Below are 72089 nucleotides of genomic sequence, written 5' to 3'. Positions count from 1 at the left end.
AGATGTCCGAGACACTGTATTACTCAGTATCGCAACCTGTTGGATCACCTTCGACCGACAGACGTAAGCAAAATAACTTCATTAATTCGTCATATTATGTTGACTTTTTCTACATTCATTTAAATCCTATCGTCTTTAACATTTCAGTTCATTTGGCGTCCATACCTTAATATGGATCATGAGCATCAGATCAACCCTGAAGACGCAGCCGTATGGACAACATGCACACCGATAATACGATTTACAACAGTGGAGATGCACAACACCGATCGTGTGAAGCTGCAGTTCGGTATGGTCCAGAATATCCCAGACCCCCCAGCTAGCCTAGGAGAATGGCATATGCGTAAAGTGAACGACCAATGGAACTACAACCCTTGGCAAACCTTCGCAAGATCAGAGTATCGCAAGTGGAAGCACCGTCATGACCATGTCTTAACTGACGCAGTCATGCCAAATGAGGTAAAACCAAGTCGTACTTATATGGCTTGGTATAGATCGGTTGGATTTCAATTCATCGCCGATGATATGTACCTCTACGACCCACGCCAGAAAAGTTACACACAAGAAGGATCCATATCTAACCCCCAACAACATTCTCAGCCCGGTTACTCACAACCACCTATCCGTCAAACTTTCCGTTCCACAAACACACAAACATACAACCAAAACATGCCATTCACCCAACCCCAATACCAAGAACATCCCCCATACCACCACCAACAAATGGACCATCAACCTTCGACCGAACATCGCTTCGCACCCACACCATCACCCTACCAAAGTCGCCTTAGCCAAAACACTAACCGCCCCTCCTCCTACCGTAGCCAAGAACCCCAAACATCACAATACCAAAACACCCCACAACCATACCCTTTCCAAACACCCCAACAACCTTTCCAACCGTTCCTAGACCCATCATTCACACCCATGTCTCCCTTCAACCGTCCCGGTCGCCCATCCATGAGTCAACCACACCCCAACTTCTCTGGCATGGGTCATGAGCTCAGCTACGCCGGTACACCATCATTGAATACTGAAGACTATGTTGAGTTGGCTGAATACCTCAACGGATCTTCTCCTGTAGGAGGTAATGACGCTCCTGGACCATCAGATGAACAAACACCGGTGCAGAATCGTCAACGTGGGTTAGGGCCAAGGGTTAGGGTAGCTAGGGGATGTGGGACCGAAGGTCGGTTAGGTGATCCCGGTCATCACCATTAGGATTCTTTGTGTAAAATCCAAATTTTATTAATATCAATTCATATTATGTCAAATTTATCTTTGTGTAAACTCCAAACATTAGGTTTCTTTGTCTAAACTTCATTTTGGCAAAATTCACATATACATGTTTTGACTGAAACTCCATTGAGATGTCTACTTAAAATAAACACATATCATAATACAAAACATCATAGGTCAGAAACCCTAATTCAAGGGCTTGTTATTGTTATGTTGAAGGGCTTGAATTTGGTCCCTTTTGGCAAAATTCACATACACATGTTTTGACAGAAACCCTAATTTTGGGTCAAGTTCGCAAGGACCTAACTCACTCATTTTTAATTATTTTGAGGTGGGACCAACTGCATTGGAAAATTTAAGATGTCTACTTCACTTGTTATGTTGGACAAAAATTCATAACTCTAACACAAACACATGCAATAATACAAAACATTATAGGTCAGATAACAGTTAAAATGTCAAAGAGTCCAAGTTCAGGTGCCCATACCTTTCTCATAAAAATTGCAAATGATGCAAAACTTTAGTCCAAATTCATTATCTTGAAAAGATTTACAACTTTTATGTTTAAGGTTTTGTCATTTGAGGCTTTTATCATTCAAACAGAAGGGCTTGAAGTTGGTCACTTTTGGCAAAATTCACATACACTTGTTTTGACATAAACCCTAATTTTGGGTCAAGTTCGCAAAGACCTAACTCACTCATTTTTAATTATTTTGAACTGGGACCAAGTGCATTGGAAAATTTAAGATGTCTAATTCAAATGTTATGTTGAACAAAAATTCATATTCCTAAAGGAAACACATGCAATAATACAAAACATTATAGGTCAGATAACAGTTCAAAAACTCAGAAGTCCAACTTCAACTGCCCATAACTTTCTCATAAAAAATCCAAATGATGCAAAATTTATATCCAAATTCATTGTCTTAAAAAGATCTACAACTTTCATGTTGGAGGTTTTTTCATTTGAGGCTTTTTTAAGGGAGTCTCCAATTGAATTGGCGCCTCCTCTTAAAAATAACACATAGGCGCCAATTGGATTGGCTAGGGCAGGTGCCCTAGCCAATCCAATTGGCTGCCCTAGCCAATCCAATTGGCGCCTCCTTGCAATTTTTAAGAGGGGTCACCAATCCAATTGGCGCCTCCTCCTAAAAGTGGGGTATTTTGGGAATTTCTTCGAAAAAGTGGGTTATCTCGGTAAAAAAAACGTAGGATATACTTCAATTTATTAATAAAAGAAAATATTTATTAAATTAATTGCAACATTAAATTAAATTTAAAAATAATGTGGTGATATTTTTTTATAAAAGTAAAACTATACATAAAATGTAAGAACAAGGAATTGAGCCCAGGTTGTATTACAACCTAAATAGTATGGTCACTACTAAGCTACACTACAATTATATATTAAAATGAAATTAGTGATATATATTCGTTACTCTTATATTTATATTGACCTATCTATCAAATTCGGAGCCCTAAAAAGTCGGAGGCCCTATGCGGTAGCACTCCTCGCACCCCCACAGGACCGCCCCTGATTTTACAATACTATTCTCTATTTAAAAGTTTTAAGAATTAAAAAACTAAAATAAATTTTAGAATTTTTGATTTTTGGATTTTAGTTTTGGAATTTAGAAGAAGAAAAAAAATAATACACTCGTCATTAATGATAATTTTGTAATATTATATAAATTTAAAAGAGTTTTCAAAAATAAAATTAACAAATATATTCTCTTTTATTTATTTTTCTTCAAAATTAATTTTAAAATTAATTTATAAAATAATTTTTAAAAACTAAAAACATCATTACCCTTATAAACCAAATAGAATAAAGAAAAGATAGTATTATTTAAAAGGTTAAAAACATATCACCCTTGAACTACAATGTCTAATCCCTCAATATAAACATGAGTGGTATGGAAACTTGTTGCAGTTAATATAACTAATTAAACTAAATTAAGAGTATTTTTAGAATATTATCATTAAATATATATAGTATTAAAAGTAAACTTTTTTGCTTATATTTTATTACAACTTATATCATCAAACTTTGTTTATATTTTGTTACGGATGAATTACCTTTCTTAAATGATACTAACTTTGTAAAAACAACATAAAATATTAATAAATCTAATATTTATATCAATTTTCTTAGTTTCCATAATCTAATCAATTAGAGGGTTAATTATTGTTAGAAGAGTCTAATGCTTGACAATGGTACACGACCGTTGGAATTTTTTAGTTGGTGTGCTAATTCTTGATAGTTACGCCTTTAACCAGAAGGACAAAATGAGCTGGTTATACACGTACAATAATACGATATGGTCAGTTGGTTGACAAAGACAGGCATGGCGCGATACCATCCTGCTCTGCTCAAAGTAGCACACACTACAAAGATAAATTTATGACCTACCCCACCACTGATTGTGGATCCCATCTTACTCTTACAAAGTGAGCCCACGGACCCACCGTATTCTCCAAGCTCTCTAGTACTACATCTTTGCTTTTAAACCTTTTTTCCATCTCTCATTTTCTTTGCTTTTCTTTTCACTCCACTTTATCTTTCGGTTCAATATGAATCTTTAGGTATTTTCATTTTTCATATTAGTAGTATTAACATATTAATGTAAAATTATTAGTATTTAGGAGGAGTTGCTTACCTAAAGTCTAAGCCTATGATTGAGATGAATACATTAAGGATGAAACGTAAAGAAAAAAAGAGTTGAAATAATAAAATTTATTTATGCAGAGTCATGGAAACATAGGAACAAGAATACTGTGGCACCTGTGAAATGTGGACGTCACTGATTAAGACATGGTACCGTCAAAGACACAAAGCTTCCTCTTTTTCCCATCGTAATGGCGTGTATCTGGTTCCGTGTCACGTGGCTTTGTGCGCCGTATTATTTATTTGCTTTCCTTTTATTATCAAATCCACATTTCCAATTTTCAATAGATTACGTTAGGTTGATTTCGTTTTCTGGAACTTGCTCTTTTACCACTATCATGACATTTCTACCCCTACTCTTCTTTCCTTTATCAATTTTTTTTGTTGCTTCATTTTATTTTTTCGTCATGGATTAGGTGACTTATTTATTAAGCAAGCAGAAATATCAATATTAGAAATTGCCTATTGTATCGTTAAAAAACTTGAATTATGGTCAAATTGAATGACAAATAAATGAATAAACAATAAAATAAAAAATATATTGATAAATTAACAAAAAAATATGTACTGGTATCTCTATAATTGTAAATTGCCATTTAAATTACTTACTAAAGTTAAAGGTTATGAGGTGACATATCTAAATGAAATCAAAGTCCTCTATATTGATTTATATCAATAGAAACTCATTAATTATTATACAATGTCAATCTAAAAAGTTTTATCGCGATTCATCATCATTATCCATTTGTATTATTTTATAAATTTTAAAATAAAAGTCAATTTTTTAATATCCAACATCTATAATTAATTGATTGTGTAAAAAATATTTACATTGCCAATGTATTTCAATTAAATTATTGATTTTTTTAATAAAATTAATGAGAAAATGGGATATACATTGATAGTATAATAATTTTATACTGCCAATTAATAACCATCATGTATCCCGTCATATCAAACTGTAATTTTTAAATTAATAATATGACATGATAGATTGATAAATTACTACGGGATAACAGTGTAAATTTATTTTACACCGTATATACATGGGCGAATTCGGACATTATATATGGTGTGGTTAAACATGAAAGAAAATATGGACTGAATTATATTGAAAATAAAAGATTATTTTATTAATGAAGCACTTTTAGAATGAAAATCATCTACTATCCATTTCTTAAAAATGAAATAAAATAACATTATTGTTAACTAGTTCAAGAGCATCTTTATCTATAAAAGTTATAAGACAGTCATTTAGTAAAGAATTATAATATGTATAAACTTGTAATAATTTTATTGATAAGTAACATACACGTATATACATATGAGAAGGGAGAACATGATCCTACAATTAAACTAGTCTTGATGACTATACACTGAATATGGAAACATAATATTCTAGCCTATAATGAGAACATAAATGCCATTGACTATACATGAAACAATAGGGACACGGTGCTGATATTAAGGAATCATGTTTCTAATTCCCCCCTTCAAATTAGTGGTGAGTGGATAACACCAAGTTTGTCTATGAGTTGGCTGAAACGTGTATGGCTTAATGGCTTGGTGAGGCAGTCTGCAATTTGATCAGTTGTAGGAACATAGGCTACAACAACTTCATTTTGTAGTACTTGATCTCTGATATAGTGAATATTAATTTCAATGTGTTTGGAGCAAGCATATAGGACATGATTTGAAGCTAGTGCCTTGGCACTCAAGTTATCACACTACAATATGGGTTTCCTTGGAAGTGGGAGTTTAAGTTCAGCAAGTAATGACCAAATCAATGCTATTTCAGCAGCTAGGTCAGCTAGGGCTTTGTATTATGACTCAGTGCTTGATCTTGATACCGCCATTTGCTTCCTTGATGACCAAGAAACAAGTGTTTCACCAAGGAACACACATTGACCAGCCATGGATTTCCTGTCATTAACACTAGTGGTTCAGTCTGCATTATAGAAGCCATGAATGTCCAGATTAGTGGATGACTTAATGTGTAAGCAATGATTTATGGTGCCTTGGAGATACCTAAAGATTCTTTTTATGCCTTACCAGTGTTCAAGTGTTGGTGAGCTCATGTATTGGCCGAGTTTGTTAACAGAGAATGTTAGATCAGGTCTTGTGTGAATCAAGTATTGTAAGGCACCTATGGCTGGTCTAAACACAGTTGGGTCAGCTAGTTTCTCTCTCTCAACTGTGAAATGCCTACATGTTATCATAGGTGTGGGACATGGTGAGGCTTTGTCCATCTTGAATTTACTCAGTAAGTCACTGATGTACTTAGATTGTTTAAGATACATTCCACTGGTATCTCTTTTCACTTCTATGCCCAGAAAGTAGTGTAGCCGGCCCAAGTCTTTGAGAGAGAATACATCATTAAGCTGAGTGATGAAAGCTTGAAGGAACTTGGTGTTGATTCTTGTAATTATTATGTCATCCACATAGATAAGCATAAAAGTAATGTGATCTTTACCTTTTATGAGGAAAATAGAGGAATCACTCTTTGTGTTTTGAAAACCCCACTTTAGTAATGCAGCCTTGAGACTATCAAACCAAGCTCTTGGTGCTTGCTTCAGTACATAGATTGCTTTACATAGTCTGCATATGTGATTAGGCCTGGTTGGATCAACAAATCCTTCAGGTTGATGCATGAACACTGTTTTCTTGAGATATCCATTTAGGAAAGCATTGTTAATGTCTAGTTTCATGACTTTCCAGTTGAGATGGACTGCAATTGAAAGAATAATTTTGATAATGCTAGCTTTTACTATAGGGATGAAGGTTTCTTCATAATCAATGCCAGTTTTTTGTTGAAATCCTTTGGCAACTAGCCTAGCTTTACTCTTTTCTACGGTACTATCTGACTTGTATTTGGTCTTGAAGACCCATTTTGTGTCAACTATGTTTTCTTCATCTTGATAAGGGAATAATGTCCAAGTTTTGTTAGACATGAGTGCTTGAAACTCCTTTTGCATTGCTTCCTTCCATAAGGGCCTTGTGAGAGCATCCTTGGCATTTATAGGTTCCATTGTATCTTTGTAGGTCTCAGTTAGACCTATGTAAGGAAACTTTGGCTTATGAATGCCTGACTTGCTTCTGGTTTGTATTATGCCTGCATTGCTTGCTTCGCCTATACTTTGCTGGGCTATGTCAGGTTGTCTCTATAACACCCTTATAAACCCCACATATAATTAACAGAAGTAATTAAATAATCACCAACACAAGGATGTCACACTTCGTAAAAGATAAGTTATCTTGCCTCGTAACATGGGTTACAACTAACAAATTAACCTGTCATCGCATGCTCACCTTCATTTATGTGTCATCACAATAGAATTCAACATTAACATTCAAATAAGGTAGAAGAGCATACGATATTTAGTCTTAAACTTCAATTTTAAAAACATCACAAAGAGTCGTAAATAGTTCAACTCAACAACTTAAAATATTCAACATAATATGATTCATCATAAAACATTATAATTTTATCCAAACATTCGACCCCACCCCGATGTTACATGATCAGAGCAAAATTTCACTACATAACGACAACTATTGGAAGTTACTATAAAGTTGCCTTCCACTTACTTCAATAGGGTCTACTCCTGGGTAACTGCATGATGCCTACGTAGAGGCAACATTCAAACAGAAGAGGTGAGAAATCACAATCAATTATAAAAGGCATAACATGAATGATAGATTGCACTCAACATAATCATTCACAACAACATATTATAATTCTCACACACAAATCATCATCAACATCATACACAACAACTTCTCAATTATCATCAACATCATACAAACCAACTTCTCAATCATCATCAACATCATGCACAACCAATAAAAATGCAACACTTATGCAATGGACGCAACGCCGACTCGACATGCATGTGGTACCAAATATGAACACTCAGGTTCGTTTCACTCCATGATCCCCACCATAGGATCGATTCCCTCTTGGAACCGGAGCACACCAAAATCGCTATCATCACCATAGGTAACGTTTCACTAATCCCCCATAATAGGAATTAGATACTTGCAACCGATCCATCAGCATAGGATCGAGGCTCACCAATTAAATAGAACTAAAGTTTCGACAACATGGATGCATGACTCCCAACATGCAACAATAACAATATTATCAACATATACACATCGGTCCACTCTTGACCATGTATGCCAACATCAACACCACATTATCAACATAATTTCATCATGTTCATATTGTCATCATAAAACACCAACACAACAACATCAGCACAATCATCTTAATAACATCATTATAGCAACACAGACATAACAACGTTATTGTCACACAACAATTATTCATGTTTAATCAATCATTTATCATCGGCATATATTCATCATTAATCAGTCACTATATCATACCAATTAAAATAATGATAAATCATCAATTAACATTAAAACAACATCATACAACAGCTAATAGTACCCAACAACCAACAAAACACGGAAAATCGACAATTGCAACTTTCACATAAACAAATGCTATATAACAACTAAGGCATCTACATTAATAATGCATTACCAATTAATTCAATGTTAAATACATCATATTCAGCCTCTTAAGGCATCACCATGAGATGGTACTATGTGTTAGCTTTCTAATGCTTAGAACCGCGTGTCAAACGGAGTTACGGAGCTCAAGTTACGTCATTTTCAATTTTCTAATTTTTTCATGTAACAGTGATAATCGATTATGCTCAACGGGTAACCAATTACGGGCTTCAAAAACAGCCCAAAAACCTATTTTTCAAGTGGTAATCGATTACACTCAGACCGATAACCGATTACAGGTTCGAAGAACAGCCTAAAAGCTTGTTTTTCTCCGTTAGAGGCCTTCCGGACCTCCGATTTTGATTCCGTAAAAAGTCCCGATCTCAGAATTCGTAACCTAACACTTATCAAATGATTAAAACATAAAATTTACGATTTATCACATATTTGCATCAATTAAATCATATAATTCATAACTTTATCAATTCCATAAACCTTCGAAACTCTCAACAGTGGTGAAATTATCCCAACATTCAAAACAGAAAATACAATCACACATAGTGCACGAAAATCATCAATAATCATAACATATAACATCAAGATATCATAAAAATTCAGAATTTAGTAAAATCCCAAACGCCCTATTGGAGTTTAAGGACTCTTCTATCCTACCCTTCATGCATATACCCTTATTATTAAAATAATTTCTCACCCTTACCTGAATTCCTAGCAAGTGATGCAATTCTCTCTTGAATTCCTCTTCTTCTACCTCTAGTCAACCTTGCATTTTCCTATTTTGCTCTCCAATTCTATGTACTGTTAAATGGTTTATCTAAAAACGTAATTTCCCCAACTTTTAGAATATATAGTAACCTCCTTACATTTGCCTAATTATTATTATTGCCCAGATTAATTATAGCTCATCTCCTCTTACCACAAACTTTCCTCAATTCACACAATTGAGCCAATTCTTATTCTTATTAATTTCTCTATTTATTTCTAATAATAATTAAAATGCTAACTATTCTAATATATACTCACCTAATTAAACAAATAACCTTATTATTTAATCACTAAAAGAACTCTAAATAATTCCACTAATTTATACACCACTTAACTATTTCAATTGACCCAATCCATCAGTACATCAAAACACACCTTACACATAATTCATAAATAATTCAATAAAATTGAATAATTGAAAATGGGGTGTTACAACTCTCCCCTACTTACAGAATTTTCGCCCTCGAAAATTACTTGAGGAAAACAAAGTCGAATACGACTCTGTCATCTGCTCCTCACGCTCCCAAGTCATGCTCCCACTATATGGTCCATCATAAGCTACCTTCACTAAGGTAATCTCTTTACCATGCAAATACTTTACTTCCCGATCCTTTATCCGCATGGGTGATGCCTCAACAGTCAGGTTATCTCTCATTTGCACATCATCCACCTGAATCACATGAGACGGATCCAGAATGTATCTCCTCAACTGAGACACATGAAACACATCATAAATATTATCAAGCGGTGACGATAAAGAAATCTGATAGGCCACCTATCCTATCCTCTGTAAATTCTAGTATGGACCAACAAAACACAACGTGAGCTTTCGAGACTTCAAAGCTCGACCAAGACCAGTTACCGATGTAACTCTCAAAAACACGTTATCTCCCTCCTGGAACTCAAGTGTTTTCCTCCTTTTGTCTAGGAAACTTTTCTGATGACTCTACAATGCTTTCATCTTTTATTAGATCATCTTGATTTTTTCAGTTGTCTGGTGAACAATCTCAGGTTCGAGCACAACACTCTCGCCTGACTCATACCAACACAATATGTTCTACACCTCATACCGTACAACGCTCATATGGTTCCATTCCGATACTAGAATGGAAATTTTTATTGTAGGTAAACATAATTAACAACAAATAGATATCCCAAGCACCTCCTTGGTCTAGCACACAAGCCCTTAACAAATCCTCCAAAGACTGGTATAAAATGAGCTGATTTGGTCAATCTATCAACAATCACACAAATAGAATCGCATCCCTTTGAAGTCCTCGACAAACCTATTACAAAATCCATGGAACTAATATCCCATTTCCATTTAGGAATATTTAACGGATGCATCATACCGAAGGCTTCTGATGTTCAATCTTTGATCTTTGGCAAGTCAAACAAACATATATGAATTCAAGAGTCTTTTTCTTCATCCCTGGCCATCAAAACATCTACTTCAAGTCTTGATACATTTTGGTCGCACCTAGATGGATACTCAACTTACCACGGTGTCCTTCCTCAAGAATACTCTTCTTAAGTTCAAACACATCTGGAACACAAATTACGTCTCTGAATCTCATCACACCATTCTCGTCAATCTTGAAGTCACCGCCTTCACCTCGATTGATCAACACTAACCAGTCAATCTGTTGGTGTAAGCCCTAAAGGCCAATACTTTTGGTACTTGTATTGAATTATTTATTAATAATAAAAGGCTTTTTCTTTATTATGTTTGTTTAATAAAGTCCTTAGAATAGCTAGTCCATTTAATGTATCAAATATGACTTAATCATGAGATCACATTAGACATAAGGACACTATTCTTAAAGTATCCGTAATCAAGCTTTATTGTGAAGTGGGATAACATTAAAGCATGAAGACTATTATGTTTAGAGACTGATGATCACATCTCATGGATCATGGATAAAGAGTTATCAAGTCTTAAACATAGGTATGAATATTAAGAGTAATATTTATACTGGATTGACCCGTTATGAGAATACTATATAGAATGTTATGCAAAGTGTCATAAGTTATTCTCATGGTGATAATGGTGTATACCACCCTTCGACCTGAAACCACTATGGACCCTAGGTGTAGAGTCGAGTGCCTTATTGCTGATCAAATGTTGTCCGTAATTGGATGACCATAAAGACAGTTGATGGGTACTCCACGAAGCATGCTAAGGGACATGAGTGACCTAGATGGAATTTGCCCATCCTGCGTAACAGGATAAATGTCTATGGGCCCAATATTGAACTGGACAAGGATGACACGGTCTATGCCTTGTGTTCAATATAGACATAAGGGCAAAAGGGTAATTATACACATAATTATTATCACAGAAGGATTTGTCAAATCACATGACATTTTCGTGTCTTGGGTAGCAGTGATGTGTTGCTAGATACCGCTCACTATTTATTATGTTAAATACGTGATTTAATATAATTGCCAATGCCGCGAAAACCTATAGGGTCACACACAAAGGACGGATTGATGAGAGATAGAGTAATTAAGGAATACCGTAATGTACGGTGCCCTTAAGTGAATTATAGAACATCGTAAGGTACGGTGTACTTAAGTAGAATACGAAATATGGTAAGGTACCACGAGCTTAAGTGATTTTGGCATATTATAAGATATGGGCCATATACACTTGAGTGGGCTTTTTAGCTTGCAGCCCACACAAGTGGTTCTATAAATAGAACCCTTGTGTAGAAGCATTGTCACACTTGCAATTTCGTTTCTCTCTCTCTCTCACACTCAAAGCCTTCATTCGTAGCAGCTAGCACTGAGATTGAAGGAATCCGTTCGTGTGGACTGAGTAGAGGCGTTGTCATCGTTCAACGTTCGTGATCGCCACAAGAGGTAACGATTCTATCACTGATCATGCCCATTCGTAAGGATCATTAAAGGAGAAAATTTTAAATTCCGCTGCGCATTGGATGGCAATTCTCCTTCACAATCAACCCCAAGTTGATCTTCTATCCTTCTCTAATCTCGTCAAGAATACTACTGATCAACTTCAACATACCCAACTTCACACTATTAGGAGTTTCTTCACATACTAAACTCATATCTCTGAATTTCTCAATTAATCCCAACTCTCTAACCATAAGCATTGACATGTGCAAAGACTTCCTACTCGATGCATCACCTACGACATTAGCCTTACCAGGATGGTAACTTAATCCAAAATCATAATCCTTCAGAAGTTCAAGCCATCTTATATGCCTCATGTTCAATTCTCTATGATAAAATAGGTACTTCAGACTCTTGTGATCACTGAACACCTCAAATCTAGAACCAAAAAGATAATGTCTCCAAATTTTCAACACAAAAGCCACAACTGCCAACTCTACACCATGCGTAGGATAATTCCTCGCATGAACTTTCAACTGCCTTACAAAATAAGCCACAACCTAACCATTCTGCATTAACACCCCCAGACCCATCTTCGAAGCATCACAATATACAACAAAGGACTCACTTGGATCTGACAAAATCAAAACGGGAGAAAACGTCAACTTTTTCTTGAGTTCAACAAAACTTTCTTAACATGCAACATCCAACACATAAGCTTGACCCTTTCAATTCAACTGAGTAAAAGGCAGTGCTAACTTTGAGAAATCTTCTATAAACCTGCAATAAAAACCAACTAGGCCAAGGAAACTTCGGATCTCAATAACAAACTTTGGAGTCTCCCACTGCAATACAACATCAACCTTAGAAGGATCTACAAAAATTCCACCACTTGAAATCACATGGCTAAGGAACTCACTTCCTCCAACCAAAACTCACACTTGGATAGCTTGGCATAAAGCTTCTTCTTTCTCAACGACTACAATACAATCTTCAGATGTTCAACATGTTCCTCATCAGACTTCGAATATATCAAAATGTCATCGATAAAGACCGCCACAAACTCATCTAAATATGGATGAAATATCAGATTCACATACTCCATGAACACGCCTCGCACATTAGGTACTCCAAACGACATTACAATATACTCATAGTGACCATATCTTATCCTAGATGCTATCTTCGAAATATCAACTGGTTTAACACGAATCTGATGATAACCAGACCTCAAGTTTATCTTGGTGAAAACACAAGCACCAACCAACTGATTCATCAGATAATCAATTCTCATAAATGGATACTTATTCTTGATAGTCACTTTATTCAACTGCCTGTAGTCAACACATAATCTCATATTTCCATCCTTCTTCTTAACTAGTAACACAGGTGAACCCCACAGAAAAACACTTGGTCAAACAAACTTCTTCTCAAGCAATTCTTCCAATTGTTTCTTCAAGTCACCCAACTCTGAAGCTGACATTCTATAAGGAGCCATTGACACCGGACTCGTATATGGTACTAAGTCGATGACAAACTCTACTTTATGCTCCAGAGGAAAATCACCGATGTCTTCAGGAAACACTTCAAGAAATTCACACACTCCAGGAAGATCACAAACTATTACCTTTCCTCTAGCTTCCAACGAAGCTAACATCATAAAGACTTGTGCCATATCCTTCACATACTCTCTCACTTGCTTAGCTGATACAAACATCAACTTTTTACCTTCATCTAACTTAGATTCACGCTCTAGAGGCAAGTCGTAGATATCTTCAGGAAAACATTAGGAATCACACACCACTGACATAACACTAGTCGTCACATTGCTCTCTACTCTCCGAGAAGCAACATCAACAATACCTGATCATTTTCCCTAAAGACTTCCCAACTTGACCGGCAGACAAGAATCTCGAATTCACAACATCTTCAATGTTAGGAATAACACAACTTCAACATCGCATGGGCTCTTGCAATCAGCAGCATATTGCAGCAACTTATCAAAACAATTGGTAAACACTTGGTTTAACTCCAACCAATTCATTCCAAGAATAATGTCAACTTGTTCCAATAAAATACAAACCATACACATCCTCATGGGACATGTTAGGATACTCAACACGCCACTAGATCATCTTTGGCCAAAACATCACCTTCCCCATCACAAGGAAGCGACCAACGAAAACACCTGGCTGTCTTTCCTCAAGGATCATACCATTTTGCTAACCGACACCATACTCGAATCCAAGCTCTCTTCGGGTTCCGGAAAAGCACAACATCCTCAAAATAGTTCAACTAGCCAACATTGCACTCTTGCATGCGGCAACATGATGTCCAAGCTCTATATAGTTGGAACATCCAAGAGAAGCATACTCTTCTCCTCCACTTGTTTCATTCCCAACCTGCAAATGGAAAACAAAACAAGCATCGACCGTGTTCTCACACACATGTCGCATACTACAGAGCAAGCATGATTTAACAACCTGGCTAGACAAACTGACCTGCTCTGATATCACTAATGTAACACCCTTATAAACCTTACGTATAATTAATGAAATTAATTAAACAATCACCAACACAAGGGTGTCACACTTCATAACAAATAAGCTACCCTGCCCCATAACATGGGTTACAACTAACAAGTTAACCTGTCATCGTATGCTCACCTTCATTTAGGTATCATCGCAGTAGAATTCAACATCAACATTCAAAGAAGGTAGAAAAGCATACAACATTTAGTCTTAAACTTCAATTTTAAAAATATCATAAAGAGTCATAAATAGTTCAACTCAATAACTTAAAATATTCAACATAATATGATTCATCATAAAACATTATAATTTAATCCAAACATTCAACCCCAACCCGATGTTACATGATCAGAGCAGAATTTCACTAAATAACGACAACTAATGGAAGTCACTATAAAGCTTCCTTTCACTTACTTCAATATGGTCTACTTCTGGGTATCAACATGATGCCCACGTAGAGGCAACGTTCAAATAGAAAGGGTGAGAAATCACAATCAATTATAAAAGGCATAAAAGGAAATATAGATTGCACTTAACATAATCATTCACAACAACATATTGTAATTCTCACACACAAATCATCATCAACATCATACACAACAACTTCTCAATTATCATCAACATCATACAAACCAAATTCTCAACTATCATCAACATCATGCACAACCAATACAAATGCAACACTTATGTAATGGACTCAACACCGACTTGACATGCATGTGGTGCCAAATATGAACACTCAGGTTCGTTTCACTACATGATCCCCACCATAGGATCGATTCCCTCTTGGAACTGAAGCACACCAAAATCGCTACCATCACCATAGGTAACGCTTCACTAGTCCCCCATAATAGGAATTAGCTACTTACACCCATCCAATCACCATAGGATCGAGGCTCACCAATTAAATAGAACTAAAGTTCCGACAACATGGATGCATGACTCATAACATGCAACAATAACAATATCATCAACACATACACATCGGTCCACTCTTGACCATGTATGCCAACATCAACACCACATCATCAACATAATTTCATCATGTTCATATTGTCATCATAAAACACCAACACAACAACATAAACATAATCATCTTAATAACATCATTATAGCAACACCGACATAACAACATTATTGTCACACAACAATTATTCATGTTTAATCAATCATTTATCATCAGCATATATTCATCATTAATCAGTCATTATATCATACCTATTAAAATCATGATAAATAAGCAATTAACATCAAAGCAACAGCTAATAGTACCCAACAACCAACAAAACACGGAAAATCGACAATTGCAACTTTCACATAAACAAATGCCATATAACAACTGAGGCATCTACAATAATAATGCATTACCAATTTATTCAATGTTAAATACATCATATTTATCCTCTTAAGGCATCACCATGAGATAGTACTATGCGTTAGCTTTCTAACGCTTAGGATCGCGTGTCAAACGGAGTTACGGAGCTCAAGTTACGTCAGTTTCAATTTCCTAAATTTTTCACATAACAGTGATAATCGATTACGCTCAACCGGTAACCGATTACGGGCTTCGAGAACAGCCCAAAAACCTATTTTTCAAGTGGTAATCGATTATACTCAGACCGGTAACCGATTACAGGTTCGAAGAATAACCTAAAAACTTATTTTTCTCTGTTGGAGGCTTGGGCCTCCGATTTTGATTCTGTAAAAAGTCTCGATCTCAGAATTAGAAACCCAACACTTATCCAATGATTAAAATATCAAATTTATGATTTATCATATATTGGCATCAATTAAATCATATAATTCATAACTTTATCAATTCCATAAACCTTCGAAACTCTCAACAATAGTGAAATTATCCCAACATTCAAAACAGAAAATACAGTACACATAGTGCATGAAAATCATCAATAATCACAATATATAACATCAAGATATTATAAAAATTCAGAATTTAGTAAAATCTCAAACGCCCTATTGGAGTTTAAGGACTCTTCTACCATACCCTTCATGCATATACCCTTATTATTGAAATAATTTCCCACCCTTACTTGGATTCTTATCAAGTGATGCAATTCTCTCTTGAATTCCTCTTCTTCTACCCCTAGTCAACCTTGTATTTTCCTATTTTGCTCTCCAATTCTACGTACTGTCAAATGGTTTCTCTAAAAACCTAATTTTCCCAACTTTTAGAATATATAGTAACCTCCTTACATTTGTCTAATTATTATTATTGCCCAAATTAATTATAGCTCTTCTCCTCTTACCACAAACTTTCCTCAATTCACACAATTGAGCCAATTCTCATTCTTATCAATTTCTCTATTTATTTCTAATAATAATTAAAATTCTAAATATCCTAATATATATTCACCTAATTAAACAAATAACCTTATTATTTAATCACTAAAAGAACTCTAAATAATTCCACTAATTTATACACCACTTAACTATTTTAATTGACCCAATCCATCAATACATCAAAATACACCTTACACATAATTCATAAATAATTTAATAAAATTGAATAATTAAAAATGGAGTGTTACAGTCTCTCTGGATGAGTTGCATCATCTAGTATAGTATCTTCAGATTGTTCTATGATATTGTTGTCAACTTCTGTGGCATTGTTGTCATCTTGTGATTGTTGCTCAATTTGTGAGTCAACTGGGTTCACTTCATCTGAGATATATCCTTTAGGGATTACATCAGTGATAGGATTACCTGCAGGGCACAAGGGAAAAGAGAATGATGGATTGTTAGTTGTTTTTAAAGTATCTCTTGTATTGATAAACTCATCATGGAATGGGAAGTGATCTTCATTGAAAATAACATGTCTTAATATGAAGGTCTTGCCATGGGAATTGAGACATTTATAGCCTTTGTGAGAGTTACTATAGCCTAAGAACACACATCTGGTTTTATGAAATTACAACTTGTGTTGATTGTAGGGTTTGAGGCATGGATAACAAGCACAACCAAAGGGTTTTAAGAGCTTATAATCAGGTTCCTTATGAAGCATGAGTGAGCAGGGGATCTCATTTTGGGTAACTTGGGATGGCAGTCTGTTTATAAGGTATACTGCATTGGAGAATGCTTCCCACCAATATTGGAATGACATTTGGCTTATTCAAGCAGATTTAAACCAAACTCAGCTATGTGTCTGTGTTTTCTCTCAGTTCTTCCATTTTGCTGAGAGGTATAAGGACAAGACATTCTAAAACCTATGTCAGCTTCTATTGCAAGTCTCTGCATAGGTTTGTATTCACCACCACGATCACACTGAATGACTTTAATTCTCTTATTGTATTGATTTTTAGCCAAGACTTTAAATTGAATGAAAGCTTGCACAGTTTCAAACTTTTGTTTTAAATGATAAATCCAAGTGAACCTACTAAAATCATCAATAAAATGCATATAATATTTGAAACCAGAAGATTACATTATTTGTGTAGGGCCCTATACATCACTGTGAACCAACTCAAGTGGTTCCTTAGCATGAGATGAAGAAGACATAAAGGGTAAAATGTGCATTTTTCCATATTGGCAAGCCTCACAAAAACTAAAGTGATCATTAGGCGATACTTTGACATTACAATTTTTCAAGACTTTGTCTAATGCGTTGTTGTTTGGGTGACCAAGTCTCATAATGCGTTGTTATAAATATACAAATTATTTATAACTACTAAATTACTAATGTGATAAAAAAAATACTAAAACCAATACAGTAATACCAAAACATATAAAAATATGATATTGGATAGCTAAAACGATGTCTAAATACTAACATTTATCTTAATATAACTTCATTAAAAGATGGTTTCAAGAGGCGAATGAGATACCAAAATTTTCTTTTGTTACAAATTTAATTCATGATTGTGAAATTTTCTATTTTAAGCTCACATTTTTTATTTTGTGTATCATAGTATTTCCTCCGTTCCTTTTTAAGTGTCCGTTTCTTGTAAAAAAAATTGTTTCTTTTTAATTGTCACTTGCAAAATTCAAGGTAGTGTTGATTGCAATTTTGTCAAAATTACCCCTAAGTAATTATTACAGAGAGAGAAAAAGTAAAATAAATGTAATAAATAATTAAGGGTATTATAGGTAAAACAAGAATTATTGTTTGAAAAGTAACAATAATGATTAGCTTCCTTGGTATGTGCAAAAAGTCAAAAAATGACACTTAAAAATGAACGGAGGGAGTAGCTTTCTTCTTACTTCCACCCGATTTGTTAATAGGGAAATATTCATCTATTTTATGGAGTGTGTTTTATATCTATGAAACTCAAAAATATTTTTATTGGTGTTAGGAGATCTATCTTTGGACGTACCTAAAATCACAGCAGTCCTCGTAATTCAATCACACACCCCAATTTTGCTAAAATATAGTTCAGAGATGTACATTCGTAAATTTTCTGAGGTGAATTCGGAAATGTGTCTTCGTAAACCCCTCGAATTCATTATGAGCTATTGAAAACGTGTATATTGTACATGGCATGAGATATTTTAGATATGCATCTTCGGAAATCCTCTAAATGCATTATATGCAGCAACATTGTCATAACTTTGACTTTAGGCCAACTTATATTTAAGGTCATTTCTGACTCGTTTTTATCATAGAGTCATTTAAGAGTGTTATAAATTGATTCAAACATACTATACATAAATTTAAAAAAAATCATACATTAGTTAAATTAAATTCAAAATGTACTGACCATACATAATTTGTTCAGAAAATAAAAAAAATAATACAAACAAACTTAAACTACTATGTATGTCTAACACCACAGTTTCTCAGTGTTCAAAGCCGAGAGTATTTGTAACTCAAAGCCTGTAGGCAAGAGTTGTTATGGTCTTGAACGAAGCTGTGAAGCAAGTTCAAGTTGTTTGACATTACATTGTTTTTGTAGTGATAGGAATGGAAACTGGAGGTTTCTATCTAGGAGTTCCTAGGTATAGATTGCATTGGGTAGGGATTAAGTGAAGAGTTGTAAATGGGGGAGTTTAACTCTGAATTAATACTGCTGATAGTGGATCTTCTTCCTGGCTTGGTATGCCCCCAGAGTAGGTGATGTTGCACCGAACTGGGTTAACAATTTCCTGTGTTTGTTTTCCTTCTGCATGTTATAATCCTGTCTGCCTTAACTTAGCTTGTATTTCAGTCTGCTTATCAAGATAATATCAGACCTGGTACATAGCCTTCTGTTTGAATGTCAATCAGAATGTTTTGACATTCATCATTACCAGCACATACTGAATAATAGGCAAGTTGGTTTTTCTGGTTCAGTTCAGTATTTCAGTCTGGTCTCCAAGAGGATAACAGACCTGCCCAAAGGATCATTGTGAAAATGTCAAACTGGATGCCTTGACAGTTAGTCATGTATGCTGATACTAAAGTAGAGACTGGTTAGTCTTTTATAGTACAGCAAATTTAGCACAGACTCTTTTTCAGGAACATAACTGAATCAGCATGAGGTATATGTTCTGACTGTCAAACGGAATGTCGTGACATTCATTCCTGACAGCATGTGCTAAATTGTAGGATGTTTAGTTTTTCTGTGTCAGCATTGTTTCAGGCTATTCTTCAGGAATCCAACAGTTGAGCTAAAATCCAGGAAACTAACAACTGTACTACATTAAATGAACCTAACAAATAGCCTATTTGTTAGCACCCTACTAAGTGGAATTTAGGTTAACTCGCTTGACCTTGAATTCAGGAAATACAAGTACAAGGCCAGCAGACTGGAATAATGTAACAGATGATGTTCAAATCACTATTGAGACATCTTGCTGATTACTGTGTAGGAAAACAACAGAAGTTAGTGCTATGGTTGATTTCTGCTGAGTCTTTCTACCAGATGCACAGAAATAGGTGTTCCTCCATTCTAGGGTGATATAGAAGCAGATGTCGTGACATCTGTGAACGTGAGCATCTTAGTACATGGTTTAATTTGTATAACTGTCTTGCTGTATTAGTTACAATGTTGGATCAGATGTCATGACTTGGAGTAGAACATCTGAACTCTGACTACGCCAGAATTACAATTAGGCCTGGTTAGATCAACAAATCCTTCAGGTTAATGCATGAACATTATTTCCTTGAGATATCCATTTAGGAAAGCATTGTTAATGTCTAGTTTCTTGACTTCCCAATTGAGATGGACTGCAATTGAAAGAATAATTTTGACAATGCTAGCTTTGACTACAGGGATAAAGGTTTCTTCATAATCAATACCAGTTGTTTGTTGAAATCATTTGGCAACTAACCTAGCTTTTCTCTTTTCTATGGTACCAACTGACTTGTATTTGGTCTTGAATACCCATTTTGAGTCAACTATGTTTTCTTCATCTTGATAAGGGAATAGTGTCCAAGTTTTGTTAGACATGAGTGCTTGAAACTCCTTTTGCATTGCTTCCTTCCATAAGGGCCTTGTGAGAGCATCCTTAGCATTTGTAGGTCCCATTGTATCTTTGTAGGTATCAGCTAGACCAATGTAAGAAAGCTTTGGCTTGTGAATGCCTGACTTGCTTATGGTTTGTATGATGCCTGCATTGCTTGCTTCAAATGTACTTTGATGGGTTATGTCAGGTTGTCTCTCTGGATGAGTTGCATCATCTAGTATAGTATCTTCAAATTGTTCTATGATATTGTTGTCAACTTCTGTGGAATTGTTGTCATCTTGTGATTGTTGCTCAATTTGTGAGTCAATTGGGTTCACTTCGTCTGAGATATCTCCTTCAGGGATTACATCAATGATCAGATTACCTGCATGGTACAAGGGAAAAGATAACGATGGATTGTTAGCTGTTTTTAGAGGACCTCCTGTATTGAGAAACCCATCATGGAATGGGAAGTGATCTTCATTGAAAATAACATGTCTTGATATGAAGATCCTGCCATGGGAATTGAGACATTTATAGCCTTTGTGAGAGTTACTATAGCCTAAGAACACACATCTGGTTGTATGAAATTGCAGCTTGTGTTGATTGTAGAGTTTGAGGCATGGATAACAAGAACAACCAAAGGGTTTCAAAAGCTTATAATCAGGTTCCTTATGAAGCATGCGTGAGTAGGGGATCTCATTTTGGGTAACTTGAGATGGCAGTCTATTTATAAGGTATACTGTAGTGGAGAATGCTTCCCACCAATATTGGAATGACATTTGGCTTGGGCAAGTAGAGTTAAACCAAACTCAACTATGTGTTTGTGTTTCCTCTAAACTCTTCCATTTTGCTGAGAGGTATAAGGACAAGACATTCTAAAACCTATGTCAGCTTCTATTACAAGTCTGTGCATAGGTTTGTATTCACCACCACCATCACACTGAATTACTTTAATTCTCTTATTGTATTAATTTTTAGCCAAGACTTTAAATTGAATGAAAGCTTTCACAGTTTTAGACTTTTGTTTTAAAGGATAAAACCAAGTGAACCCACTAAAATCATCAATAAAATGCACATAATATTTGAAACTAGAAGATGACATTATTGGTGCAGGGCCCCATACATCACTGCGAACCAACTCAAGTGGTTCCTTAGCATGAGATGAAGAAGACTTAAAGGGTAAAAGGTTCATTTTGCCATATTGGCAGGCCTCACAAAAACTAAAGTGATCACTAGGTGATACTTTTACATTACAATTTTTCAAGACTTTGTCTAATGCATTGTTATTTGGGTGACCAAGTCTCATATTCCAGCTCTCCCTGACAGATATATAAGCACCTGGACTCCTTTCAATTCTTGAGAGCTGGTATAATCCATATATTAAGTATTCCTTTTAGTACTGCCTTCCTTGTCAACTTGTCCTTCACAAAACAACAATTCTTATCAAACTCAACAAGAATGTTATTGTCAGCGGCCAATTTAGATACACTTAATAGATTTTTGGTAATGTTAGGCACGTATAGTATATCATGTAGATTAAGTGACTTGAGTTTGGAAGAGCTTGTGGCTATAATTTCTAGTTGCTCACCATTTTCAATAATCAGAGAGTTCTTACCATGATGTTCATTTATTTCTTGGAATTTTTCAGTTTGATGTGTCACATGATTGCTTGCTCCACTGTCAAATTACCAGTCATATTCTTGATTGGTTCCCTATGATGTTAGAAATGCATATTTCTATTCCTCTTCTGCTGAGTGATTTGATCCTAAGTAGGTTTTGTCAAACCTCTAGAAGCACTGCATTGTTGTGTGACCAGTCTTTGAGCATACTTGATAGGTAGGTTTAGAGAACCTGCCTCGACCTCTGCCTCATCTCCAACCTCTCGAGTTAGAGCCTCTCCAGTTTACATTTGAGCCATGGAAGCCAAGTCTATTGTTTCTCCAGTTTCCTTTGTAATCAGTCTTGTTTGCAACATTTGCTAAGACATTGAGACTTAAGCTGTTAAAGGAAATGAGCTGCTCAGTTCTACTCTCAAAACTCAGCAATTTAGATTGTAAATCAATCCAACTGAGATTGATTTGATTAGAGAGTTTTACCACTATAGGATTGTACTCAGAATCCAATCCATTCAGGGTTTGAATGATTAGGTATGAGTTGAGAATTAAATTTCTTGCCAGCTTGAGTTTATCAGCAAGATTTTTCATCTTGGACAGATAATCATGCATTTTCATTTCACCTTTCCTGGTACTGTAGAATTCTGACTTCAGGTAGGTGATTCTAGACCTTGTATGTGCTCCAGCTAGACTTTAGGCCTCCTCCCAAAGTTTCTTTGAATTTTCACAGTGCAAAAATTGTGTTGCAATGTCTACAGTCATGGAATTCTTTAACCAACCTAGAAGTTGTTGGTCATAAGCTTGCCAATCTTCAAACAAAGGATTCAACTTATTGCTTGAATCCAAATTTGTGATATATTGCTTAGGACACTCCTTTGTCCCTAGCATGTATCCTTCAAGTCTGCAGTCTCTGATGATCGGCAAGACTAAGGACTGCCACAAGGGAAAATTGTCTATATCCAACTTGATAGAGATAGTTGATGGAAGATCATTTTTGTTCTTTGTATTTACAGCGGATGCCATGGTTTTTAATTGGATCACGAGCCTTTTGGAAACAACGCTCTAATACCAGGGAAAGAATTATAATATGTATAAACTTGTAATAATTCTATTGATCAGTAACATACACATATATACAGATGAGAAGGGAGAACATGATCCTACAATTAAGCTAGTATTGATGACTATACACTGAATATGGAAACATAATATTCTAGCCTATAATTAGAACATAAATGCTATTGACTATAAATGAAAGAATATGTATACAATGCTGATATTGAGGAATCATATTTCTAATTCATTTAACCACTGATCACTCATTTTATTACATAATTGATTCTTCACAAATTTCATAGCTGAAAAAACATGTTCCACACTTACAGTTTCTACCGATAAGACTAAAGCGAACTTCACAAACTTATAAACCATGTCAAATGTGTTTCACTTATTTGTTTCCACAAGTTTTATCCAAAGTTCTGAAAGTCGTTTTAACATTTCAAATTTTGGGACACATTGAACATTTGTAACATAATTTTGAAGCTGATGTCGCACCACCACTTCCGGCACATCTACAAACTCATTTGGATAACATTCAACCATCCTCAATATTTTTCACATCAAAAACTGCAAATGATGATGAGGGACTCAAAGCTCAGTATTCTCTTCATAAAACCTATCATCGAGCTCATGCATCCGCAAATCTAAAGCACTAAACAAACAATCATAGTTATAATAATGCAAATTAGAAACACTAGAAATTATAGCATTTCGCTGAGGTTTCTTCCCTTGCACATACGATAATTTGGATCATCTAGTTTCGACATGCAATTGTTTGGATCATTTAAAAATGTGAAATAAAATAATTTTTTGTTAGGAAAGAAAGACGGTTAATCAACACATATTTATTATTAATGATATTTATTATTAATGATATGACTTTGAAGTTGATTTATTCTCATATTTCAAATAGTGATTTTTTAAGAAAAACTTAAAAAGTTATAAAAATAACACTAATAATTTTTTTTAACTCTTCAATTCACTTTAAACTTTTTTATTAAAGAAATAACATTTAGAAATTTAAATATTTGTTTAATAAAACAACAATATCACACACAATATTTGTTTAATAAATAAAATATTATTTAAGCATTTATAATTACGTGGATCCATTTCCACACATCACATTACCAATTAAATATAAATCATCACAAGCACTACTTGTTATATATAGAAGAAAAATGAATTTTGAAGAAATTGAAAGTTAAAATTCATAGCATTTAATATAAGAATTTACAATAACAGATAACATTAAATTAGACAACTACAAAGAAGCTTGTGTATCCACGTGAAGAAATTGTTCCTACTTTCCGCTAAATCTGTTGTTGGCCACAACAGTGTTAATTGCTGTCACCTCGTATGTATAACAATGTCATTATATTTTTAAACGAAAACAATGGATATAATAATAATAATCCTCAAGATGCCAATAATTATTGCAGAATATTAAAAACACAAGTAAGACACATGCAACAGATGATATATATATATATATATATATATATATATATATATATATATATATATATATATATATATATAAATTAAAAAAACCGGTGTGACTATAGCCACACTCAGCCTTAACATAGGCCCGTCCATGCATATGTACATATCAATTAAACTCAAAATGTATTTCTTTAAAAATTTATTAATACTTCAGAAATTAATTTTCACATGATTGCTATAATTGACCAATTCATCTGTTATAATATTTAAATTTCATAAATAAATTATTGATATTAGTAACATTAATGTGACATCAACCTTTAATATCATAAACATAACAAATCATTATAAATTATAACGACAAAATAAATATAAGAATTATTTTTAATAAAGATTAAAGTAATGAACTGACAATATAAAATAAGAATTTCAATAAAAAATTATCATTCTATTATTTACATAATTAATTTAAAAATATCAGTGTGGTTTAGTAGAAGTATTGATTGATTAATAGTATAAAAATATTTTAGAGGATATCTTTTTTTATTCTGTTTTTAATAATATGCATAGTTGTGAGGATATAGTGTATTTACCAAGCTAATATAACAATTTTAAGAAGAATTGATTTATCTATTTGTCAATAAAAAATTTAATAATATGTAAAAGAAAATAAAATTAAACTAATTATGCTTGTGGATTATAATCTTCTATGAAACATATACTATAACACTAGCATCGGACACACAGTATTTTAAACTCCACGACACAGTATCCATATTTCATAGATAATCTTTCTGTATCTATTTTTTTCAACCATTCTTCTTATAGTAGCGTTACACTCTAAACAAGAGGCTCGTAATCATAAAGAAATATTATTAGTAATTATTTTAATTTATATTTCAGATGATTTCTAGAACGAGGGCTCTATTAAATCCCTCGTACCACTGTATTTAATTATTAAATAAAACAAGCGTACATGAGTTAGGTAGATCTTATCACACTAAATTCATACTATTCATCTCTCTCATTGGATTTTAACCTCTCTTAACAATCTCCACTATTTTAGCTCTTTTTGATTGTTCTCCCTCTACCTCATGAACACAACTACCTCTATATAGTATAATAATCATTGTTCATATTATGATACTTCATTACTATGATTAAAGTCTCAATATAGTTCAACCTAATGAGAACAACTCTTTTTTTGTTTATACCTTTAAATTCTAGTGTAGAATCCATAATAGAAAGTGATCATTCTAGTAAAGGATTATCGATACCCTACTAGAGAAATTTTCAAAGCTTAATAGTCATTTGAGTTTAAAACTATAATGTTAATTCAGAGATAATACAATACTATTATTTCTTCTCTATTTTATATTTCTACCGTTGATTCTTCCATTTTCCTAAAATCTACTAGAAACCTTCATAAACTCACCATTTAAACATCTTGTGAAGAACTGAATTTCTTCAAGTATGTTTGATGTCATATTTTCCTATTCATTTTTTTGGAACGCATTTGATATACACATAAAAAATCACCTACCGCATATTTTTGGTCAGTTAAATTTTTTTGGATGGAGAAGATGTAGGGCTAGATTGTGCGAGAGAATGTATAAATATTGAAATTTTTGTTTTAATAAATTTGAATATTGATTAAATCTAACCGTATTTTTTTTCCTTGTAGTTATAGAGATGAAAACTGAATGTCAATTTTTTTCCAATTCAATCATTTCATCAACAAAAAGAGAATCAAGGGCTAATACTGTACTTATCATTGTTGCTTTTTAACCTTTTGATAAACAGAGATTAAAAAACATTCCTCCCCCCTCAAAAAAAGCAAAAAGTATTTACTAATAATTTATTAATTAGCATTAAAAAGGACACATGCATTAAGCAAAAGATAGAGTGGGTAAAATAGTAAATGCAGTATATCATAAACAGCATCTCCTTTTGCGCGAGTACATATGCATAGGACCGTTGAAGGAGGGTAAATTGGGAAAGAAAATAATTCAAGAAAAGGTTGAAAGCACGCGACCATAATGCAGTGAAGGTGAAGGGAAAATGATAGTGGTTGTTGTCCTTACAGTTACTGGTCATGCTCTCTTATGAGTCTCTCTTTTCTTTCCACAACTACCCCTATTCTCTCTCTAACTCCACCACTACTTTCTCTCTCTAGCACTATCGAAAACTCTCTCTACTTCAGCTCAGTCAATTGATCTTTGTTCATACCTCTCTCTGATTCATTTTCTTTAGTTTCTTTCTTCCCCATGGAAGCAGGGGAAAACTGTTGCGTAAAAGTTGCGGTTCACGTACGGCCGTTAATCGCCGACGAGAAGCTTCAAGGATGCAAAGACTGTGTCACCGTCGTCTCCGGGAAGCCTCAGGTGAACTCACTCTCTCCTCAACAATGTCGTTTGCTAATTGAATGTGGAAAACGAAACGCATTGTCGTTGACTCTATACAATGCTCTAGCTAGCTATTTCCTCTTTTGGATTTTTAGTCTTATGTGGAAGAGATCTAGATCGGAAATTGCTTACGTAACTGAACACGCGTGTTCTAAAACTAGATTGATTGAAATTGATTTTATGATCTGTATTTACTTATTTGGGATATATTTGACTTCATTCTATTTCGGGATTGTATATCAGTGTACGTTTCTGAAATTTTATTTTGGGGAAATAAAACGGGATTTTGGTTAGATTGGGAGGAGAGGAAGGTTTTTTTTACTTAGTTTTGCAATTTCACTTTTGTCTTTTAGAATTTATATATTATTTCAAATTAAATATTCACAAATCATTGGATTTTAGGATTTGTTTGGTTTTGCTAGGAAGAAAATTGATTTTAGATTAATTGGTTAATGTAAAACTGATTTCGGCTAAAAGTGTAAATTGATTTATGTTAAATACGCAAATAAAAAATGAGTTAAACAACAAATGCGAGAACAAAATCAATTGTAGAGGCAGAATCTTCAAGTTAAGCACACTACTAATTGAATAACAAATTTGAAGTTTAGAATCAACCATGTAGATAAAATCAATTGTACTGGAGGATATCAAACATGTCAAAATTACTTTTACACCTCTGAAATCAAAATTTGCCTCTCCAAAAGTGGACATACACTTCTAACTGAGCATGATTAGGAGTTTAAGTGCATGTTTGGATTGACGATGAGATTGTCAGAATCACATGAGATTGTCAGAATCACATCAGTGTGACGATGATTTTAGCCCAAACTACACTTTAGACTTTAGAGCTTCAACAAAATTACACACGTCTCGTCATACACTTAGTATATGACAGTAGCTCTTTAGTTTTGGAATTTTAATCTATTGTTTGCTACATTTTCTTTTTCCCATTGAAATCTCTTTCTGTTATCTTATTTTCAGAGAGTTAGAATTTATTATCTTTTCATGGACGGCAATTTTTTATTATTTGAAGTCATTGGGATATGTCCGTGTCTGGTTTTGAAATGACACTTTAATAGCCTTTAAGTAGCTAAACATTTGGTTTGATAACTATATATGCTAATCGATTTGTCAATGTAATACAGGTACAAATTGGTGCCCACTCATTTACCTTTGATCATGTCTATGGAAGCACTGGTTCTCCCTCGGGTAACATGTTTGAAGATTGTGTTGCTCCACTTGTTGATGGTTTGTTCCAAGGATATAATGCTACTGTTTTGGCATATGGTCAGGTATAGTTACTACTAAAGGAAACAGAAGTTATATGCTACAACACTTGTAAGTTGCAACCCTTTTGCGTTTGACACTTCCATTTCATTGCAGACAGGTTCTGGGAAAACATACACCATGGGAACTGGCTTTAAAGAAGGTTTCCAAACAGGAATAATACCACAAGTTATGAATATTTTGTTCAACAAAATTGGGACCTTCAAACACCAGATTGAATTTCAGTTGCATGTTTCCTTTATCGAGGTCTGTTGATGTTTCTTTTTACTGCTTACCGAATTGTTTTTGACTTTTGTTGTTTAGTTGTGTTTTATAATATTGAACTATGTATACTTCATATGTGCAAAGTTATCAAGATTAAGCATCTGATAACAACATTTAATTGTGAAAAGATTCTTAAAGAAGAAGTAAGAGATTTACTGGATCCCTCCTCCATGGGCAAACCAGAAACTACAAATGGACATTCAGGAAAAATGACATCTCCTGGGAAGCCGCCAATACAAATTCGCGAGACATCAAGCGGTGTTATAACCCTTGCAGGATCTACTGAAGTTAGTGTCACCACATTAAAAGAAATGGCTGCTTGCCTGGAACAAGGATCCTTGAGTAGAGCAACTGGGAGCACAAATATGAACAATCAATCCAGGTTGATAAATCATTTTTCTGCATTACTTTGAACCGCACAAATTAGTTTTTTATCCATGAAATAATTTTCTGTTTTTAAGATTCTTGAACTACTTTTGGGTAGCATATGTCCACAAGAAATAATTAGAGAAAGAATCAGATCACGTATAATTCAGTTGATAAATCAACAAATAACTGGAGACATCAAATATTTCCCACCTTTGTTATCTTTGTATTAAAAGTCTGCTGGCATTTCAAGCATCTAACAATGATATTGAGCTTTGGGGTTTTTCCTTTAAAATTAGTTATGTATTTTGTCACCGTAAGAATACTTGCAATTTTGTCACACATTTTATTGATTTTTCAATGAATTATTCCACCTGTTTACTTGTCAGTCCCAGTACACGATTTGACACAATTTGAATAGTTTTTCATTAGACATGATTCATAACCATCGTGATGTTTGATCTATGCCATTGACCCCCACCTAGTGGGAAAAGTATTTGGTTGTTGTTGTACCAATGCATGATTGAAAAGTTGTGCCTCAAACTTCTGTTGTGGTTTATTATGCTGGAGTTCTCTTCTATTTCTTATACCTCTTCAATGTGTCCAACTAGTCGATCTCATGCAATCTTCACCATCACATTAGAGCAAATGTGCAAGCCCAAGAATCCTAATGGCAGCTGCTTAAATGATACTATGAATGATGAGTATCTTTGTGCTAAGTTGCACTTGGTAGATCTTGCCGGATCAGAACGTGCTAAAAGAACAGGTTCTGATGGTATGCGTTTTAAAGAAGGTTAGTTTTTGACATTTTTCAGATATATCTATTAATTGTGTTTTTGACCTTATATATTCATCAGTTGTTTAATCTTTAAATCAGGCGTTCATATTAACAGAGGACTTCTAGCACTTGGTAATGTTATTAGTGCACTTGGTGATGAAAAGAAACGAAAGGAAGGTGTTCATGTTCCATATAGGGACAGTAAACTTACTAGGCTTTTACAGGTTTGATATCTTTATATTTAGCTTTCTTTTTGCAGCATATACTTTTCATTATTATGATATTCAAAATATTTTATAGATGAAAGAATTAGTGTGCACTTTATCCCCTGTTTTTCCAAATTCATCTACAGATTAGTCAGTAGGAAGCTCGTAAATTTTAAAATTGTATTATGCTACGAACACATTTATATTCAGCTATATTGAATCTGGGTTATTCACAACTGGAATGTTCAAATTTCCTAGAAGAAAATAAATAATTATTACTGACAAAAGATGATAGTATAAGACAGAAAGCATTTGTATGGAATAATTCTTTTCATTTTCAAATTTTTTCTTCCTTTGATCTTTTTTGTTTACTTGCTTTTATAGATTAAAAAAGTGAAATAATTTTGCAGGATTCACTTGGGGGTAACAGCAGAACTGTCATGATTGGTCAGTTGTTTCTCTTGCATATCTCAACTTTTCTCATTTTTGTTCCATAAACGGTCTTAACTTCAAGCTAACATTTCTTGGACCTTTTGTAACACATGCTGAAATGCATAAACTGTGTTCTGTGTTTTACATTCTTGGACCTTTTCCATACTACGGAATAAGTATTTTTTTCATAAGGTTTGAACTTTTTCCAACTTTCAAGCCTTTCGTAAGGTTGATGCAAAGAATTTGAATGCTCTATCATGTCTTTCTACTTTACTTCCAAGCCTTTTATGTTGCTTCTTAAAACTAGCTGTTATTAAACAATATTTCTATTTCAGCCTGCATAAGTCCTGCTGATATTAATGCTGAGGAAACCCTAAACACTTTGAAGTATGCAAATCGTGCACGCAATATCCAAAATAAGCCTGTTGTGAGTATTGCATAATTTTTTGTTCCCAATTTTTCATTTCACAAAATCGAGATAATTTTACTGTGATAGCCACTGAGGCTCACCTTTTTATTTACTTCTTCTCTAGGTCAACAGAGATCCCATGTCCAGTGAGATGCTTAAAATGAGACAAAAACTGGAGTATTTGGAGGCAGAACTTTGTGCTCGTGCCGGTTGCTCATCTGGGGAAGTTCAGGTATTTGGCTTCCATTAATATGAATTTTCGGTGAAGTCTTGATTACTTAACTATATTTCCAATCAATCTTCATCACAGTGTTTATTATTTGAAGAAAAGTATCCTAGCATTAAATGCACTTTTGCCACTATTTTGATATACATTTCAAATTTAATATGATTTACATTATTTTCATACAATGAAGTGGTGTACATTCATATTGTAAATATGTAATCATCTTGTAACTTATCATATAGGGTCTTAAGGAAAGGATTGTTTGGCTTGAAGCTGCTAATGAAGACCTTTGCCGTGAACTTCATGAACACCGTAGTAGATGTTCTCTCTTAGAACAAAGTGAAAAGGATGCTTATGTATGCTTCTTACTTTTGCTGTTATTAAGTATTTTTTTTTCAGAAAGTATTTTAATCCCTATATATGTCTTTTTATCCTATCATTTTAGTAGCATCCTTCAAATGAATTGAGGATATTGGCTGGATAATTTATGCATGCAATCTTGAAAACTGTTTTTTCAGGATGGTGGCACATGCATTGTGAAGACGGATGGGCTTAAGAGGACCTTACCTATCATAGCGGCTGATTACCCAATGAATGAAACCGCAGGCAAGTCTTGTCTTTGGTCTGGATTTAATGTTTGATCTAGTGTTATTAAAACTGCACGACTCAAGGTTCAAATTGCGTTTTAGCAGGTGATTCAAGAGAAATTGAAGAAGTAGAAAAAGAATGGGAGCACAAACTTTTGCAAAATAGTATGGATAGAGAGTTGCATGAGTTGAATAAACGCTTGGAACAAAAAGAGGTTGTTGCGGTGCATATGTATAATTCGACATATATCCACATTATGCACTAGTAAAAAGCACTTTAAAATGCATGAATTGAATAAATGCTTGGAGCCAGGTTGCTGCAGAGCATGTCTATAATTTGACATTTTGACACATCCACATCATGCACCAGTGAAAAGCACATTAATCTTCTGTATTTTCTCCTGTCTCATATTTTATTATTTTGTTAACATACATATTGGGGTTGATGTATGTGCAGTTTGAGATGAAGCTGTTTGGGGTATCTGATGCTGAAATACTCAAGCAACGCTTTGGAAGGAAGATAATGGAACTAGAGGATGAGAAGAGAACAGTGCAGGTACAATAGAAGTTATGCAACTTATTTTGACCCTTGCAGAAAACTAATATTCATCTATGTGTCTAATTTATCAATGCAGCGAGAAAGAGATTGTCTTTTGGCTGAAGTTGAAAATCTTGCTGCCAACTCTGATGGACAAACACAAAAACTAGAGGATACCCATTCCCAAAAATTGAAAACACTTGAAGCACAAGTGAGTAGTCAAATTTGCCTTTTATTTACTTATTTATTTATTTATAAAATAACATTTCTTTTCCCTTTGTAAAATTCATTTTTGAATATATTCTTAATTGCAAGACCTTTTTCAAAACTCTGCATGTTAGATTTTGGATTTGAAGAAGAAGCAAGAGAATCAGGTCCAGCTTATGAAGCAAAAGCAAAAAAGTGATGAAGCAGCAAAGAGGTTGCAAGATGAAATACAGTCTATAAAGGCCCAAAAGGTTGACGGTTTTATTTTAATAAATCCATTCCATGGTTACAATCACTTAATATACTCTTGGTTATGACACATGTCCTCGATGTTGCAGGTTCAATTGCAACAAAGAATAAAACAAGAGGCAGAACAGTTTCGGCAGTGGAAGGCTTCTAGAGAGAAAGAACTGTTGCAAGTATGTCAAGCTTCCTTTTATCATGTTATTGAGTTTATTCATGCTACTTCTTGATGACATCTTAAGGCGCTGAAAGTTCGTAAACTAGTGTTTTGTCTAAACTCTAAAGTGAAATAACTTATTTGCTTTTAGTTGCACGTTTTCTTCATAAAATAATAAACAATCATTCATGCCTAATTTTAAGTTTGTGTTCCAACTACTCCTAAAGGTGGTGTGATTTTTCAATTGCATTTACACTACTGTTAGAATGTTACATGATCACCTCGCATTGATTATATGTTTGCAAAAGCAGTTAAAGAAGGAGGGAAGAAAAAATGAATATGAAAAGCACAAGCTGCAAGCTTTAAATCAGCGCCAGAAAATGGTATGTATTTCAAAGTTGTACGATGCTGATTTGTTTTACTTATTACTTAAATACTTCATTATTATGTCCTCATTGTTACAACTTAATGTTTGGCTATGAGGACATTTTATGTGGAATCCTGACTTCGAATCCGGGTTACCACATTTCCTTCTTCCCGCGAGTGTTTGTTTGTGTATGTGTTGGCCATTACACCAATAACTAATGCCTAATTGGAGTGATATTAAGCCTTTGTTAATAGATTTCACCGCATCAGGTTAAAAAAAGGTCTCATCAGAATTGAAAAGAAAATGTGACCGCATCAGGTTAAAAAAAGGTCTCATCAGAATTGAAAAGAAAATGTGACCTCATCAGGTTAAAAAAAGGTCTAATCAGAATTGAAAAGAAAATGTGGCTGCTGGGATTCGAGCCCAGGTCTCCACGGCCACAACGTGGAATTCTTACCACTAAACTACAGCCACTTGTTGTTATTGTTCGATTTAAGTTGTATAAAAAGTTGAAATCACAAATAAGATATTTATATAACAAATATAGTGAATGGTTGATTATATAGAAGAAAAAATGGAAATAATGAAAAGAAAATGTGGCTGCTGGGATTCGAGCCCAGGTCTCCACGGCCACAACGTGGAATTCTTACCACTAAACTACAGCCACTTGTTGTTATTGTTCGATTTAAGTTGTATAAAAAGTTGAAATCACAAATAAGATATTTATATAACAAATATAGTGAATGGTTGATTATATAGAAGAAAATATGGAAATAATGTACAATGTGATTAGGAAAATATTGAAGTTATCAAAAAAATGAATGAGAAAAACCAAATTTTAACCTTACAAAACCATCTTTTATAAGATGAGGATTGTCCCCAGTTGTTAACATATTTTCAGACCATATTTCATTCAACGCAAAACTCTTAACAGCATGTATCAAAATGGAGTATCCTATGTTTACTTTTGACCTCTTAACAACATGTATCAAAATGGAGTATCCTATGTTTAATTTTGACGAAAATTTTTGTTATGTAGTCGGTACATACCAACTAGTAGGTCCTTCAAAGAAAAACTGAAAAAGCTGGCAGTGGCAAAAGCTTACACACTATATTTCCTTTTAGATGTAGAAAAATTGTGGCTGCTGGGATTTGAGCCCAGGTCTCCACGGCCACAACGTGGAATTCTTACCACTAAACTACAGCCACTATGGTGATAGTGTCCCCACTTATGTTGTATAAAAATTTACAAATAAGTATAGCATCTAGCATTAAAATACAAGGAAATGTTGTTCATAACAAATCAAAATAACAGGAAATAAAAGAAAACGAGAAAATTAGGACATGAAAAAGATATTTATATAACAAAATTAATGAAAGGATGTTTGTATAGAAGAAGATATGGAAATGATGTACAATGTAATAAGGAAAATATTGACAATATCAAAAAAGAAATGAGAATAATCAAACTTATAATTTTTTTACTAAATATGAAACATATATTTATTACTCATAGTTTGGATATTTTAAAACGTGCAGAATATAATGAAATGGAATGGATTGGGATGGATTGGAATAAATATATCATTCCATTGTTTAAATTTTAAAATGAGCAGAATATAATGAAATGGAATGGAGTAGGAAGGAGTAGAATAAATATTCCATTCCATTGTTTAATGTTTTATGACAGAATGAAACAAAATTGGTATTCCACTTAAATGGTAGGTACAAAAATGAAGGGAAGTGATGAAATGAGATTAAATGTATTCCATTCTATCCTTTTTTTAGATGAACACACAATAACCACTATAAACTCGCACACAAACTTGGAGGTCCTGGGTTTGAACCTGGGCGATGGTGTCCAAATAAACAGTAACAATAATGGTTTCATCCTCTTTTTATCTATCCAGTGGAACATAAACTTATCCCATCATATTCTATCAATCCATATACATAACCTAAAAGTATACATGTGTATCCAAATAGAGTATCAATGTTAAATTTTTAAAAATAATTTTGGTATGTAGCTGATACATACCCATGAGTACCAGGTTACAAGTATGGTACCAGATACGAATACCGACTTCAATTTTGCAGTGTGCATGCTTCAGAGGTAGCTGCCTATTCTAAACAAGTATGCGTTATCTTCATCCAGGTCCTTCAAAGGAAAACTGAAGAAGCTGCAATGGCAACCAAAAGGTTAAAGGAGTTGCTTGAAGCTCGTAAAACTTCGAGCCGAGACACTTTCGGTATGATTTGTTTTATGTGGCAATAATAAATTTAAGCTTTTGAGTCTTTTGGGATTTAAAGACAGATGTTTTTAAGTTATATTTTCATCTCTAGAGGAACTCTCTTTTAGTACATAGTATGGTGCTATTGTTGCGCTTTTATTTTGTTTAATCTCCTAATTCTGTCACTTTCCAGTTGCAACAAATGGAAATGGAACAAACGGGCAGGTAATGGATTTTCCTTTCCCTTTATAGGTTTTCTTTACTGTTCATGTGATCTTAAATAAGTTTTTTTATTTTCATCTTTAGAGTAATGAGAAGTCCTTACAACGGTGGCTTGACCATGAACTAGAAGTCACGGTAAAAGAACATGAAGTTCGTTTTGAGTATGAGAAACAGAGCCAAGTGTATGTAAATATCTTTCACTAATTACTTATTTTAGTACTGATCTGGGGTGTAGTCATTAATTTTATGATGCAACTTACAGGCGAGCTGCCCTTGCAGAGGAGCTAGCCATGCTGAAGCATGTAAGTGAGTTTGCTGCTAAGGGTCTCAGTCCACCAAGAGGAAAGAACGGATTTGCCAGGTTTTTTTCTTACAAATCTTGTGTAATTTTTAAATTCCTACCTCTTCACTTTTCAAAAAATTGGGATCTTTGGAATGATATTGAGTGCAAAACAAAAAGTATAACATCTGCCGTCTTGGTTGTTTTCAAAACTTGTCTTTTCAGGGCATCTTCCATGTCACCAAATGCAAGAATGGCTAGAATAGCTTCACTTGAGAACATGCTTAGTATATCCTCTAATTCACTTGTAGCAATGGCTTCTCAACTTTCCGAGGCAGAAGAACGAGAGAGGGCATTCACTAATCGTGGACGTTGGAATCAGTTGCGCTCAATGGGAGAGGCCAAGAATTTACTTCAATATATGTTTAATTCTGTTGGAGATGCTAGGTGCTCTTTTAGTCCAAACCTCTTTTTATTTGGTATTTCTTAGTTTCAGTACTCTAGAAATAAGTTAACTGAACAGTTTGCAATTTAAATACAAACAAAGCACAAATATAAGATTACCACTGGAGTCTAGTGCAAGTTGTTGGTGCACGGATGTATGAATATTGTAAACTCTGCAAATTCAATTCCTAATCATTAAGAAAACACATATAAGATAAAGATTCGGATATATGGAATTTAAAAATCATGTTTGTAAACTCTTGTATAATTTTATTGAGTAGCTTATATTGTTGAAAACAGGTGCCAACTCTGGGAGAAGGACATGGAGATCAGAGAAATGAAAGATCAAATCAAAGAACTTGTTGGTCTTTTGCGGCAAAGTGAGATGAAGAGAAAGGAAGCTGAGAAGGAGGTAAAAGTGAGAGAGCAAGCTGGCACAACCACATTGGCTACCCCAGTTTCTGTAAGATTATCGCTACTTTGTGAAGGATAATTCACCAATAAGAATGCTTTGAACGGATTTGGATCCTCTCTATTTGCTTTTACATCAATCTTTCATAACAAAATGTTGTGGATTAGAGAGAGCTAAAAAAAAAACTGAATCATTTGTATCCAAAATTTGTTATTGAGCTTTCGGTCTCTCTAATTCCATAACCTTTTGTAAAAAAAAGAAAATACAACTGGAGCATCTAAGTAAGAGAAAATGTTAGAAAACTTTGGGAAGAAAATCATCATTCATCTACCAATGCTATTTTGACATCTAATATGAATGTGTCGGTTAATGCATTTCTTTACATTGTGATTTAAACAAGAACATCTTGAAATATATACCAGAATCAAAATATGTGGAGTGAAGAAATAAAATCACAGATTAGGAAGCTTTAAGAAATATATATTAGTTGGGATATTTTGTGTATGGATGGAGAGATTTTTTTCTCTCTGCTTCCTTAAACCGTCGTGCTTTTGTTCTTCCATGGTTAAATTAATTTAATGTCTAGGAGTTATTCTTGAGAGGGACTGAAACAAAAATAGATTGAGAGGATCCAAATCTGCTTTGAACAGGGAGACAAATGCTGGAATTTTCTGCTTCAACACTTAATTATCATAGTGCTGTTCTAGGCTGTGAAAATTATGTCAAATTTGGATTTAGGATTTTTTGTGGGTTCTGGAGTAGTTACAAGAAAAAATCAGCTGTGGTTTAAAATAAATCACTCATTGTAGTGCTGACTGTAAAGAAGAAGATCTAGGCACCTGATAAAGAAGGAAACGAATTAGGGTCATATGAGTTAAAAAAATCCAACATCGGCACAACACCTAAGGTTCTTGGATATCATGCATATAAGTAACACCATCATATATTTTGATGACACGGCAAGACCAACGATTATTATCCCAGATTCAAAATATGTTGCGTTCTACTGTTGATGCTCCTTATTTTTGTTGTACCAAACCCAAATTATGTTGCTTTAATTCTTAGCTTTCCACATTATTTTTCACTTCCTCTTTTCAAGTTTCAACCCAACCAGGTATAACCTAAATGCTTGACATAGCAACGATGGACTCATCAATGCCAAAATAATCTAACCACCATAGACAATTCATCAATATCAAAATACTGCCTAAACAAAATATTAACAGGAGCGACATGTTGCTCCTCTCCTAATATAACATGAACTAATAGGTCCAGTAGTCTTGAACTAGTAGGATCCCACCAAAATAAGCCAAAATAATTAGATTCTTTGATCTTAAGACTAATGGTTGAAGTTACTGTCACCTAAATCAGCAGCTTTTTTAGCTTGATTATAAATGAGTTTAAGGGTTGGAGTTATGCTATGTTGATTAAACTAGACATGAGTTTGAAATGCAGCATTTATAAATAGCCTCTTAGTTTCTCATGATCCACGATCGTCTCCTAGAATTTAATTAGGATTCCGTCAATTATTCTTTTACTTCTGGATATTATAATTGTCATAAGGTCATGACTTACTATTTTGGTAATAACTAATAATAGTTAACTTTCATCATTTGCATCAGCAGGGAAGTTCTCCAAATTCCTTGAAACAGTATACTGAAGATATGAAGGGACCTTTATCTCCAATGTCTGTGCCAATACCAAGACAACTCAAATATACGCCAGGGGTTGCTAATAATGGCTTGACAAGGGAATCAGCAGCATTTGTTGATCAGGGTAGAAAGGTAAGTTAATAGTCGTATATATGAAATTGGCCTATGTCTTTTATGGGAGATGGATGTGAATTTTCTGTTAATGCAGATGAAACCCATTGGGCAGCTGTCAATGAAAAAACTAGCAATGGTAGGACAAGCTTCTGGCAAGTTATGGAGGTGGAAAAGAAGCCATCATCAGTGGCTACTACAATTCAAGTGGAAGTGGCAGAAACCATGGAGGCTTTCAGAATGGATTCGACACAGTGATGAGACAATCATGAGAGCAAGACCGCGCTCACATGCTTTGCCACACAAAATGTGATATTTTATTTTCATTACCAGCCCAGTTGCTGTTTCTGTATTTTTAGACCCACCAGAATTATCCTAGGCACATGGCAAAATGGCATTGGAAATAACAGCACTAGGTACAGGTAGTAACCCTTTGTTAATTTATTTAATAAAATTTCATACAAATCTTTGTGCCTCTGCCATTCACATAATCCTCTTGCAAAATTATATCCTTCTTTTGAGGAATTTATATCAAAAGCCTTTTATCTTTTTCTCTTTTATCATGCTAATTATTAATTATTAATTATTAACTATGTATGACGACATAATAACTGCCAAAACTCTTCCCTTTTTCTTAATACTAGTAAATATAGATACACTGATCTGAAATTCCTCATTTCTTGCAGTGTAATATAAGTAGTTGCCGAAGAAGTGTATGGGGGCGTCTTGAATAATGCTGTCCAGATCATGGAAATTCTGGTCATAATTACTGTATAAAGAACATTGTAGGAAGTCTGCGGCAACGTGCATCTACCCAAATAATAAACAACAAAAGATATCGCGAAGACGAAGTCATAGACTCTGCCAGACAATATCTTGGAAAATAGTCTGTTCATACCAACAGTAGAAGAAACCAAGGGAAGATTCTTTTGTCAAATCCTGGGAATATGTATTTAACATCTTTTATTCCTTTTTGTGTGCTCTAATGGTCCTTTTGTGTTTTTAGCCAATTGATTTTTGTTGATAGATTTTACCCTATAGAATGTCACATACCAGGGGGAAATTCTTCTGTAGGGTTTTTCATCTAGAGCTTCCTGTTGTAAAAAACACATAAGCTATTCTAGTTTTTTGGTGTAACATTAGTTATTATTATTATTATATTGAATATTGAAAGATGTTCTACCGTACAGATTGTAAAATAAGATAATGGCCTCTACTTCATAGCTAATTGCAGATGTTCATTGCTTTTTCTTTCTTTTGTCTAGTAAATTTCCTTACAGCTTATTGCCTCAAGCATTGATAGAGATTATAAGAACCCAGAGCTCAAAGCATTACGTGTTGAATAATGAAGCAGCTTCCTCCACCGTCTTCTTTACGGCCTCTCAACTTCTATATAAAATAATGAAGTCATATATGCTGAATGAGAATAGGCTCTGGCTATGTTTGGAATGAAGTTTACAATTATAATTTTAACTGTACTTAAAATTGGCAAAAGTAAAAGGGCCTTCATTTGGGAAGATAGTGAAGAAAAGAGGCATCTTCATACTGTAAGATGGAGTGAAATTGCAATATAAAAAATCAAGGTGGGAGTTGAGGAAACTTTACATCATGAACCAAGCATGCTTAGCTAAACTAGGTTGGGTGGAAGACAAACTCTTTGGTATAAAGTGATGAGAAGCAAATACCTCACTTAGACAAAGAAACGGGAAGTCGGAAGAGGAAACACTATTAAATCTTGAGAAGATAGGTAAATAATGGAGAAAATTAGAGTGTGGAATAGAGGGAGAGAGGATCTCGGGGTGATAATATTTTGCATTAACATTGATGAGGATGTCTCTAAGATATTTATACAAAAATATTATATAATGATTGAGATACATGTCACATAAACAAATAACTAAAGAATAGAAAACTCAGACCTGAAACCTATTAATCTGAAATCTATTACACTAAACCTGTAACCGGTTATAGCTGCAATAAAAAATAATTTTCTTTCGGTGGTAAACCGGTTACGTGGTTATTTCTCAGCTCAGAAGTGACTTTTGTTTTGCTGTAACAAATTACACTCCGTGTTAATTAGTTGCAACACCTGAATTATAAAAAATACTCTTAACATACCACCTTAATTCAAATGCTCTAAGTCTTCCATGTCCATGTTCTTCTTCAACCTCTTGAACACATCATTTGTGACTCCGTTAGTCAGCAAATAAGCCACTTGGTCTTCACTTTTACAATATCTCAATCTTATATATCCTTTACTAACAAACTCCCTCAAGTAGTGAAACCTCATCTCAATATGCTTGCTCCTCCCATGTGCAATTGGGTTCTTAGCAAGATTAATCATGAAAACGTTATCAATAATGAGTTTAACAGTCTCATCCTCATTGTTGTCCAGCTCATTCAATAGATTCATAAGCCACACGACTTGACACACATACACAACGAAGCGGTAATATACTCAGCCTCATAAGACGAGAATGCAACTACCAATTCCTTCTTCGAACACCATGAGATTGGTTAATGAAATGTACTCAACCTCCTATACTGAGTTGGATCAACATCTTGCTCATCCACATTCTTCGACAATTGTAGTATCGATTCAGCCAGAGTAATGACAACATTACAATGCTTCATTTCAAACTTCAATATCTTAAGCGCATACATTCTTTGGTGCATGAGCAGTCCCATTTTGGACTTGTGGAACTCAATGCCTAGGAAGTATGTCATGAGGTCGAAATCTGTCATCTCAAATTCTTCCATAAGTTCACTCTTAAACTTAGAAATACACTTTTCTTTGCTGTCAGTTATCAACAAATCATTTAAATATAGACAAAGGATAATCACTCATTCACTTGTATCTATCTTCACATACATGTCATGCTCGGATACACATTTCTTAAAGTCAACCTCCTTTAGGAAACCATCTATTCACTTGTTCCAAGCTCTTTGAGCTTTCTTCAAACTGTACAATGCTTTCTTCAAATTGTAGAACTTTAGCTCTTGATTTCTCACAACAAAATCATGGGTTGTTTTACATATACCTCTTTTTCAAGTGGTTCGTTCAAAAACGCAAATTTGACGTTCATTTGGTAGATTGGCCAATTGTTATTCGCAATACCAACAACTAGCCTAATGGTTTCAATCCTAGAAACTAGTGTGAATACCTCTTCAAAGTTTATGCCTTCTCTTTGCGAGAATCCCTTTGCAACTAATCGATCCTTATGCTTGATTATTTCACCCTTGGGATTTGCCTTCACTTTGAACACCCATCTCACACCAATTAACTTCTTCCCGTCCGATATATCAACCAACTCCCAAGTATTGTTCTTCTCAATAGATTACAGTTCCTACTTTATAGCACAAACCCATTTTGGATCACTTAAAGCCTCTTATGTTTTAACGGGTTCAGATTCGACCATACGTGCAAAATGGAAGAAATCACCATCAACAATGACTTTGTTATCTCAGAACAACTCACAATTTTGGAGTCTTTAAGGAAAACCTATTTACCTTTTTTATCTTCTCATATTGTCTTCAATTCAGGCTTTTACGATGAGCATTTTTGCATTTCTCGTATCTGCGAAATCTGAATTTTCAAAGCTATAACCGATTACAAATTTTACGTAACCGATTACAGGTTATTGCAGTGACTACATCTCGTTGAAAACGACACCTCGGTTGATCACAATCCTCATGTTTGCTGCATCAAACAACTTGTAACCACTGGTAGACCCTACAAGTATCATCATTTCTTCCTTATCATCTAGCTTCTTCCTATGTTGTCCCAGAATATGTCGATACGCTACGAAACCAAAAACTCTAAAATGGTTCAGATTCGGTTTATCCCGACCATGCTTCCTCTGGTGTTACCTTCTCAAACTTCTTTGTTGGACACCTATTCAACAAATAGGAAGCTGTGGATACCTTTTCTCCCCATAAAGATTTTAGCAAGTTGTTCCCCTTTAACATGCTTCTTACCATGTTGATGATCAGTCGATTTTTCCTTTCGACAACACTGTTTTGTTGCGGTGTATGAGGTGGTACAACATCATGTACAATACCTTCTTGATCACAAAACTTCTTAAAGTCTTTCGATACACATTCGCCTCCACCATCTATTTTGAGCACTTTGAGCTTGTGAACACTTTGCCTCTAAACCATGGATTTGAAATTCTTAAACACTTAAAATACCCTATCCTTTCTCTTGATTAGTGTAAGAACAAAAATTGTTCTACAACAGATTCCTTGATTTTGATGATAACAAAGGATGAAACCAAAAATGGCACCCTAACGAAAAGTTTCTAAGTGTGCAGGGTTCTAAAGAAAGAAGGAAGAAATCTGATGATGTCATCAGATACAGAACCAGATCAGATACAAATTATCAGAAGATAAGAAGCATCTGAAGAAGAAACGTGTTCAAGAAAGTCTAACTCTGAGCAAAACAGCAAAGTATCAGAAGCATCTGAACAAGAAGTAAGCTCTAGATGTTCTGACTCTGAACAACGCTATCTCTAACTTCCAGAAGTTATCAGCGCTATCTGAAGAAACTATCTGAACTCACAAGAGATTAACATCAGAAGCAAGATTCCAAGATTCTCCAGAAACACAAATACTCTGATCATGGAATTGCTAATCATGAAAGAGTAACGTTAAAGTCAAGTAAAGATTTGCAAATGGTTTTCCTAATTAAGAAAGAGACGTTAATCTCCAATTTCAATAAAGAAGATACTACTTGTGGTAAGTAGTCATTTCAAGGAGAGAAAGTTATCCTGCAGAAGCTATTTAAGTGATGGCGTAAATTCATTTTAATATCCACCAGTTTCAACTACTACTTCAACTGATATATAAAATGGGCTGCAATCAACTTTGGAGAATAAGTAAGCCAACAAGCCAAAATTATACTAAAACATCAACGCTCAAGAAAAACACTCTTGCTCTCTAAGATCTTCACGAAGCTTTTGCTTATAACGTGAAAAACTCTTGTTCTTACTATTGTAATATTAGATTACCTTAGAAGCACTCTAGATTACATAAATCTTTCATCTATTGTTTGTTGTTTTCCTCAAGTGACTCTGTGTAGTCTGTATACTTGAGAGGACTAAGAGATTTTTCTCTTAGACGTTGTTTGTAATCTTTCAAGATTAGTGAATTAAGTCCTTGTTGAAGGCAAAATCACCTCGGCCGGGTGGACTGGAGTAGCTTTGTGTTATAAGCGAACCAGTATAAAATCCTTGTGTGATTTTCATTTTGAAAAAGCGCTTATTTTTCCAAACAATTCAAACCCCCCCTTTCTTGTTTTTCTCAACTTCAATTGGTATCAGAGCCCCGGCTCTGTTATTGATTTTCTAATCAAACACTTAACAGTGTAGAGAGATCCAGAAAGAGAAAAACTATGGCCCACACAAATGAAAAGGATAGTTACAATGCTAAGCCTCCTGTCTTTGATGGAGAGAAATTCGATTACTGGAAAGATAGAATTGAAAGTTTCTTTCTAGGCTATGATGCTGAACTCTGGGACATTGTCACAGATGGATACACACCTCCAGTCTTAGAAGATGGAGCTGAAGTTCCCAGAAGTAAAATGTCAGATGATCAGAAACGAGTTTTCAAGAATCATCACAAGGCCAGAACCATACTCCTAAATGCTATATCTTACAACGAGTATGAAAAGATCACCAACAGAGAGACAGCCAAAGATATACTTGACTCTCTGAAGATGACTCATGAAGGAAACTCTCAAGTCAAAGAGACAAAGGCTCTGGCGCTTATCCAGAAATATGAAGCCTTCAAAATGGAGGATGATGAAGCTATAGAGGCAATGTTCTCTAGATTCCAAACTCTGATTGCAGGTCTCAAGGTTCTAGACAAAGGATACACAACTGCAGACCATGTCAAAAAGATAGTCAGAAGTCTGCCAAAGAAATGGAGACCTATGGTTACTGCTCTGAAGCTGTCAAAGGATCTGAACAATATCAGCCTTGAAGAACTTGTCAGTTCTCTCAGAAGCCATGAGATAGAACTAGAGGAGGATGAGCCTCAGAAAAGGAACAAGTCTGTAGCATTAAAGTCCAGACCTGAAAGACGCAAACCTGACAGAACTAAAGCTCTCCAGGCAGAAACTGAAGATACTGACGACTCTGAACCAGAAGATTCTGATGATGAAGAAGAATTGTCCCTACTAACCAGAAGAGTTAAGCAACTCTGGAAAAAGAGGAACAACAACTTCAGAAGACCAAGACCCAGAGGGGATCGATCAGAATCAACTTCAAAAGGTAAAGCTAACAAAGATATTACCTGTTATGAATGTAAAGAAACAGGTCATTACAGAAATGAATGCCCCAAGCTAAAGAAGGACAACTCTAGAAAAGAAAGCTTCAAGAAAAATACCTTCAGGACAAAGAAAGGACTGATGGCTACCTGGGATGATAGTGAATCTGGATCATCAGAATCTGACTCTGATGAACAGGCCAACGTGGCACTTATGGCTACCACATCCAGGAGTAGCTCAGATGAAGAATCTGAAGAGGTATTTTCTGAACTTTCTCGATCTGATCTAGAATCTTGTTTGTCAGAAACTCTTAGCTCATATCAGAAATTAAAACAAAAGTTTAAAAACATTAAAGGCTATCTTAAAGCAAAATTTGAAGAATGTAGTGAACTTGAGATGACAATTCTAGCACGAGAAGATACAATCAGATCTTTAACACTAGAAAGAGATGGAGCAAAAAGAAAAAGCTTAGAATTAGAAGAAACGTTGTCTCAAGCACCACAAACTTCAAATAAAATTATTTTTGAATACGAAGAAGCCTTTCAAGAATTTCTGAAAAATGGAATAGGTAGGAGTATTATGGCATCCATGATTTATGGAGTAAGTCAGAACAATAAAAAGGGAATTGGGTATGATCCTAAGGAAGATAAAACTTCTACCAGTAACCAACCTAAGTCTCCCTTTTCATATCACTATACACACACACAAGAACAAAAATTTAAAAATGCCAGAAAACCCAAAATTATAAGAAACTCTGGGAAAACTAATCTGAAAGGACCCAAGAGATTCTGGGTACCAAAAGATAAGATTGTGTATGTTGCAGATATCCTATGCAGCAAAGTTCAGACACCAATCATGGTACCTGGACTCTGGATGCTCGCGACACATGACGGGAAGAAAGTCTATGTTCCAAAGTCTGGAACTTAAAGACGCTGGATTTGTAGGCTTCGGAGGAGATCAGAAAGGAAGGATCAGAGGCTCTGGAACTATTGGTAATGGTACTCTTCCCTCTATATCTGATGTTCTTTATGTAGAAGGATTAATGCATAACTTGTTATCCATAAGTCAATTAAGTGATAACGGTTATGATGTAATCTTTAATCAAAAAACATGTAAAGCCATTAATCAGAAAAATGGCTCTGTCCTTTTCACAGGCAAGAGGAAAAACAACATTTATAAAATTAATCTTTCTGATTTAAAAAAAACAAAATGTTAAATGTCTGATGTCTGTTCACAAAGAGCAATGGATATGGCATAGACGCTTGGGCCACATTAGCATGAGGAAACTTTCTCAGCTAAATAAACTCGAGTTAGTCAGAGGCCTACCTAAACTGAAGTTTTCTTCAGATGCTCTGTGTGAAGCATGTCAGAAAGGAAAATTTTCAAAAACATCCTTTAAAAAGAAAAATGTTGTTTCTACCTCTAAGCCTCTGGAACTTCTTCACATTGACTTATTTGGTCCTGTGAAAACAGCATCAGTTAATGGAAAGAAGTATGGACTAGTCATTGTTGATGATTACAGTCGCTGGACATGGGTAAAATTCCTAAAGCACAAGAGTGAGTCTCACTCTGTATTCACCAGTTTCTGTTCCAAAGTGCAAAAAGAATTTGACTCTAAAATTGTTAGAGTCAGAAGTGATCATGGTGGGGAATTTGAAAACAAAGATTTTGAGGAATTATTTGACTCTAATGGAATATCCCATGATTTCTCCTGCCCTAGAACTCCACAACAAAATGGAGTTGTAGAGAGGAAGAATAGGACACTCCAAGAGATGGCTAGAACCATGATCAATGAAACTAATGTGGCAAAGCACTTTTGGGCAGAAGCTGTAAATACAGCGTGTTACATTCAGAATAGAATCTCTATAAGACCCATTCTGGAAAAGACTCCCTATGAACTGTGTAAAGGAAGAAAACCAAACATTTCATATTTTCATCCTTTTGGATGTTCTTGCTTTATCTTAAATACTAAAGAACATCTGAACAAGTTTGATTCCAAAGCACAGAAAGGTATTATGTTAGGATACTCAGAACGCTCTAAAGGCTACAGAGTATACAACACAGAAACCAAAATTGTGGAAGAATCAATTCATGTCAGATTTGATGATAAGCTTGACTCTGAAAAGTCAAAGCTAGTTGAAAATTTTGCAGATTTAGAAATCACTCTTGCAGGATCTGATAAAGTTCCAGAAGCAATTGTCATTCAGAACTCTGAAGAAATAAAATCCCCAGAAATCCCAAAGAAAGTCAAAAGTCGTATCAACATATCTGAAGATTTGATTATGGGAAACAAGGACGAACCTGTCAGAACCAGATCTACCTTCAGGACTTCTGAAGATACTCCTCTGGGACTAGTGTCTCTGATTGAGCCTATGTCCTGTGATGAAGCACTTCAAGATAACGACTGGGTTTCAGCCATGCAAGAAGAATTAGATCAATTCTCAAAGAATGATGTCTGGGATCTTGTTCCAAAGCCCAGAGGCACTCACGTTATTGGAACCAGATGGGTATTCAGAAACAAGCTGAATGAGAAAGGAGAAGTCGTCAGAAACAAAGCTCGACTGGTAGCTCAAGGTTATAGTCAACAAGAAGGTATTGATTATAATGAAACTTTTGCTCCAGTCGCAAGGTTAGAATCTATTCGTCTTCTTATATCTTTTGCTATTAATCACTCTATTAAATTATATCAAATGGATGTCAAGAGTGCATTTCTTAATGGTTATATTTCAGAAGAAGTGTATGTCAATCAACCTCCAGGTTTTGAAAATTCAAACTTTCCAGAACATGTTTTTAAACTTAAAAAATCTTTATATGGACTTAAACAAGCTCCCAGAGCTTGGTATGAACGTTTAAGCAATTTTCTTCTGGAACAAAATTTTATCAGAGGGAAAGTTGATTCCACACTCTTCTGTAAGAACCTTAAAAATGATCTCATAATATGCCAGATATACGTTGATGACATTATTTTTGGTTCAGTTAACGCCTCTGTTTGTCAAGAATTTTCTAAGTTAATGCAGGCAGAATTTGAAATGAGTTTAATGCAAGAACTAAAGTTCTTTCTGGGAATTCAAATTAATCAAACTTCAGAAGTCACGTACGTCCATCAAAGTAAATATATTAAAGATGTTCTGAAGAAGTTTGACATGACTGAATGCAATTCTGCAAAAACTCCCATGCACCCAGCGTGCTTTTTGGAAAAGGAAGAGGTAAGCAACAAGGTTTGTCAGAAGCTCTATCGAGGTATGATAGGCTCTCTTCTCTATCTGACTGCTACTCGTCCTGATATTCTCTTTAGTGTCTGTCTTTGTGCCAGATTCCAATCAGATCCTAGAGAATCTCATTTAACAGCAGTTAAGAGAATTCTTAAGTATCTGAAAGGAACTCCTAACCTGGGCCTGATGTATAAGAAAACATCAGAGTATAGACTTTCTGGTTACTGTGATGCAGATTATGCAGGAGATAAATTAGAACGAAAAAGCACATCTGGAAATTGCCAGCTTCTGGGAAACAATCTGATATCCTGGGCTAGCAAAAGACAGTCAACAATTGCTCTATCAATTGCAGAAGCAGAATACATCTCAGCATCACTGTGCACAACTCAGATGCTCTGGATGAAGCATCAGTTAGAAGATCTGCAAATCTTTGAGAGTAACATTCCTATCTTTTGTGATAATACTGCTGCTATTTGTTTAAGTAAGAATCCTATTCTACATTCCAGAGCCAAACACATTGAAATAAAACATCATTTTATCAGAGACTATGTTCAGAAAGGGATAGTAACATTGAAGTTCATTGATACAGAACATTAATGGGCAGATATCTTTACTAAGCCTCTAGCTGAAGATAGATTTCTTTTCATCTTAGAAAATCTGAACATTAAAAATTGCCCTGAATGAAGTGTGGCTCTGAAAATGTAAAATGAGACTCTGATATAAAAACAAATGTATTTCTGCCTCTGACTCTGATACTTCTACCAGTTAAGAAGATATCTGAGTTAGAAATCTCCAGGAATCAATCTTTTGGTATTCCTGAAGATCAGATACATCAACACGTGGAGCACTAAGCGTCTAACCCTAGAACTTCTAGACAGCTGTCAAAAGAAATTCAAAGGACAGACGTTTGTAATCTCCTTGAGCAGTGTGCGTACTGTTGGGATTAGACATTCATTAATTAGCTGTAATCATTTTTCCCCCAAGCGTGCAATCTTGAGCTGTGTACTAACGCAATTTAATGTGTCGTTTTGCATGTGTTTTTACTTAGAGTATTTAAACACTTTTCTCACATTTCACACTTATCACTCTCACTCACTCTCAAACCCTCTCTAAAACCCTAAACCTCTCTGAAGCATTCTCTGCAACTTTCAATCTTCATCTTCTTCTTCACCATGGACGCTCAACAACAAGAAGTGTTTAACTTTTCTCAACAAATGGAATCAAGCTCAACTGCTCAAACTTCAAGCATTCCAACTCCAACGGTTACAGGCATCTCTATCACCCCTGTTTACAAAGAACCCCATATTCTTGACCGTGAACCCCATATAAACCTAGCAACCCCTTTTGAAGGACTGGACGTGTTATGTGAAACACTAGTAGATTTCGACAACTTGAAGAGAAATGGCGTTGATCTTACTGAAGAACTTCGTAAACAAGGTTGGGGAAACTACTTCCAAAGGCTCTATGGCCCTGTTTACCCACTTCTCATCAAGGAGTTCTGGAGATTTGCAGATGCTGATGATCATTTCATCGTGTCTCATGTTTTGGGGGTAAAGATAGTAATCACTGAAGAGTCAATTGCCTCCCTATTGAACATGGAGAAAGATGGAGGAAAAAGGATTTACAACATCCCTCCTAGGTCAAAGCGCATTACTGATGTAATCAATCCAACAATCTTCAAACCCAACACTGAAGGAAATCCTTCAAAGAACAAGGAGCTGCATCAGAACCTCAGAGTGTGGTTGAAGATCATTCTGGGAACTATTCACCACCGCCCAGCATCCAACTCCTCTGATTACATCAATGCAGATCAGAAGTGCATTCTGTACTGCATTCAGAAGGGTGTGAAGATCTGCCTTCCTGCACTTCTCTTCAGATATCTCAGAGATTCTGTAAGGGAAACCAGGAACAACATGAAGCCCAGATCCTACATCCCTCTGGGAAGGCTCATATCTGATGTCTTCATTGAGAATGGGTTGGTAGATCATCTGGAGAAAGCCAAGCTGATGCAAGATCTGGCAATAGATACTGGGAAGCCTCTGAACGCCAGAAATCTCAAGAGTATGGGAATAATAAAGAAGATTCAAGTCAGACCCACTTTGGATACCTCCTGGGATGCCTTGAAAGATCAGAGGAAGCTGCCTCATGGTCTTGCAAGATTCTTCAAGGATGAACCCAGAGATGCGGTTGCTATCTATCTTCAGCGTCTGCTGGATGAAGGTGTTGACATATCTGACTTCAGCCTCGACGACTGTCTGGATTCAGAAGAAGACTTCGTCAGATACAAGAGAGGTCTCTCTGAGAAGAAGATAGCATCACAGGCAAAGAAGGCCAGACTTGGAGAATCCTCTGGAAGCAGATCTCCAGCTCCTCTAAAAATTTCTACTGGTACGCCTGTTCCTCCCATTACCTCTGTACCTCCGATGGTTTCCTCTACTCCTTCCTCTAATCCTCTCCCAACACCACCCATTTATACAACCTCTGATATCCCACCTTCAACCACCAGAACTTCACAATCTTCACCAGTTCTAAATATCGCCCGTACATTCATACCTCCTTCTGAACCTGAACAAATGAACCAAAGCACTTCCTCTTCATCATCTTCAGAACCAGAATCACCACCATACCTTTCTATCTCCTCTGACCAAGAACACTCTGACCCTGACTCCCCAACCATAGCCCAAATTCAGGCTCAAAGACTTGCTTCACAACAACAAACACAAACACAATCTGAAATAACTTCACCACCACAACAAACAACCACCATCCCTTCTGAAAACCAACCTTCTGAAGACCAACCCTCTGACCTTCCCACCTCTAATATCAACCCACAAAACACCTCTGCTGCACCTGAATCAGAAACTGAAACCGAACCTTTAGACTTAAACCCTCTTTACGCTTCACCCCAAAGATCTGAACCTGAAGCAGAATCTGAACCTCTCACATTAAATCTCAGCCCTCCAACATCTTCACCCCAAACCTCTGAACCAAACCTTTCTGTACCTACCCTTGAGGAAGCCATCATGCTGGTAGCTGGGGCTTCAGTACAAAAGGTCAAGTCTCTGACCACTAACTCTGAAGTCAGTGATGATCCTGACTCTGTAAGGACACACTGGAACAGAGTCATTGGCTGGATGACCTCTGAGGCTTTTAGACTGAAGAACATCTCTGAACAAGTCAGAAATGGCTACATCAGAGATGCTGAGGCAAGACTTCAGGAAAGACTTGCTAGAGAAGCTGAAGCCAGAAGGCTGGAAGAAGAGAGGTTAGCAAGAGAAGCTGAGGAAGAGGCTAGAAGATTGGAAGAAGAAAGAGCAAGGGAAGCTGAAATCCTAAGGTTAAAGGAAGCTGAAGCTAAGGCTCTGGCGGATGCTGAAGCACAAGCTGCTGCTGAAGCTGAAGCGCAGGCTGCTGCTGAAGCACAGCAGGCTCTGACTCTGGGGGAGTCCTCTTCTGTTATCCCTATGGTTCTTCAGACTCTGAAAGAACTTAAGCAAGATCAAAATGAACTCCGGGCCAGAATGGACAAGCAAGATACTGTCAACGACAACATCCAGAACATGCTTGCTATGTTGCTTCAGAGAATGCCTCCGCCTCCAAACCCCTAGACACTTAGGATATTTTGTTTGCCTGTTGTTTTTGTTTTTGCTTTCTGATATTTTCATGTTCTTGTTGCCTTTGTGCTTTTATCTGAATACAAGTTTTTCTCTTAATTTATTTATTTTTGCTATGTCTTTTTGATTCTGACAAAAAGGGGGAGAAGTCATTAATAGCTCTGATGAAAATATTGTCTAATACCTTAAGCATTCTGCAACATATTTTTCTTAAAAATAATTTTATCTAACCTGGACTTAAGAAATTGCAGAAGGTATCAAGAAACCTCTTTACTTAGAAGCTCTGGTAAGAACTTCTGAACTCCCTAGCACTATCTCAGGGGGAGCTCTTATCTATCTGATCTGATATTATTCATGTTTCATCTGCTAATTAAGATTGTTTTGTCATCATCAAAAAGGGGGAGATTGTAAGAACAAAAATTGTTCTACAACAGATTCCTTGATTTTGATGATAACAAAGGATGAAACCAAAAATGGCACCCTAACGAAAAGTTTCTAAGTGTGCAGGGTTCTAAAGAAAGAAGGAAGAAATCTGATGATGTCATCAGATACAGAACCAGATCAGATACAAATTATCAGAAGATAAGAAGCATCTGAAGAAGAAACGTGTTCAAGAAAGTCTAACTCTGAGCAAAACAACAAAGTATCAGAAGCATCTGAACAAGAAGTAAGCTCTAGATGTTCTGACTCTGAACAACGCTATCTCTAACTTCCAGAAGTTATCAGCGCTATCTGAAGAAACTATCTGAACTCACAAGAGATTAACATCAGAAGCAAGATTCCAAGATTCTCCAGAAACACAAATACTCTGATCATGGAATTGCTAATCATGAAAGAGTAACGTTAAAGTCAAGTAAAGATTTGCAAATGGTTTTCCTAATTAAGAAAGAGACGTTAATCTCCAATTTCAATAAAGAAGATACTACTTGTGGTAAGTAGTCATTTCAAGGAGAGAAAGTTATCCTGCAGAAGCTATTTAAGTGATGGCGTAAATTCATTTTAATATCCACCAGTTTCAACTACTACTTCAACTGATATATAAAATGGGCTGCAATCAACTTTGGAGAATAAGTAAGCCAACAAGCCAAAATTATACTAAAACATCAACGCTCAAGAAAAACACTCTTGCTCTCTAAGATCTTCACGAAGCTTTTGCTTATAACGTGAAAAACTCTTGTTCTTACTATTGTAATATTAGCTTACCTTAGAAGCACTCTAGATTACATAAATCTTTCATCTATTGTTTGTTGTTTTCCTCAAGTGACTCTGTGTAGTCTGTATACTTGAGAGGACTAAGAGATTTTTCTCTTAGACGTTGTTTGTAATCTTTCAAGATTAGTGAATTAAGTCCTTGTTGAAGGCGAAATCACCTCGGCCGGGTGGACTGGAGTAGCTTTGTGTTATAAGCGAACCAGTATAAAATCCTTGTGTGATTTTCATTTTGAAAAAACGCTTATTTTTCCAAACAATTCAAACCCCCCCTTTCTTGTTTTTCTCAACTTCAATTAGGTATGTCCATAGCTTTATAATATGATCATCATTGGATGTGACAAAATATTTATTGCCACGAATAAAATATACTTGCATCGGTCCACACACATCTGAATACACCACCTCAAGGTGATTCTTGGTTCTACAAAATGCATCCTTGATGAATTTACCCTTAAGTTGCTTCGCTTGCACACATTCTTCACAAATTTCAGTCGATATGTTGATCAATGGCAACCCCGTTACCATTATGTTCTTTTGCAAATATTTGAGATCTCAGAAATTGAGATGCCAAAGACGATAATGCCATATCCACTCTTCTCTACTTGCCGTTGTAGCAAGACATCTATGCTCAGTAACCTTCAGTTCAATCTTAAAAGTTCTATTGGCAGCCATATGAGCTTTAAGGACCAAAACCTTGTTTACATCCATAACACGCATCCCCTTGTTTTTCATGTGAATCATATAACCTTTATCAAGCAATTACTCAATACTTAAAAGGTTACATTTGATTCCTGAAATGTACATCTTTGATCAAGGAATGCCCACCATCCTTTCTCATGATCAAAACATCACCGATCCAATCGCTCACTAGAGTGATGTCATCTACAAACTTCACCTTGTTTTTAATGACAGGACTGATTTTAGCAAATCAATCCTTTCTCACCGCCATATGAGTGGAACAACCTAAGTATAAATACCATTCTTCGTTGTACTGGACTCCTTCTCTCATAGTCATCATAACATTTTCTTCTGCATGTAAGTGATTCACGCTTTCATGTAACCATTTACAGTCTATTTTTGTAGCATTCTCAGAATTGTTGTTGCTGCTGCTGCATTCGCCTTCTATGATCATGATCAAGAGTGTATTATCCTCATCAAGCTCTCGTCTTGCAACCTTGGGTTCATCTTCTTGAGGTTCCTTCTTGTTTTTATTGCATTCTCTTGTAAAATGATCGAACCTTTGACACTTAAAACACCGCTCATTGCTTTTGTCAAACCTCTTCTTTTCAACTCTAAAGTTGTCTTGACGACCATTTATGTTGCAGGTGCTCTCACCCCTTTGACAAGTCAAATTCTTGGAACTTTGAGACTCTTTTCCACCAAAATTATGAAAATTCTCTTTACTCATCACGGTCCATTTTCCTTTAGATCTATTGTCCTTCTCGTTGAAGCGAGCTTGCGAAGTGACCTATGCCTTTGCCTTACCATTATTTTTATCCTCCATCCTTTGTTCATGAGCCTCAAGAGAGCTTTGTAACTCCTCTTTACTCATCGTTGCAGGATCCTTCGATTCCTTATTGCTACAATCACGTTGTCAAACCTTGGTGTTAAAGAATGCAAGATTTTTATGACAACATATTGCTCAATGAGTGTTTCTCCACATGCCTTCACTTGATTCACTAACCGAGTAATTCTTGTTGTGAAATCGTTGATTGTCTCATTTTCTTCCATTAGAATCAATTCAAGTTGACATTTGTGAGTTTGTAACCTCACCAGCTTCGCCTTATCAGCCCCTGCATATGCCTTCTCTAAGATTTCCCACGCTTGCTTTGACGATTCACAATCACCATCTTTCTCAAAGTTGTCACCATCCATACATTGATGGATAAAAAACAAAGCATTGAAACCTTTCTTCTTCTCTTTCTTATGTGTTGCTCGTTGTGCATCAGTTGCACCTTAGATAAGGGGATTCACCCCATTCTTGATCACTTCAAGAACATCTTGGTACCCAAACAACACTTTCATTTGTTTTCACTATTTATGTAATTTTTCACATCAAGGATGTGTAGGTTTGCAGGGATCCTTTCATTGAAGACAAAATTCATGTTGCATACTAGGTATTTGTTGATCAGAACCAGACTCTTTATGCCAACTGTTAGAACTTGAAACCATAAGATTGATGAATAATGGAGAAAAAATTATAATGTGTGTAGAGAGAGAGAGATAATATTTTTCATTAATATTGATGAGGATGACTCCAAGGAATTTATACAAACATTACATGATGATTGAGATACATGTTACATAAGCAAATAAGCGGTTACACTAAATCTGTTACCGGTTACAACTCCTAAAAATAATTTCCTTTCAATGGCAACTGGTTACGCTCGTGACGCTTTTCCTGTTTCTCAGTTCAGAAATGACTCTTGCCTTGTTGTAACCGGTTACAACACTTGAATTATCAAAAATACTCGCCTTGTTGTAACTGGTTACAACACTTGAGTTATCAAAAATACTCGCCTTGTTGTAACCGATTACAACACTTGAATTATCAAAAATACTCTTAATAACAGATGCTTGGCTGGAGCCCGGTTTAAAGCTGAAAGAGAAACTCCTGCAATAGAATAATAGTGTGGAGTTATCTGCTAAAGTGGAGGACTTGGTTGATGACACAAGCGATTGGAATTGGAGACTGTTGAGAGATAAGCTGGAACATGACATTCCGACAAAAATTCAGGCCATTTCTCCTCCTAGCAGAACGGAGATGGTAGATGATAAAAGGGTTGGTACTGACACTAGAACTTTCTCTATAGCAACAATGTATGAACACCAAGACCCATCGGGCACTAGAGACAACACGAATGAAAGCAACCATTGGACTGGTAATGCAAAATGCAGGTTTCTGAGGGAATCTGATGTTTCATTTGGAAGATTTTCCATAAAGGCCTCATTACGAATAAATACCTCTGGAAGCTTAAGATGAGAGACAAACATTGTGATGAATGAAGGGATCAAGAGGAAACTATGACCCGTTTGTTTTGGCTTTTTTTAAATGATTTTTATAGTGTTATATATTTGAGTGTAAAAAAAATTTAAAAAGAAACTTTTCATAAAAGCTTTAAATGAAAATTTTGTTTGAATAGTTATTCTTAAAATGTTATTTTAGGTATTTTATCATTTTATCAAAACTTTTTTTAGATATCAAAATTTCAAAAAATCATTTAATTTTGAAGTTATTTCAAATAGTTTTTTCTAAAAATCATTTTTGAGATACAATTTTTTTTAAAAAATTGTGATTTTGACTATGTTTTGATCTTCAATAATGTATATTTATGTTATACAATGAACAATTCAATCTTTTAATTTATAAAAAATAAATTTAGAAAAACTTGTAATATTTTGAAAAACATTTTTGTAAAAAATCCATTTTCGAAAAGATAAAGAAAAAATCTATTTTTTTAAAGCTAAAACAAATTGGCCCTATATTGCATGCATTAAGAGACTGCACAATTGCAAAACAATTTTTGTCGCAACTTGTTAGCTATTCCAACAAATAAAGATTTTTTTTAATGTTGATCAAGATGAATGGCTAAATCTCAATATGCAGGAAAATCAAAATAACAGGTACAATGATTGGGAAGCTATTTGGAAGAACGAATGTCTGTCATACCATTTGGTATTGGCGAAACAAGAGGAAACATGAACCAAATTTTACCATGCCTTACAACTTGGTGCAAAACATGAAGGATAATGTGCAACAATACTATAACAGCAGGAGCTTGCAACTCAAGATAAATAAAAGGAAAACAGGTGCAATTCAGGTTAAATGGAGGTCTCCCAACGACGACTGGATTTTCCTAAACACAGATGGGGTTATGGAGAAAGAGAGTGAGGTAGGATGTGGGGGAATATTGAGAAACAACCAAGGCAAGTGGAAATGTGGTTTTAACAAGCACATTGGTAAAAGTAACAATCACACCGTGGAACTCTGGGGTGTGTTGACAGGTTTATCAATGGAGCATATCAAAGTTTAAAGGAAGATTGTTGTTCAAGTTGATAGCAGGAGGGTGGCTGAAGAAATACAAGATCCAAATAAGGAGCACGACCAAGGTACTAATCTGCTAAGGAAAATTCATAAAATAGGAAGCAACTTTGAAGAGATAAGGATAGAAAATAATTTCAGAAAAGCTAATCGGTGCGCGAATATGTTGGCTAAGCAAGGAAGTAATGTAATTAACGAGTACATTTATGAGTGTTCTAGTTGGTGGAATCACATGTTATTAGAGAGTCTTCATGATACTTTTGTAAGACATAAATTTTAGTTGTCTTTTTTGTTGGGGCTTTGGCCCTCCACTACTACTAAAAAAAGTAACTCCTTAACTCATATTTTACTCCTCACCTCTTCATATTCTCAACTAGAATCAAATAATTAGGAAAAAACGTGAAAGAGAAATGAGGTGTGAAAGTTGTCTTTAGTGTTGTGTTTATCATTGCTATAAACTTAAGAGATATTGTTATCTCATAAAGCTCCATGAGAAGTTTGTCTTTGTTATTGTCTATAGTTTTAGGAAACTCATAGAGAAGTTTGTGTAAGCTTGTATTTGGTATTGTGTCATGTGAGAGAATCCTATCTCCTAAATCTTTGGGAGAGAGTTCTTTGAGAGTAATAAAATATTTTAATAAAAAACGAACATGAAAAAAATTACCAAAATCTATAATTTAATGAAACAAAAAATATATATAATCTCATTATAAAGTCACTTTCCTTAAAAGTATTTCAAGCACTCTCTTTATGTGTCTTAGAGTTGGAACGCAGAAATATCCAAGATAATTCAGCCTTATATTGAATTTGCAAAAGACCGTTGAAAACTCGATTTTGTAACGAATAGTGTTTGTAATTTGTTCAAAAGGATATTCGGTTTTGTAATATGTTTTATGAATTTCGGAATGAAGTATTTATAGGCCAAATATGTGTTATTTCACAAGATTGCGACCCTTGATGAAATAAAACATTTTAGCTAAAAGTTGCATTGTTTCCAAGCATTGCTTATTTTCATTCTGCAGCAACACCTTTTAAGTGCCGCCTACAAGCCGCCACTATCGCCTTTACGCCCACGCCCTTGGACTTGGTCCTAGAGCCGGTGTCGCCAATGACAACATCGGGGAAGAGTTGTATGGAAGAGACAAGTGACATAATGCTTAGGACCACCACATTTGTCCATGTGGCACTTTATCCTCTTTTGTACTTTTGTTGAGTCAATGTTCTTAACTCTTTATAAAGGCTTTGAATGTGAGCAAATCTTTCTATGTGTGACTATTTCCCTTGCATTTATTAGCATTTACTATATTTCACTTTTCTTATCATTTTGGAACATGCACAAATGAACATTTAATGTTCATGAATTTCTAACAATTCCCCACGTGTTCCAATAATGACAAGACTAATTCCAGAAAAGGAAACAAAAAATGTTAGTACAATTAGGTATCTTTCGATTTAAAACTTAACCTTGGTAGAGACAAGGCAAAGTTAATCGGAATGTTAGGTAGCAATGCTTTTAAACCATTAATCCATGTGAATAGACCGGCGTTATCTTACACACATTCTTTAAGGGTTCTTCACCTGCATTTATCGCCTAACATTTATTTATGGCCATATGCTTTCCTGTTTCATGAATTTTTCGTGAGAGAAACTTCAACTCTCACTTTGAGACGGCACAATATCGAAATTCACATAGGTGAAATACATATTCTATCCTTTTCCATGAAATGCATACCATCGGTATTGAACTTCATTAAGAGTATAAGTAAAAACTCAACCCTCATTTTAAAGGTCAACATTATCATGAAATATTTGACAAACATCCAAATCAACGACTTGTTGTTACCCATTGAATCTTGAGGTTAATGTTCTGTTAATGTAAGATTGGGTTGTCGCCGCTGTCGAAACTCTTCCTCAAGGAGTTTCAAACCCATGCCTCTCGAGGTTGTTTTTACTAAGTCTTTGGCCAGTGGCTTAGTAAATGGTGTTAGAACAAGATTTGGTTATATATCTTTACCTTGATTTTTGATGATAACAATGTTGTATTTGTGTGAGAGCAATTTTGGTACCATAATGGTTTGTTATTGTGTAGCTTTAACAACCAGTTTCGATTCTGAGTATATCACGTACAACGTCATCATCTTCTGAACCATGTTTTCCAATTCCGCTTCTGGGCCAGTCATGAGAATTCATGAAAGATGTTCAAAGTTGCTGCTGCAATAATCTTTCTGCTTCTGTGCTGATTCACTCCCGAGAAGCTTCTGAGGAGACGCTATATTGCTGATGCAACATTCTCTCAGTTCATGCTTCTGGACGTGACTCTGATCATAAAGCTTCTTAAGAATGGAAAGCTTATGAAGTTGTGTTACTTAACTGAAGATTCTAAAGATCTCAAGCCAGACATAGAGGTTATCAAGGTTCTGACTGAAGACTTTGAAGATTCTGAAGATACTGAAGATCTCGAGCCAGACTACTGATGATGTCAAGGTTCTAATAGAAGATTCTTAAGTTTCTGAATCCAGCTTTATGTTTCTTGATTTCATGCTTCATCAACTTTCATCAAAAGCCCATGAACTTTAAGATAAGATCAAACAGGTATGTGATAAAATAGTACATAGTATAAATCAAATGTTCTTTCCACTATCTGATTTTGTGGACAAAGACTGTACTATATATCACACTTGTCACTGAATTTATGGGTGAAGGATAGTATGCAATATCAATCCTTTCAGCGCCCAACAGTGAACATCCTCTATATTTGGTTTCCTCATTTTGGCCCCCAACAGTCTTCTCCTTATGCTATATAAGTGGGACTTGGATACTTGAAGGAAAAGAGACATATAGAAGAATACTGAAGAGCTGCAAGACTTGACAAAGTTTATTTGAAAATCTATCATTTTTCTATATAATTTTTATTTAAGTATTTATTTATCATTTGTGTAAAATCTGCTTGTGTAGAAACAACTTGTAACACAAAAAGTAGTATTTAAACAGTTTGTTTGATTCCTTAAGGAGACTGGGGTATAGTCAGATTCTTGAGAAGGCAAAGAAAGTTATTCTCTATGAGTCCTTAAGGAGACTAGGGTATAGTCGGATCCTTGAAAAGACAAAGAGGGTTATTCTTTGTGATTATTGTAATCAGTTGATTATAATGGATTAAGTCTTTGTGTATAAGGAAAAATCACATTGGCGGGTGGACTGGAGTAGCTTTGAGTTTCAAGCGAACCAGGATAAAAATACTTGTGTTTTTATCTCTTTGCTATTAACATTTAAATGGTGTTCTTGAGTTGGAAAAAGCTTTTACTTTGTAAAACTTAATTCAAACCTCCCATTTCTTGTGTTTTTTACACCTTCAATTGGCATCAGAGATCTAGTTCTGATCGAGATAAAAGATTTATCAATACTTCACCTTGTTCAGTACCGATCCAGTTTTGTGTGAGAAACAATGGCCACTACTAACGCTGCTAACGTTGTTAACAACAATGAGAGAGATCACTACAGTGCAAAACCACCAATCTTTGATGGTGAGAAATTTGATAATTGAAAAGATAGAATAGAAAGTTTCTTTCTTGGTTACGGTGTTGATCTGTGTAATCTTGTAGTTGATGGCTATGTTCACCCAATTAACACTGAAGGAAATAATATAACAAGAAGTGCTATGTCTAATCAACAGAAGAAAGATTTCAAAAATCATCATAAGGCCATAACTATATTGCTAAATGTTATCTCTTATATTGATTATGAGAAGATAACAAATAGAGATTCTGCCAAATCCATATTTGATTCTCTGAGGATGATTCATGAGGGGAATGATCAAGTAAAGGAGACAAAGGCCTTGGCCTTAATCCAGAAGTATGAAGCATTCAAAATGGATGATGATGAAATAGTTGAGACTATGTTCTCAAGGTTTCAGATGCTTGTTACGGGACTGAAAGTTCTGGATAAAGGATACTCGACAACTGATCATGTCAAGAAGATAATCAGAAGTCTCTCTAAAAAATGGAGACCTATGGTAACTACTTTAAAGTTGGAAAAGGATCTTAACAATATTAGTCGTGAAGAACTTGTTAGTTCTTTAAGAAGCCACGAGAGTGTGCTCGAGGAATATGAACCTCAGAAGCAAGGTAAATTTGTTGCGCTAAAGTCCAAGCCTAAGAAGATAATACCATATCAAGCCGAGGAAGAATCAGAAGGTTCTGATGAAGACTCAGATGATGATGATAAGTTGTCTTTAATTTCTAAGAGGGTCAACAGACTCTAGAAACACAGGCAGAACAGACAAGGGAAGTTCATAAGAGCTAGAAGAACGGTTGGTCATTCTGATTCTTCGTCTGGGCAGAAGAAGCAAGGTTTTGGAAAAGAAGTTATCTACTTTATATGCAAGGAGTCAGGCCACTACAAAAATGAATGTCCTAAACTTAAAAAAGACAGAAGGCCTAAGAAGAATTTTTCTAAAGGCAAGAAGGGGCATATGGCTACATGGGATGACTCAGAATCCAAAGAAGAAGATGCTGACGAAGAAAAAGCCAATGTTGCATTGATGGCAACTACAGATGATCCATAAGGTTATGAAGAACCAAAAGACAAGGTGCTGATAGAATCAGAATCAGACTCTAATTCTGAAGAGGTATTTTCTAAACTATCTCACTCTGACTTAGAATTATGTCTATCTGAAATACTGGAAAAGTACCAGAGTCTTCAGAATAAGTACAAGGACCTTAAACAAGTCCAAGTGGATGCTTCTGAAACACACAATGAGCTTGAGAAAGATATTTCCTCTCTAAATGAAAAAGTATTTTCTTTAGAAAGTAATAACTCTGCTTTGAAAAGAAAATTTTCAAAACTAGAGGAGGAAATAGTCTTAGAAGCTTCCGGTACCGATTACGTCATTAGATATGACTGAGAATTTCAGTACTTTCTGGCTAAAAGCATAGATAGAAGAAAACTGGCTTATTTGGTCTATGGAGTTATCATAAATGGTAAGAAAGGTTTAGGTTGTACAAAAACTATAAAACTTGATGAAAGTTAGAAGGTTAAACTAAAACCTCTCTATGAGCATTTCGTGTCTGTTGGCACTGTGTAATACCCCAAAATTTACCCTTCATTTTTCCTAGAAGCATGGGGTTATGTTTTACACTTCATTAACATCATATTAGGTCATACTCATTGCATACTGCATTAGTGACATGGAGATCAGGTTTTGATCGATCACTCCTTAACAGAAGGAGCCCACACAAAGCAAGATTGAGAATTGGACTTCATTTTCTAAGTATACAAGTCTCAAGGGTCTCAGGGGGGTCCAAGTATCTTATTATGGTCCTCAGTTCATCAGTGAAGGATTCAAAGCTATCAAAGTGTTCATCTGGATTTAATCAGAAATTAGGGTTTCATGGCTACCTGTGTAACACCCTTCTAAATACCACAAATATTTAATTAAGACAACAACAAATAAATCATACATATCAGAGTAAATATTGCAACTCAAGGGTGTCACATAACAACTTCTTCACATAATTCACCATAAAATCAGTCATGCTCATTATTTAATTCAACATAAACACTTCTTTAAAAATTCGCAGCGGATAGAAACATTCAACATCTGTAATATCTTAAAATTAACATTTATTCAACAATTAAAACATCCCGTCCCGATGTTACATCTATCAGAGCATGACCCACTAAAACCACACTAGACTTCAAGCACTAGCTTCTAATCACTCACTGCTCGTTACCTGAAAAATAGATGTAAGGGTGAGTTCCTCAATCGATATAACAAATATTATAAATTATCATGTTATGTTAAGTAATACCACACGTTAATCACCCTAATCATATCATGCATTCGGTAACGGCACATTAACTCAATCACAACGTAATTACAACTCAATAACAACATACAATGCAACTCAATAACAACATAAAATGCAACTCAATAAGACTCGACTCTTCATGCATGTGGTACCATTTGGAGTAAAACTCCCAACTTAAAATCATTGCCGGTTTAGTGGGCATCAAGGCATAAGCCTTCAACTTTCAACTTAAACTTTTTGCCAATCCAGGCCAACGTGGTGTGAGCAAAAGCCCCATAATTTTGCCAATCCAGGCCAACGTGGTGTGAGCAAAAGCCCCATAATTTTGCCAATCCAGGCCAACGTGGTGTGAGACAAAGCTCCGACTTAATGCATATGAATGTATATGTCATGTACGACTTGAAAGTTCAACAACATAATAATAACAGCCACACAACAGCTTGTCAACAAAACAACTCATAATCAACTTTGGCTCATCAGCCTACAACTTAATATTTTCGACAAAACAACTTATAATCAACTTTTCAACATATTTGCATCAACATTTCACAACATAAACCAAACAATTTTATTCATCACAATTAACTACAATAGGCCAGCTACCAATTGCATTTACAACATAAAAATCAACTATTTTTCCCACTGCAACAGTGTTAACCGGTTAACGCAGGAAAATTACACTTCCAGGCAACACGCAACAGTGTTAACCGGTTAACGCTATAGGTTAACCGGTTAACGCAGGCAAAACTCAACAATTTCTCAATTTATAACAGTGTTAACCGGTTAACACCCTGGGTTAACCGGTTAACGCAGGCGAAACAGTAGTTCCTGCGCTAACACAAGGCAGAATGCAGAGTTTCCGCATTTTCCGCCGTTGGAGGACTTCCGGACCTCCGATTCCAAATCCGTAAAAAGCGATACGTTCAGAATTTCACGATACACTCAAATACAGATCCAATTTCAGCTTGAATTCAACTTATTCATCATAATATTTTAGCATCCACAATCCCAATTAGGGTCAAATTAACAGCTTATCACTATCCATTACATGTTAATCGATAATACCCATTAAACGACGATAAACCCCCCCTTACCTGAGATAATCCGGCAAAGTCTCAAAGCTCCAAACTCTTCTCCAACCTTCTTCCTCTTGCTCTGCCTCTTTGCCCTTTTCTCCTCTTCTCTGCAGCTTCTCAGTTTTCACGTGGAACCTTCTTTTCCAAAAAAAATGAATTCTTTTTACTTATTCCAACTTATATATTTTCCAATAATTATTATTACAAAATAATAATAATAATCCAATAATTCAACTTTATTTAATTAAATTAATAAAATAATATTAACTCAATTAAATAATTCTCTTATTTTAATCGGGGTGTTACAACTCTCCCCCACTAAAAGAGTTTTCGTCCTCGAAAACATACCTCAAACAAATAACTCTGGATAGGACTCTTTCATCTGACTCTCCAGTTCCCAAGTCACATTGCCACCTGCTGGTCCTCCCCAAGCTACCTTCACTAAGGCAATCTCTTTACCCCGCAACTGCTTCAACTCTCGATCCTCAATCCTCATAGGTGATGTTTCAACAGTCAGGTTATCTCTTACCTGTACATCATCTACTTGGACTACATGCGACGGATCATGAATGTACCTCCTCAACTGAGACACATGAAAAACCTCATGCAAATTCGCAAGTGACGGCGGTAAAGCGATACGATAGGCTACCTCTCCTATCCTCTCCAAAATCTGATAAGGACCAATAAATCGAGGTGTCAACTTCTTTGACTTCAAGGCTCGACCAACCCCAGTTATCGGAGTAACACGAAGAAACACGTGATCTCCCTCTTGGAACTCAAGTGATTTCCTCCTCTTGTCATGATAACTCTTCTGACGACTCTGAGCAATTCTCATCTTCTCCTGAATCATCTTAATCTTTTCTGTAGTCTGTTGAACAATCTCCGGTCCAACCACAGCACTCTCACCGGACTCATACCAACATAACGGTGTCCGACATCTCCTACCATACAAAGCTTCAAACGGTGCCATACCAATGCTCGAATGAAAACTATTGTTGTAGGTAAACTCAATCAAAGGTAAATAACAATCCCAAGCACCTCCCTTTTCCAAAACACAAGCTCTCAAAAGATCCTCTAATGACTGAATCGTCCTCTCAGTCTGACCATCAGTCTGCGGATGATATGCAGAGCTCAATCTCAGTTTAGTCCCCAAAGCCTTCTGCAGACCTTCCCAGAATTTCGATGTAAATCTAGGATCTCTGTCTGAAACAATACTCGACGGAATACCATGCAAACTTACAATTTTCTCAATATACAGCTCAGCAAATCTCTCTAACGGATAATCCATTCTAATCGGAATGAAATGAGCCGACTTTGTCAATCTGTCAACAATCACCCAAATAGCTTCAAAATTCTTAATTGTTCTCGGTAACCCAGAAACAAAATCCATACTGATACTATCCCACTTCCACTCTGGAATAGCCAACGGTTGCATTAGCCCAGACGGCTTCTGATGCTCAATCTTTGACTTCTGACAAGTCAAACAGGAATAAACAAAACTCGCAATTTCTTTCTTCATTCCTGGCCACCAAAATAACTTCTTTAAATCATGATACATCTTCGTAGCTCCAGGATGAATACTCAATCCACTACGATGTCCTTCCTCAAGAATACTCCTCTTAAGCTCGGTAACATCCGGAATGCATACCCGACTACCAAATTTCAAAACGCCATTCTCATCAACTCTGAATTCGCCACCTTGACCTTGATTCACTAGAGTCAACTTATCAACCAAAAGCATATCGGATTTCTGACCCTCTCTGATCTCATCCAGAATACCACTTGTTAACTTCAACATTCCCAATTTAACACTATTGTGAGTACTCTCACACACCAAACTCAAGTCTCTAAACTGCTCAATTAAATCCAATTCCTTAACCATTAGCATAGACATATGTAATGATTTCCGACTCAATGCATCAGCCACTACGTTTGCTTTACCCGGATGGTAATTCAAACCAAAGTCATAATCCTTCAGAAACTCTAACCATCTCCTCTGTCTCATATTCAGCTCTTTCTGATCAAACAAATACTTTAAACTTTTATGGTCACTGAAAACCTCAAATCTCGACCCGTACAAATAATGCCTCCATAACTTCAGAACAAACACCACAGCTGCCAACTCTAAATCATGTGTCGGATAGTTCCTTTCATGAACCCTCAGCTGCCTCGAAGCATAAGCTATAACCTGCTTATTCTGCATCAACACACCACCCAAACCCAACAATGAAGCATCACAGTAAACCTCAAATGGTTCCGACGAACTCGGTAATATCAGAATAGGAGCAGTAGTCAGCCTTCTCTTTAACTCTTGGAAACCTTCTTCACATTTTGAGTCCCAAACAAACGCTTGCCCCTTTCTAGTCAACATTGTCAACGGTAACGCCAACTTGGAAAATCCCTCAATGAACTTCCTGTAATAACCAGCCAAACCAAGGAAACTTCGAATCTCAGCAACAGACTTCGGAGCTTCCCACTTAGATACCGCTTCTATCTTGGAAGGATCAACAGCAACACCACCTCTTAAAATCACATGACCAAGAAAACTAACCTCTTCTAACCAAAATTCACACTTGGGCAATTTAGCAAATAGCTTCTTTTCTCGTAGAACTTCTAAAACCACTCTCAAATGCTCAGCATGCTCTTCCTCAGATTTCGAATACACCAAAATGTCATCAATAAACACCACAACAAACTTGTCTAGGTACGGATGGAAAATCCTATTCATATACTCCATAAATACCCCAGGCGCATTAGTCACACCAAAAGGCATTACAGAATACTCATAATGTCCATACCTGGTTCTGAAAGCAGTCTTCTGAATATCCTCGGTTTTCACACGAATCTGATGATACCCAGATCTCAAATCTATTTTGCTGAATACACTTGCACCAACCAACTGATCCATCAAATCATCAATTCTCGGCAAAGGATACCGATTCTTGATCGTCACTTTATTCAGTTGCCTGTAGTCCACACACAACCTCATAGTACCCTCTTTCTTCTTAACCAATAACACCGGTGCACCCCACGGTGACACACTCGGACGAATAAATTTCTTATCCAACAGATCTTCCAACTGACTCTTCAATTCAGTTAATTCAACAGCAGACATACGGTACGGAGCCATCGATATCGGCCTAGTACCAGGTACCAAGTCAATAGAGAACTCCACTTCGCGCTCTGGCGGCAATTCATTCACCTCTTCCGGAAACACATCAGGAAAATCACACACCACGGCTAGATCGCCAATCACCAGTTTATCTTTAGCCTCCAAAGTCGCTAACAGCATAAACAGCTCTGCCCCATCTGCTACTGCCTCATCCACTTGTCTCGCTGATAGAAACAAATCCTTTCCTTCCTCAATCTCAGGAAAGATCACCGTCTTATCAAAACAGTTGATAGAAACTCGGTTAAACACCAACCAGTTCATACCCAGAATAACATCAATCTGCACTAGTGGAAGACACACTAGGTCCATCCCAAAGTCTCTACCAAAAATACTCAAAGGACAATTTAAACAAACCGAAGTAGTAGTCACTGAACCCTTCGCAGGAGTATCAATTACCATACTACCAAACATCTCAGATATCTCTAACTTAAGTTTCACAGCACAACCCAAAGCTATAAAGGAATGAGTCGCACCTGTGTCAATAATAGCTACAAGAGGAAAGCCATTAATATAACACGTACCTCGGATCAAACGATCATCTACAGAAGTCTCAGAACCCGATAAAGCAAAGACCTTGCCTCCTGACTGATTCCCTTTCTTCGGCTTCTGACACTGACTTCCAATATGCCCTTCTTCTCCGCAATTAAAACAAATCACTTCCTTGTGCTTGCAATCAGCTATTGCATGGCCAATCTTACCACAGCGAAAACACCTCTTTACTTCAGCAGTGCATACATTACTCTTATGACCAGCCTGACCACATTTGAAGCAAACTATACCAGCAGGAGCACCTCCCCCACTAGCTCTCTGAGCCGGAGCAGCTCTTTGCTTCCCTTTTCCAGCTGGAACATCATACGGCTTGCCACGGTTCTGATGTTGCTTGCCTCTGCGATCACTGACAATCTTGTAATGAGCATTATTGTCCTCTTCAAATATCCTGCAGCTATCAACCAATTCAGTGAAAATGCGTATCTTCTGATACCCAACAGCCTTCTTAATTTCAGAGCGCAATCCGTTTTCAAACTTGATGCACTTTGAAAATTCAGCACCAGCACCAGTGTAATGAGGATAAAATTTGGACAACTCCACAAATTTCGCAGCATAATCAGTGACAGACATGTTCCCTTGCTTCAGCTCAAGGAACTCAATTTCCTTCTTACCACGGACATCCTCTGGATAATACTTTCTCAGAAATTCCCTACGGAATACATCCCAAGTAACGACTTCACCTGCCGTGGTCAACCTCTCGTGAGTCTCTAGCCACCAGTCATCAGCTTCGACTGCTAGCATGTGAGTACCATACCGAACCTTCTGAGCTGGAGTGCAATCCATAACACGAAAGATTCTCTCAATCTCTTTCAACCATCCTAAAGCTGCATCTGGATCATGCTTCCCTTTAAACACCGGCGGATTCTCTCTCTGAAAAGTCGCCAAGCTACGTGATCCAGCATCTCCACCAGCATTTGGCAAGTTCTGCACAGCTTGTGCCATTGCTTGCATCGCGGCAGCCATTGCAGCGTCATTCCTTCCAGCCATTTCAACTTGTCACTACAACACAACTTAAAAGTTAGACTAGTAACAATTACACAATTGTTAGACAGTAACGACACGACAACTGGCCGGACAGACCGACCTGCTCTGATACCACTAATGTAACACCCTTCTAAATACCACAAATATTTAATTAAGACAACAACAAATAAATCATACATATCAGAGTAAATATTGCAACTCAAGGGTGTCACATAACAACTTCTTCACATAATTCACCATAAAATCAGTCATGCTCATTATTTAATTCAACATAAACACTTCTTTAAAAATTCGCAGCGGATAGAAACATTCAACATCTGTAATATCTTAAAATTAACATTTATTCAACAATTAAAACATCCCGTCCCGATGTTACATCTATCAGAGCATGACCCACTAAAACCACACTAGACTTCAAGCACTAGCTTCTAATCACTCACTGCTCGTTACCTGAAAAATAGATGTAAGGGTGAGTTCCTCAATCGATATAACAAATATTATAAATTATCATGTTATGTTAAGTAATACCACACGTTAATCACCCTAATCATATCATGCATTCGGTAACGGCACATTAACTCAATCACAACGTAATTACAACTCAATAACAACATACAATGCAACTCAATAACAACATAAAATGCAACTCAATAAGACTCGACTCTTCATGCATGTGGTACCATTTGGAGTAAAACTCCCAACTTAAAATCATTGCCGGTTTAGTGGGCATCAAGGCATAAGCCTTCAACTTTCAACTTAAACTTTTTGCCAATCCAGGCCAACGTGGTGTGAGCAAAAGCCCCATAATTTTGCCAATCCAGGCCAACGTGGTGTGAGCAAAAACCCCATAATTTTGCCAATCCAGGCCAACGTGGTGTGAGACAAAGCTCCGACTTAATGCATATGAATGTATATGTCATGTACGACTTGAAAGTTCAACAACATAATAATAACAGCCACACAACAGCTTGTCAACAAAACAACTCATAATCAACTTTGGCTCATCAGCCTACAACTTAATATTTTCGACAAAACAACTTATAATCAACTTTTCAACATATTTGCATCAACATTTCACAACATAAACCAAACAATTTTATTCATCACAATTAACTACAATAGGCCAGCTACCAATTGCATTTACAACATAAAAATCAACTATTTTTCCCACTGCAACAGTGTTAACCGGTTAACGCTATAGGTTAACCGGTTAACGCAGGAAAATTACACTTCCAGGCAACACGCAACAGTGTTAACCGGTTAACGCTATAGGTTAACCGGTTAACGCAGGCAAAACTCAACAATTTCTCAATTTATAACAGTGTTAACCGGTTAACACCCTGGGTTAACCGGTTAACGCAGGCGAAACAGCAGTTCCTGCGCTAACACAAGGCAGAATGCAGAGTTTCCGCATTTTCCGCCGTTGGAGGACTTCCGGACCTCCGATTCCAAATCCGTAAAAAGCGATACGTTCAGAATTTCACGATACACTCAAATACAGATCCAATTTCAGCTTGAATTCAACTTATTCATCATAATATTTTAGCATCCACAATCCCAATTAGGGTCAAATTAACAGGTTATCACTACCCATTACATGTTAATCGATAATACCCATTAAACGACGATAAACCCCCCTTACCTGAGATAATCCGGCAAAGTCTCAAAGCTCCAAACTCTTCTCCAACCTTCTTCCTCTTGCTCTGCCTCTTTGCCCTTTTCTCCTCTTCTCTGCAGCTTCTCAGTTTTCACGTGGAACCTTCTTTTCCAAAAAAAATGAATTCTTTTTACTTATTCCAACTTATATATTTTCCAATAATTATTATTACAAAATAATAATAATAATCCAATAATTCAACTTTATTTAATTAAATTAATAAAATAATATTAACTCAATTAAATAATTCTCTTATTTTAATCGGGGTGTTACAACCTGCAACAGGAAATGTTTGGTTGGAAGTAGAGGAGCTCATCCATGTCATTATTATAGAGGCATCTTGGCCTAGGAAGATTCACAATTATCTCAGAAAGATCCATTGGCAATCAGTGCAATCAGTTCCTGATCATTTTGCCCTAAAACTAGGGTTTGGTATAAAATCAGTTTATTTCTGATTGTTTGGGTGAAACTATTTTCCATGGCCCTCCATATGTCCACAAGGGTCTACATACAAAAAATCAGCTCTTTATTTGAGCTAGAAGTGCTTCAATTGATCAATGGTATCGGGAATCAGACAGTTTGGGAAAAGTCAACTGTGGGGCCAGAAAAGTCAACTCCTGACATTTTGAGAGTGGAATCTCAAAATCTATGCCTAGGGGATCCTACATGTGAAATTTGATCAAGGTTGGATCATGGATTCATCATTTAATCAGGAATTGGAAAAGTTACTTAATTTGGAAATGGTTGACTTTCCATTTAGGGTAAGTTTTCATGATCGTTGCACTCCGTTTAAGCCCATTTTTCATCAAGATAAAATCTCCATTTGAAAATTTCTCCAACATGAAAGTTGTTCCTCTTGTTCCAAGCTTTCTAGATATATAAAGTTTACTCCATTTGGATTAGAATTAAGAAAGTTATGCTTAGTCAAAGTGAGACATTTTTTTAGGATACTTAGAAAAATTTCTAAGTTCAAAATCTTCAAAATTTATCAAGAATTCTTGGTCAGTTTTCTTGTACTTCAAGGCATTATTTGAAAATACTTTCTTCACAACAATTGTACCTTGCCATGTCCTCTTTCACATCCTTTTGTAATCATCTCATTTGGATCCATGGTTTGAGAGATACATTCATTTAAAGTGGGCACCATGACTTGATTTTCTAGGTAGATTTTGGGCCTGCCTGGCCCAATCAGATTTTCTAAGCATGCTGCACAAACCAGTCACGTTTTTTTACCTCTTTTGGCCATGCATTGGACATCCATTCACTTAAGTTTGGCCCAAAATAATAATATTTTACACCTCACTTCACACTTTTATTCTTATGGATAAATCACTTATTAAAAAGCTCATGAGAACACCTAATCCACCCTATTTAAGAAGCTGAAACTCTAACCCTAAAGGAGCATTGGAATTTCGTGAAAAGGAGGCAAAGCTTCATCACATATCAGATTCCATTCCACTTCTATTTTCCATTAGGTAATCATCTCTTCCATGACCACGTTTTGATATATCTACGCTTGCTTACCATTTTCATCACCATTAATCCTTCCATTTTCATATTTCTTTTTCT

The 72089-nt window shown here is 35.7% G+C and overlaps 1 protein-coding gene and 3 non-coding genes across 6 annotated transcripts; 1 reads left to right on the top strand and 3 right to left on the bottom strand.

Annotated features, from left to right (window-relative positions):
• The first annotated feature begins 27094 nt into the window (after positions 1 to 27094).
• Positions 27095 to 40178, top strand: LOC127088098 (kinesin-like protein KIN-4A). 3 transcript variants are annotated; one of them, XM_051029009.1, is made up of 26 exons: positions 27095 to 27487; positions 28654 to 28800; positions 28892 to 29041; positions 29188 to 29441; positions 30037 to 30218; positions 30303 to 30427; positions 30820 to 30856; positions 31177 to 31268; positions 31375 to 31482; positions 31719 to 31832; positions 31995 to 32082; positions 32169 to 32278; positions 32521 to 32619; positions 32699 to 32812; positions 32943 to 33059; positions 33147 to 33227; positions 33520 to 33591; positions 35731 to 35824; positions 36000 to 36031; positions 36113 to 36210; positions 36291 to 36389; positions 36534 to 36755; positions 37053 to 37215; positions 38787 to 38948; positions 39025 to 39343; positions 39614 to 40178. In XM_051029009.1, the coding sequence occupies exons 1-25, from the start codon at positions 27371 to 27373 to the stop codon at positions 39238 to 39240; spliced, it is 3093 nt and encodes a 1030-aa protein (XP_050884966.1). In that variant the 5' UTR covers positions 27095 to 27370; the 3' UTR covers positions 39241 to 39343; positions 39614 to 40178. The 3 variants fall into 3 exon arrangements, with proteins under 3 accessions (XP_050884966.1, XP_050884967.1, XP_050884965.1); XM_051029010.1 differs by having other exon boundaries at positions 27096 to 27487; positions 38790 to 38948; positions 39025 to 39349; XM_051029008.1 differs by having other exon boundaries at positions 27096 to 27487; positions 39025 to 39349.
• Positions 33978 to 34049, bottom strand: TRNAH-GUG (transfer RNA histidin (anticodon GUG)). The gene has a single exon. It is a non-coding gene; the product is annotated as a tRNA-His (tRNA).
• TRNAH-GUG (transfer RNA histidin (anticodon GUG)) lies at positions 34171 to 34242 on the bottom strand. Its single transcript has one exon. It is a non-coding gene; the product is annotated as a tRNA-His (tRNA).
• Positions 34713 to 34784, bottom strand: TRNAH-GUG (transfer RNA histidin (anticodon GUG)). Its single transcript has one exon. It is a non-coding gene; the product is annotated as a tRNA-His (tRNA).
• Positions 40179 to 72089: the final 31911 nt, after the last annotated feature.

The sequence above is a fragment of the Lathyrus oleraceus genome, chromosome 5 (genome assembly GCF_024323335.1).
Source record: "Lathyrus oleraceus cultivar Zhongwan6 chromosome 5, CAAS_Psat_ZW6_1.0, whole genome shotgun sequence".
NCBI lineage: Eukaryota > Viridiplantae > Streptophyta > Magnoliopsida > Fabales > Fabaceae > Lathyrus > Lathyrus oleraceus.
This window is presented reverse-complemented; position numbering and strand designations above follow the sequence as displayed.

Bases quoted from the DNA above. Each gene is read 5' to 3' on its own strand.
- LOC127088098 (XM_051029009.1), top strand. From the start codon at position 27,371: ATGGAAGCAGGGGAAAACTGTTGCGTAAAAGTTGCGGTTCACGTACGG. The intron at 32,813-32,942 runs GTGAGTAGTCAA...TCTGCATGTTAG, and splicing joins TGAAAACACTTGAAGCACAA to ATTTTGGATTTGAAGAAGAA. The intron at 38,949-39,024 runs GTAAGTTAATAG...CTGTTAATGCAG, and splicing joins TTGTTGATCAGGGTAGAAAG to ATGAAACCCATTGGGCAGCT.